This window comes from Gobio gobio (genome assembly GCF_949357685.1).
Source record: "Gobio gobio genome assembly, chromosome: 3".
NCBI classification, from domain to species: Eukaryota; Metazoa; Chordata; class Actinopteri; order Cypriniformes; family Gobionidae; genus Gobio; species Gobio gobio.
In genome coordinates this window covers 24,825,382-24,897,240 of record NC_137099.1, presented here as the reverse complement: position 1 = coordinate 24,897,240, position 71,859 = coordinate 24,825,382, and the positions used below count along the sequence as shown (strand labels likewise).

At 42.2% G+C, this 71,859-nt stretch overlaps 1 protein-coding gene across 1 annotated transcript; it reads left to right on the top strand.

The window, feature by feature from the left end:
- Nucleotides 1–20,618: 20,618 nt before the first annotated feature.
- Nucleotides 20,619–47,847, top strand: chrna6 (cholinergic receptor, nicotinic, alpha 6). The gene is made up of 6 exons (XM_079811464.1): nt 20,619–20,825; nt 37,137–37,276; nt 38,526–38,570; nt 40,241–40,350; nt 40,520–41,576; nt 45,122–47,847. Exons 1-6 carry the CDS (start codon nt 20,768–20,770, stop codon nt 45,245–45,247), a joined length of 1,536 nt encoding a protein of 511 aa, XP_079667590.1. The 5' UTR covers nt 20,619–20,767; the 3' UTR covers nt 45,248–47,847.
- The last annotated feature ends 24,012 nt before the right edge of the window (nt 47,848–71,859 follow it).

The following is a 71,859-nucleotide window of genomic DNA, read 5'->3' as shown; positions in this document are numbered from 1 at the left end:
GTGATCATCTCCAGCCTGTGGCTCTCGGATCAAACTGGAGAATGGCTCTCGTCGGATGGTCAGGAGGGAGGCGGAGGACATGGCCGAACCAGCGGGTGCGACGTTGCACAGCTAGGCAGGATGCTCTGGGCTGGCACATGCGGGCTCTAAGCACTTGATTGGAAACCCGCTGGGGCCACCTGATTTTCTCGATGGTTCTGAGAGCCCTGCTATCAAAACCATCTAATCTTGCAGCCAGTGTCTTATTTAAGGGCCAAGTCTCCGAGCCATAAAGCAGGATGGAGAGTACTGCTGAGTTGTAAATCCGAAGCTTCGTCTTGCGTGAGATGGTCTGGTGCCGCCAGAGTGGTTTCCAGAGAGACTGCAGGGCTGACGCAGCCAGGGCTCTTCCGCGGGTAATCTCTGGTTTTAGGTCCCCGTTGTCTGTCACTATGGATCCCAGATACAATATATATATATATATATATATATATATATATATATATATATATATATATATATATATATATATATATATATATATATATATATATATATATATGTATTACTTAATTAATTTTGATTTTTTCCCCGAGGAATCAAGAAAAAATATGTAATTTTCCTTAGTAAAAGCATCTTGATTTAAGAATTTTTAGATATTTGGACTGGAAAAAAGACAGAAATACCAAGTCAGAAAAGCATGAAGTGTAGTAGATTGCTTTTACCTGTGGTGATCTAAATAGAGCACTTATTAAATTTAAATAAGAATAGAGTTCTAACTCCATAATAATATTAAAATTTCACCCATTAAAACTTTTTGGTTGATGAAAGTTTTACAGATATTGTTAAATATCTATACATTTCCTGTGTCCTATCTCAAGCTACTCTACTGTCAGCTCAAGCTTTTGTCAAATCTGTCATGTTTCAAAGAAACAAAACATGTCATAGAAATAGAAAAGGGATCGGCCCCCGGGTATGTCCACAACATCGAATCCGGCCCCCTTTAAAAAAAGTTTGGACACCCCTGTGCTAGGGTATGCGCACTGCCTTCAGGTGCTACCGGCTAGAGACCGGAGCCTGATGGCAGGTGACCACTAGCTGTCAGCGTAAAGCCAGTTATGTGTTCCCTCCTAGGGAACTCGTTCCCCAGGGAGGCCAGAAGGGGCCTCCACCTGATAACCTGTGCTGACTGCTCGAGCGTCCGAAACACAGCGGAGCTTACCCTCAAGGAGGCCTAACAGGGCCTACTACCTGATAGCAGTCGAGCTGGCCCTCGAAGTAGCTGGAAGATGGGACTCGCTCTGACAGGGAGGCCTAGTGAGGCCTACCATCTGATAGCCAACGGGACTCGTTCCTACAGGGAGGCTTGGGGAAGCCTGCCACCTGACAGCAGACCATGCTAGCTGTTCGAGCGTCCAAGCTCGGGGGCTCACCCTCAGGGAGGCCTGGCGAGGCCTACCACCTGTTCTAGCCATTCGTGCGAACCGTCAGAGATGACTGAGGTCCCGGTACTACCTGACCGCAATCCACTGCTAGGTGTCCAGTGACTGAAGACCAGGAACGTGCCCTCAGGGGAGGCCAGGTTGAAGCCTGCTACCCAATGGTGAATCCCACAGGGAAGCCCGTGCAGCTTGCTACCTGTTAGCAACCCATGCTACCACCGTTACCTAAATTGGGGACCGGGGAACGATCTCAGGGAGGCTCGGCGCCTACCACCTGATAGCAGAACCTGCCTCCCTAGTGAGGCCTACCACCTGCTAGCACTCAACGCTCACCGTCACAGAGAGTGGGAACTGGGAGCTCACCCTCAGGGAGGCCCAGTGAGGCCTACCGCCTGCTAGTCCTTGGGTGTTCCTCCAGGGAGGCTTAATTAGGCCTTCCACCTGACGATAGGTGCCCTTAGCTTATAGCTCTACACCGTGACTGGATCTGTCCCATAGACCGTAAAAAAATATGGACGACGCGACTTCATTGACTTCCGCTGACCAAAGTTGAAGCTTTCATAGGCCCGCTCACGGCGCTGACATCTTGGGACCGAGTCTGCGCAGTAGCGATCTCGGGACCGGAGTTGCGCAGTAGAGAACAGGAAGTAGAGGCGCGATTATCAAAAGCCCGCCCACACTCTCGCAGATGCAGAACAATTCATTATGTTGGTGTGAAATAAACAGTTATGGAAGTGTATAAATTAAAGCTAAAGCTCCAATCTCCTCCCTAAAATCCAGAAAAAAGTCCGTTAGTGCCTCAGTGACAAGTTCATTCAGAGAAGCCGTCAATCTCAGCTGTCAATCATGACGTCACACCCCTCATTTTTATAGCATCAAATAACTCACTAAAACTAAACTTATTTAAAAAACGAACACTTGAAATGAAATTATTGTAATAAAAACTGCCTAAAATGACAGAAACCATCTTTAGGAAACAATTATTTGAAGTGTAATTAAATTGTTTAGTGTGTCTCGCGCCCATTCTAATACATGGAGAGGCGGGGTTTAGGAGCTATACTGGGACCGGCCACCGGGGGGTGATCGAGGCCCGAAAGCTTCAATTTCTGACTGAAGCACTACAGGCTTGATCTGTCCAGACTGTGATCAGGAACATGCCCTAAGGGGAGGCCAGGTGAGGCCTACTCCCTACTAGCAACTCGTGCTAGCCATCCAGTGACTGGAGCCCGGGAGCGCCCCCTCAGGGGAGGTCAAGCGAGCCTGCTTACCCCACAGCAGGCCCTTAGGGAGGACTGGTAGCGCCGACTAATGCCCTGGAATAAGCCCTCGGGGGAGACCGGGCAAGGCCTGCTACTCACAGCAGGCTCTTCAGGGAGGCCTGGCTGGGCCTACTACCTGAGCCAGGTGACCCAAAAACGGGAGCCTACCCCTCAGGGAGGCCTGGCAGGGCCTACCTCCAAATAGGAGGCCTGCAGATTCTATGAACCCTGCCATGGTTAGAGGAAGGCTGGCTGCTGCACCGGGGCTGACGGTAGCTGTCTGCTGCTGACAAAGAACTGGACATCTAGTTATCACCTGGGGACTCATCCCCAAGGAGGCCAAAGAGGGCCTACTATTTGACGAGGTTTCTGCTGAAGTCGACATCGATGGAGAGAATCCTCCCAGGCCCGCACGGGCCGCGACGTCGAGACTCTCTTGCATACGCCCGCACCTGGGGCTGGCTCCATCCCAGGAGCTAGAGGGCCTCCATAACGGCGCAGTCTCACGGGCAGTTGCCTACAGACATGAACCTAAACACATTGCCAATAGCAGTGCACTCAGCGAACAAACTGATTAAAAATCCTCTAAAGCGAGGGGAGTACAACTTACGTCACCTGCTTCGGGGCGGCCGACCTTACTTTTTCATACCGCGGCCTGCCGATCATGCAAGGGCGTCAGCTACTGGCAATGCTCGGGCCGCAGGGGAGCATCCGACCAAAACCGCCATGAGAAGTTTGCGATGTTCAGCTCAATCTGAGCCCTAAAGAAGGTGGAGCAGAAGACATAGAGCAAAGGGTGAAAACACATCATACAAATATGCAGCCCACCGGCCGTGCCATCCTCCAGGATGAGGCTGGGGGCTGCCAGAAGGTGGCGGCCACACAAGCTCTGAAAGGCGGGTTACAGCAAAATAAACTCTAATGGCACACAAGCGAAAGACGCTTAACCCCGCCCCAAGACCACTGGCAAAGTCGCTATCTCTGCTACAACACCAGACTGCATTACTAAATAGCCCCAGAATGCCGGATGACTCTGTAATAAGAGGAGGCTGAATCAAGGATGCAGAAAACAAAGCACTGTTCTTATACTTAAAAGACATGCAAGAGGCAAGAGGAAGGGAAAGACAGCGCTCATCTGCGCGCCCTAGGGGGCGGAGTCCTATCGCGCTGTCTCTGTTGGTTCCGGTTCCCAGCACCGGCTTCCTTTTTATTCTTGTTGCGGGTGTCCCACCTCCTCTGCGCACCAGTCCTCCACCCAGCCCTCAGACCGTGACGGGCCAGGGACACCCGACTGCCTAGGCGCGGTCCCGGACCTCAGCAGAATGCATGATCTAAATGTCGCAGAGCGCGCCTTCGCCTCTCTGAACTTTCCCACCACCGCCTCGACGGAGGTGCCGAAAAGCTCAGATGGCGAAACCGGGGCATCAAGGAGAAAGGACTTCTCCTTCCCCCCGATGTCCGCAAGGTTTAACCACAGATGCCTCTCCGTGGCCACCATCGCCGCCATCGAACGACCAATGGCGAACGCTATTTGTTTGGTGGCCCGGAGAGTGAGGTCTTTGGTCCGGTGCAACTCGGCCATCGCATCAGGGGGTAGTCTCTCCCCCTGATCGAGGTCCTTCAGCAGGTCTCTCTGGTAAGCCTGCAACACCGCTGTGGTGTGCAGAGCCGCCGCAGCGTGACCCGCTGACATGTACGCCCTGCCGTTCAGACGAGAGGTCGTTCTGAGTGGTTTTGTCGGCAGGGTGGGAGCCCTCAGTGTCGACGGCCGCCCAGAGGCGAGATAGTTCGCAAACGTCTCGTCCACGGGCGGCACTGACACATACCCAGCCTCGGGCAATCCCTCGACATCAGCGAAATTAGCTTGCTGATGTCGATAGATGCGGGCTGAGTATGGTTTCTTCCATCCCTTCGAGATCTGCTGATGGAGATCTGGAAGGAATGGAAGACTCCCAGGAGTTGGGTGGTCATGGGCGGAGAGAAAACCGATCGTCCAATCTGTTTGGACGCCCAGCCTCTCTTCTCACGTGCTGCCAAGGCAGCTGCAGTCTACCCGCAGCACGTTCCATCACCTCCAACAACTCCCCGTACATGGGACAGGATGATTGAGAGGCTTCAGCGTCAACTGACTCACCAGCCTCCTCCTCCATCCTCTGCTTGAATGGAAGAGCAGCAGACGAGAAGGAGGAACCTAGCATCCCGCTCCTCCTCCGAAGTCCGCCTCTCACGATCTGGATCGTCCTCCACGAGAACCACACTTGCCTCCAGACGACGAGCCAGATCCGTCTGGGAACCCCATGATGTTAGACGCTGCTCAGCCTCAGCTCGAGCGGGGTCGTCCCCAGATGCTGAAACCTTTCCCCTCGAGAAGAGGTCCAGACGAGAGCTGAGCGTTCTCAGGGGAAAACGCTCGCAGTTTGCACAGGAGGCTCCCTCGAGAACCTCCCGTGCATGCTCTTCTCCCAGACAGTAAACGCAAAGTGTGTGTGTATCCTCAGGCGTAAGATACCTGGTACACGGGTCAACACACCTGCGGAAGTGGCGTTGCTTCTCAGCACACTTCATTGTTTCTTCTTGTAGACGCTTTACGTGAAGATAGAGGCAAAACAGTCCCTGAAGACAAAAAGATGCTGTTATGTTGACAAGGCGCCCTTATATACTTCCTGGTCGCACCTTGATGACATCATAGGCTGTCGCCGATCAATAGGATTGACGTTTTGTGATTGTGATTTCAGGCACCTGTCACGCTGGAGGCGCTGACGCAGCTCGAGTTCCCTTTCGAAAGGAAAACTTTTATTATTAATGCTCATAGTGGTTTAATTTCGGCACCTTCACAAACAGTTTATAATTCTATGTACACAATATTACTCAAAAATAATAATTTTCCTTTTAACCATATGAACCCTGAGATATGGAATAATAGTCAGAAGAATTTAATTTAAAAAAAATAGAACAGTTAAATGAACTTTTAGACAAAATATTAAAGTATTTTATGCTATTTTAAAGTTTCCTAATTTTGTTTTGGGGGTCTCCTACAACAGGTTTACATGCATCAAAGGTAAAAAAAACGCTTTCATTTTCTCATAATATTGCACATCACCACATTGTTCAATGATTCTCAAAATCTCTAAATCACTCCTTTCAGTGATCTTACTCTGCTCTGATTGGCCAGATGGCCCATTCTGTGATGATTGGTCTATCGCAAATATTCCGCATGTGTCACGCCCATTACCATAACTGAACTTCAGCTCTGTCCAGAGGCATCCTAAAGCTCATAGATTTTACACACTGTAAAGACAGTAACAATGATGTTGATTTTACCATATCAATCCGAGCCTGAATCCGATGATGAAACATTGAAAGAACTAGTTATTTAACCCGAACCTCCATCGCAAGGACAACTTGAGCAGGACGTTTCTCAGTGATAAGCTACTCAGTTTGAGGTACTTTATGACATTCAGTAAGACAGTAACATGAGTTAGCCGGAGGCCTACACAATATAAAAAACAAAACGGTGTATTTTGAACACCCGGTAAATCATACATACAGGTTGTGATTCTGAGGAGCAAGCTGTTCCAAATAAACTGGGTACTGACCCACGAGTTTGTGGCCGTTTCAAGTTGTTCGTGGGCGGACATTATGGGAATGTCTTTTCTAGTGACGTAGAATCGTAACGCAGTAGGATTTGAAACACAAACAACTTGTTTGGGCAGTTCAGAGTTGACTCTTTCTTTTTTGGATATATTACACACTGCATGAAAGGGTATATATTCGAAAACCCATAATAGGGGCACTTTAAAGAGGGGGAAAAAAGGAAAAAAGTTTAATTCAGATTTATTTTGCCAAAAAGTAAGATGAAATTCTGATAGCTTATAATGCAAATCAATGAAATCTTTAAAACAGTACAGCAGACTGCTTACATGAATGCAAATGAATATCAGAACTTGTCTACACTCTATGGACACCTGGTATTAAGATGCATTTTGGTCAATCGGATCACAAGATGAGGGAGACACCCGGTTACACCTGGTGTTTTAATCCATATCTTTTGTCCACTTTCAACCACTTCTGTCCTGATTTGTTTGTGAGGAGGGTCTTTGGGCGGGTGCAGCCAGAGACCCGTAAGTCTGTGGTGGAGGCAGATAGATGACTGACTAAGGCTGGGCCAGAGGGAATAGGGAGCCCAGAGGAGTCCTAGGGCTGACGGATCATGACGGAGACAAGGGAATGGAGAGTCGACGGGCTGACAGTTTGAGGTGGAGACATGGCCCTGGAGGTCTGAGGTGAAGCCAGGGACTCAACCCTTATGCCGTTCTGGTGGTCGGAAAGCCCAAGACGGAGCCGAAGAGCTACATGGTGTTAGCGGCAGGGGCAGCGCAGAGGAGCAGGATGACACCAGTGGAGACAAGGGAGGAGATGGGACCAGGAAGTTGGATGGGAACATCACTTGGGAGGGAACTGGATCTGTGAACCACAGGTCTATAAGGCAGTGGCCCACTCCTGGCTCTGGGATTGACTGGACAACGCAGTTCAACTCCGGTACAACCCAGGTGGCTGGCTCTGGCTCATGATGTGTGGCATAAGCGCTGCTGATGGGCTTCTCCTTTGGCTCGCAGATGGAGAGAAGGGAAACGCTGTGCCATAGCAACCACCCTAAGAACTCCATCAACGTCCTCTGCATCAGTGAGATGCACTGCTGGTGAGTTCATCAGTTTCTTATTTTGAGGGTCTGGTATTCTGTAATGTACTCATCTAAGATGAGCAGAAGAGGGGATTAGCTATAGTCCTTTAATCAAATGAAACAGAATTATCCAGTAATCACAGGAGTAAACAAAGGCAGTGTAACAGAAGCAAACAGGAAACAAACAGAGACATAATCAGAAACCAAAACTAAACAGAGCAGGAGAAACAGTAAAAAAGGGAAACAAAACAGAACATTAAAATAAGAGTCCATAACCATGACAAATATGTAAGATCATATTAAAATGCTTAGTTTTATGATCAAATAGCTGTAGTTTAATTTTGGGGGGCAAAACATATAATTCAGTGCAATACAATGATGACTGAGATTAATAAACATTTAAACAAACATTCCTCAGAAGCCTAATGTATCACATTTAATACAGACATTTTTAACATAATAGTTTTGTAATTATTTATGAATAATCAAGTAAACCTACATTGCTTCAGTCCAGTAAGTGTTCATCTTGAAACATTTCTCATAATATTATTCCTAAGTTTACTTTATAAAAATCATTAAAGATTTCACAGCAAAAAGACACACATACCATGACCTTGTTTTTTTTTCTTCAGCAAAGTGATCATGTTGATCATTTAGAGGCCTTACAATTTTGCATATTAAATATGAAACAATAGGTTTTATGGGGTTAAAGCACATAGAATATTAATGGCACTATGTGATATTTACAAGGTCTGGCTTCCAGGAATAGCTGATGTTCTAACTGAAATGCACCTACAAATGGCGGTTGATGAGCCACTCTGTGTGCCCTGAGCAGTGATGCTATCTGAAATGTAGCCTTTGTTACAGAAAACTGTGCTAGGAAAATGCCTAAATGTATTTGTAATGATCATTGAATTTGCGGGAAAGCAAGACTGGGATCCCTGCCATCAGGCAGCATGCTAGACAAATTAACCATCTAAGTGAAAATTGGTACCAGCATTTGACCCAATGAGACAAAATCCAAAACTGGAATGCATCAAATCCGTCCTCATATCCATTTTTAACTAAGCTTAATAGGTCATAAAAAAAGGGGGGGGGGGGGGGGGGTCTATTCTCTTCCTTTGTCAGTCTTGCAATGTGTGTGTGTATGAATGACTTCAGTTGTTTACACATCTTTTTCTATCAGTAAAATCCACAAAGTATTCCTCTCCGGAGTGTAATTGAGAATGAGTAAGCCTTTATGTACAGTATGTTGTGTTTCTGCCCAACAGAGACACAGTGTCATCTTTTGAGGTCTGTTCTGATGCCTGCATTCATCTTTCCATTGCTTATCTCATTGTGAGTGGTTGAATGACAACATAAAAAATATAAGACCTAATGGAATGTCCTCTTCTCAACTCATCTTTACTCATACAGTCAACAAATTACATCCACTTCCCAAAGTGTACATAAAACATTGTATTGTTTAAATCTCTGTCTGGTATTTAAAACATCTAGAGAAGGCTCACAAGAAGCTGTTTGTGTGGTAAATATGCACTTACACTGATCTTAATTTGACTGACTAAAATGATTTGAAATAAGGAGAAAATTAGAGCTATAAAAGAATAAATATAAAAGAATATTGTGGCTGTAACAAGAACGAAAAAATCCATGAAATATGCTATTTGTTGAGAGACCATATTTTGTACGACCTGTCGGGTCTATTTATATATTTATTTTTTTATTTGCACATATATTTTCAGCTGCCCATAGCAATGATGTCGGGGGAAGATTTAACATGGAGGAAACTTCATTGCCTCAGCAGAGACAGCCGTTGGTGTCTGCAATGCTGCTGATCAGCAGAAATGCTCATCCATTGCTTATAGTGTGCTGAGATATCGACGTTGGTCATATTTACTGTCAGACTCTCATATATGCACTGGTGCATTCTGAAGTGTGGAGAAAGGAGGGATGTGTTTGTTGGTTCCAGTGAATCTTGAATTAAATATATACCATGAGCAACATTATAATTATTACTACTACTAATACTAATAAAGATTTATACTCAAATGTAGTGAGTATGTGATCCAAATATAGTATAGAATTATGTGTGTATGGTGGTTGACCTTTGAATGAGGTTGTATTGGTTTATGGAAGATTTTGTATTTATTTATTTATTTATTCATATTTATGTGCTCACTTATATTTTTAGCACTCCTAATTTGATTGATTGGTTGGTTGGTTGGTTGGTTGGTTGGTTGGTTGGTCGGTCGGTTGTTTGGTTGGTTGGTTGATTGATTGGTTACTGGATTAAAAATATTGTTAGGAATTAAATACTCTCACTCTTGTATAAAGTTCACAAAGCTTCTAGAGCTCTTCAGATTATTCTAGAATGTTTGCTTTAGTTTAGAATGTGGCATTTCTGGACTTGTTTTGACAGAATTATCAGTGCAAACTGCTTGGCCCTTCAGCCAAACCAGTCTTCTGCAGCATTGCCAGACGACTTTTTGCCTTTTGTTTTGCTCTGAATTTACTACTGGAACACTGCCTATCTTAAAATGTTGATGAAGTGAGAGAGAGAGAATGAGAAAGAGAGGAAAAATTAAGAAACCATGTGACAAAGTAAACTATAAATACCATTAGAATGGGGTAATCTGAGGAGGGACTGCCACACAGACAGACACACACACATACAGAAATATACACATAATTTCATTAGCTTGTGAGCCTCTCCCAGATATCTCTCATTAAATATTGTCTTAAGGTCGCACGTCCCCAGAGGCTTATGGAGCTGTGCTTGCGTTTGATCACTCTTGCTGCCAGTGAAGATTAAAAATAAGAGAGTGCAGTGACGTTTACTGCTAACACTAACCACACACCACTGTCGTTTTCAAAACAAGCACATAATGACTCCTTAACACTCTGTTAGGACTCTAGTCTGTACACAAGGTCAAATTTACAGGCATGCTTTTGATTAGATAATTGCTGTATCTTTGCTTGATTCAAAAATTTTTATTTTTTCAGGAAGAATTATGTTCTTGAATTCCAAATGAATCCTGTCTCCATTTAAATGTCACATGTTTATTGTGACTTTTAGAAAATACTCAGTTTATTCAATAGTGGACATGCATGCATTGTATTTAAAAAAAAAAAATCAGACATTTCCACAATGTCATTTCCAGCACATCTCGAATGATGTATTGTATTTAATATCATCCTGTGATGGGAATTACATTTTTGCAGTAAAATGGCTGACTCTGTGGCTGACTTTGTCTTGCTAAGGCTAACTTATCTAGAATTTTATGTAGCATAAATACACACATTTATGTTTCATAAATGACAATTGTCACACTTTTGCATTTTGACAATTACATGTTGACTGGAAATAATGCATAATAACTTTTATTTATTTATGCACAATAAAATGTAATATATTATAGAAAGAAAGCATTTTGAAGCATACAGTAACCAAACCATTTTGGATTCCATTGACCTCTCTTGTAAGGATGAAAAACAGTGAGATATCTCAAAATAACTTATTTTGTTTTAGCCTTGAAATCTAGACACACCCTAGCGGCAGCAAATTAAATTTGCAGCCAGGGTCGTCTAGCAACTCTCCGTTGGCTTGTGAGCTGGAAAAAACAAACTCTAGTCAGGCCAATCATATCGTGTATAAAGTCGGTGGGCGGGCTTAACATAATGACGGCAGAGTTGTGGCGGTTCCGCATGCTGCTTGTAAACAAAGAAGCTGGCGAACAGCGGTCTTTCGAATCGGCTTTGGCCGCAACTCTGGAAGGCTTGGAGTTAAGCTTTTCTTTGAGAAAAGGAGTGTGTTCTGAGTTTTGCCGACCGGATACGGCAAAAGTTTAATCTATCAACTAGCTCCACTTCACCTTCTTCGTTGCTCTGGTTGGTTGTAGCGCTATCCTATTGCGTGCAGAGGGAATTTGAAAGACAACCGTTTATCCCGCCCCACGGATTGAGCCCTGCCAATGGTGTGTTCCCAGACCCAACATCTTGATGTGGGTCTGACTTGTCAGGCTAATTTTGTTTCACAGAAAAAAGAAATCATTATGTAGGAATGACATGAGGGTGCAAATTATGACAAATTCTTTTTGGCATGAAGTATCCCAACTATCCCTGAAGATCCTGAAATGAACCGTCATTGATATATTATTTCAGAAAAGACAAACTCATGTTACAAAGTCACTGCCAGTACATCTCTTTACATATTCTTCACTATCCATAAAACGTTTGCGGTGATTAGGTTCACTCTGGTAGCCCATGGCAATACAAAAAAGTAAGTGAGAGGTAGAAAAAGGGGACAGAAAGAGGAAACTCACTTTATCCCTTGACTGTCACAGCCAGTAAAAGTCATGGTGGCCTCTGCGCTTCCTGTAAGCTGGTTAAAGACTGGCTATACTTGGGGCAATAGACTCTGAGTCACTGTATTATGTAGCTGCAAGATTGTATTTGTGTTTGTATGTCTCAGTGTTTAGTGTAATGTTGTTCTAACAACGATTCAGCATGTTAAATCGGTGAAAACAAGCTCTGAAACATGCAACAGACAGGGGTAACAAACTGACCCGACAAAACGCAATGAGGTGTCTTTAGCATCCTGTCTGTGTGCTGTAAATTGGCCTTTAGAGGAGAATAGCAGCATGGCTCCTCTCATTACTAAACTGACCAATCAGAATGGATATTCAAATGATACATGAACATTTATATAATTTATAAAAAAATATAATTTATAAAAATTAATTACACATGAACTATTTTTACAATTAATATTATGTTTTTAGTTCAAATTAATATAAATATATACAGATAATATGTTATATAAACATGCTTGGTAACACCTCAGTATGGGGAACAATTCTCACTTTTTGTAATTGAGTCCACTAGAGGCAAGCTTTCAGAACCGAAGTGCAGTTTTATTACAATAATCCAAACATGATCAAACATTGAACAAAAACTTGGCTTGGCATGGCATGGCAAACATGGCATGGAGAACGAGTGTTAGCCCATGTAACCACCACCAGTGGTTACACGGACAATACTAGACAAAGACACATAGCAAACATGAGGGCTTAAATACACAGACTACTAATAATACGACAAGGGACACCTGTGCACAATCAAGATAATAAACCAATCAGAGCATGACAACATAGAACACATGACAAGGGAGCACATGGCAGGATCACATGACAAACAGGAACACATGACAAAACCAGGAACAGGACAAGGAGCATGAATACAAAAACATGAACACAAACAAAACCCAAAACCATGACATATCCCCCTTCTATGGGTGGCTCTATGTGCCCAACAAAAAACTAGACATGATAATGTCTGGGAGTGTGTTCTTGGGGGAGGAATGGCGGGCCAGGTCATAGAGCATAGGTGGACCTGGACCATGGAGCATGTGTGACAGTTCAGGAAGCCAGGGCGACACTGGCATGTGGGGAAGCCAGGCTGGCGCCCGCAGTTCAGGGAGCCGTGGAGCCGTGGCCTTATCCAGGTACCTATACCGGACCACATATGGATTATGCAGCACGATTTGCTATTGCGTCTCAGGAGAGACAAAATTTTTTTAGTTTTTCTGCACGTTTTTGTCATCTTGCCATCACCAGCCCCTACGACAGCGATACCCTGAAGTCACTGTTCTGGATCGGGGCAAATTACCATAATCCTGTTGACCTCCCAGACACCACCGATCTGAACTGGAAAGAAGCCATCATCCAGTGTTCAAGACACAGCCAGACCCAGACCTCGAATCACCATCATTGACTGCGGAGAATTTGCGTGCCGCAGGCGCGGATGATTTCATATACCAGCATTAAAGACTTTTAAAATCATTTTAGCTCAAAACTCACTTTCAGACAGCAGCCCGTGGTTTTGGGCTCGGTGCTACAGGTCTGAGGCTATTAGCCCAGCCCGGCCTGATGAAAGCCCTGGCTCGCACTGGTCTGACAGTGGAAATGCGGCTAATGATAAAATTAGGACTGGACTAGGAAGGACACAGGGGTGCTTCTTGAGGCTGTTCCTTCTTGGCCAGTCCTTCAGAGGTTTGTAGGCTATACTCAGTCCACCTCAGCTAGAATGAGATGGTGTGCATGGCTGTATCACACATGTTCACGGAACAAAAGAACTAGCCTATTAAAACTTAATTTTGGAAAAATACTTTGTATGAAAAATCTTTACAGTTGTGGTCAGAATTATTGGCCCCCTTGAAAAAATATGATCAAAGATGGCTGAAAAAATAAATCTGCATTGTTTATCCTTTTAATCTTTAATTCCAAAAAAATCACAAAAATCGAACCTTTCATTGAAGTAAAAGAATTAAAAGTGTGGGGTAAATAACATTATGAAATAAATATTTTTCTTCAAAACATGTTGGACAATTATTGGCACCCCTAGAATTTTTTCAAAGTATATTCCCATTCATTTTTTTTAAATGTAGCACACCAGGATGACTAGGAACATGATTGTTCAGCTTGTTTCACAGGAGTATAAATAAGAGGAACACAAAGGCCATATTCCCTTAATCATTCATCACAAGTCAAACCAAAGAATATAGTTCTGATGTGCAGCAAAAGATTGTTAAGCTTCACAAAATAAAAAGTGGCTGTAAGAAAACAGTTAAAACCCCATTTCCACCATCAGGGCAATAATTAAGAAGTTCCAATCAACTAAAGATGATACAAATCTGCCTGGAAGAGGAAGTGCGTATCGTCCTAATTCACAGTGGGGAGGAGAGCTTGAGTGGCTCTCTAAGGATCACAGTTGAAGAATTGCAGAGATTAGTTGAGTCTTTTGGTCAGAAAGCCAAAAAATATAAAAAAACATAAATAAAAAATCAAACAGCACCACAAGTTGTTCGGGAAGGTTTCAAGAAAAATCCTCCTCGCTCATCCAAAAACAAACTCCAGTATATTCAGTTGTCAGATGAAACAAAAACAAAAACTAAGTTTTTTGTGACCGTCCAGATGGGTTTGGTGCTAACAGGGATAAAACATACCCCATGCCTACGGTTAAAAATACTGCTGGATCTTTAATGTTGTGGGCCTATTTTTTGCTGGAGGTCCTAGACATCTTGTTCAGATACAGGGCATCATGGATTCTATCAAATACCAACAGGTAAAAAATCAAAACCTGATGTCCTCTGCTAGAAATCTTATAATGGGCCATGGTTGGATCTTCCATCAGGACAATGATCCAAAACAAACATCAAAATCAACACATAAATATGTCACAGAACTCAAAATGAAGCTTCTGCCATGGCCATCCCAGTTCCCTGACCTGAACCCTATAGAAAATGAGTGGGGTAAACTGAAGAGAAGAAGCACCAACATGGAGCTGGGAATCTGAAGGATATGGGGAGATTCTGTATCAAGAAATAGTCTCTGATCTCTTGTCAGGTGTTCTCCAAACTCATCAGACATTATAGAAGAAAGCTCAGAGCTGTTATCTTGGCAAAAGGAGGATGAAAAAATATTGAATAAGAGGGTGCCAATAATTATGTCCAACGTGTTTATGTCCATTCAGAAAAAACATTTATTTAATAAAGAGATTTTCCCCACATTCTCAATTCCTTTACTTCATTGAAAAGTTAGATTTTTGTGAATATTTGGAATAAAATATCAAAAGGATTAACAATGCAGATTTATTTTCTTACAGGTTTCTTTTCTCATATTTACCAAGGGGGCCAATAATTCTCACCACAACTGTATATTGCCTGGCTTTCTATCAATGCAATACAGTGAATGACTACCATCTGTGGTCTCCCAGTGGCTTACATTATACTGTATGTAACTGGGGCAGCAGTGGCTCAGTGGTTCATGTAGGTTGTCTACAAACTGGAAGGTTGGTGGTTCGATCCCCGGTTCCACCTGACCAAGTGCCGAGGTGTCCATGAGCAAGACACCCAACCCCAGCTGCTCCCGACGAGCTGGATGGCACCTTTCATGGCTGACACCACCGTCTGTGAGTGAATGTGAGGCAAATGTAAAGTGCTTTGGATGGCCGTAGGTCTGTTAAAAGCGCTATATAAATGTAGTCCATTTACCATTTATATAAATGATTAATTTACACCAAAACAAAAGATAATATGTATGCGTTCATCTCCGGAAAAAAAAGGAGATGAAGGCTTTTTTTGTTTGTTTTGTATTTCATAATCTCAGACAAAACTCAGACAAGCTCAGTGCCAACTTGTTTTCCATGAGTTCTTTTTCGTGAATTGGAATGTGTGCAAAGGATTGTGGGTGATTTAAGGATGTGAAAGATGTCTTGATGCATCATTCAAAATTAGCTGAATGAAGGACATGAAACGAAGGCTGCCTTCCAAGGATCCTTTGAATTGAGACAGCCTTCAGTGGCGCTTGATGACATGGCAGCTGATATATGTACAGTGTTGGGAAGTAACTATTACAAAATAAATGTAACTAATCCGTTACAGTTACTGAGAAAAAAATTGTTACTTATGAATGATTAAAAAAATTATTATTTTTTTTTTTGTAAAAAGCTAGGATATGTTGAAAAAATATTAATTTGTTGCTTTGCCTGTTTTTGATTTGCATGATGCCTCCTGCCATATAAAGGATGTTTAGTAAAGCAATGCTATTCTGATGCTTTCGATTGGTACTCTTGTTTGAATTTGAACACATTACTGCCCAACACTGTTTGTTGAGAATCACACTTGTTATTACATGGCTGTCAATTCCAAACACTGACTGTGTGAACGTATAGCCTTGGAAAAGCAAACAGGACAATATCAGTCAGTAACTGGTAACAATGCTGGTTCTGAGTCATCCAAAAGGTTATTGTATTTACCAAGATCTTGACAGGAGCAGTTGGTTTAGGGTTTTCTGAGGCTGTGATGATGGTCTCTGCTTTTTCTGGATTTCTACCCAACACCAGGCCAGCGATGCACCCATAATGGATGATCGTGATTCCAGATATTCCTGCTAGTATAGTGAAGAATAAAAGCACTCAGGTATATTCATCTAGGTATTGCAGATGTGTGAGGTGAATAATTTACAAGGCCATAAAAGTTCTATTGGGGAAAGCAACTTTATTTTTCTATTTTTAATATGCGCTAGAAGATGGCAATCCTGTTCCAGAGACAGAAGAAGCTTTTAAAAGTGTGTTTGGGATATGGCGGGGTGGGTGGAGACTGGAGAGACAGGAAAAGCAGACACACAGATTTGAGAGGGAAGGATAGGATAGCGAGAGACGAGAAAAGAGTGAGACATTAATGGCTCTGTGAGTCACTATGTCTTGCTTTTAGGAAGCCATGAATTAAATATAGGGGAAAGAGGAAAGGAGGAAAAGAGAAAAAATTCATGGTGTTATAGTTCCACAGCTGATTTATGATGGACACATCCCCCATGACCTATTCATTCGGTCTACTTCTGAATTCTAATGGCGAAGGATGTAAATGTTACTTTTAATTCAATAGTTAAAAAAAACAACACATTTTTCATACAAATTGTAAACCCTTTCCTTAAACTCCAGTGTTAATATAGTATTATTTATAGTACTGTCAAATCGATTAGCCGTGAAAATAAAATAAAAGTTTTGTGTATACATTATATTTGTACAGTGTATAATTATTATGTATATATAAATAGAAAGAAAAAAGAAAGAAAAAGAAAATGCTGTCATCGTTTACTCACCCTCATGTCATTACAAAACTGTATGACTTTCTTTCTTCTGTGGAACACAAAAGAATACAATTTGATAAACAGTTTTGGTTCCATTGACTTTCATTGTATTTTTTGTCCATAATTGAAGTCAATGGGAACCAACACTGTTTGATTACTAACAGGTTTGGGATGACATGAGGGCAAGTAAATTACAGAATTTTGGATTTACCCTTTAACAATAACAGCACTGTTAAAATCGAATCTATAACTAAACAGAAAAACTGCACAAGTGTTCTCAGATCAACATACAAAAGTCAGCTTCCACACAAAAAAACACTGGCACCTGTTACAGTACATTGAAAGTTTGTAGATTTGTAGTGCCAAAATTCCTCTGGATGTCTATTAAGCAACTATGTAATAGCCAGGATAAGAAAGTTTCTGATTTAAACACTACACACATCATGATAAACTATACTGCTTTTGCGTAATGTAATTAGATTTGTGTTGTCATTATTTTGCCGTTAGAGTTGCAGTGCTCATGGGGATGCAGGCTGGAGTCATGTCTCCATCCTCTCTCTCTCTCTCTCTCTCTCTCTCTCTCTCTCTCTCTCTCTCCAATAGTTGCCAGTCACCACTCACTTTCTTGTCTAATAAAAGTCAAAGATCTACAAATATTGTAAGTATCACGAAGGCAAAAAGCTACAAAGTATCAATGCCAACCCTAAAGTAACACACTTCTGATTAGTCAGTTTATGTTTACAGGCAGATACATTTTCCTTCAAAAACAGGGGAAGCTTAATAGACATTGCTTTGACCACAAATCAATGTTTAGCACCATGGACAGCGGCAGTGCTGTAGCCATAAAACGGTCTAATTCTCCCATAGTATAGAACAAATATCAACTATCCTGGATACATACACACAATTCTGTACCAACACACACATGTTCTCTCCCATTATCTAATTTCAAAACAATGGAAAGGGATTTTGCTGCTGCTGTAACTGATGTTAAATTATGGGTTAACAGCGGTCAAATGAGTAGAATTTGAAATACAGACTGTAGTTTATACTGGATTTATGACAATTTTGATATTAGCTCATTTAAATCATAACAAATCTATCTATCATACACAAACATTGTCCGTCCATACTTTCTTTGAAATAAAAGATCTATTGGCATTAATGGTTTCATGCAGAACCTTTGTATTCCACAAAAAGTTCTTTATAGTGGAAAAAGGTTCTTTAGATTTTTAAATTGTTCTTCACACTAAGAAAAAATTGGTTATTTTAAGAACTGTTCTCTGAGAAGTTCTCTTTTTTCTACAGCATCGCTACAAACCCCACATTTTAGAACCTTTTAAGACTGTATGCTGATAAAATATGTGAAAGCATATGCTCTGTATTGTGCTAACATAAAGATGGGTCCAAAATAACGTGCTATGTGAGTACGGCAGATTTGTTACAGTTTAAGAAATAAAATATCATCCATGTAATTATTTGTAAATGCAGCTGTTTTTTTGTTGTTGTTTTTTTTGTAGAATACTGTTTAATTTAATTTTCAGTTTACTAGTCCTATACATTTTGATGAAATAATTTCCTGAATTTGAACTGATTTATTTAATTGAAATGAAAATAATTGTGCGAGGGGAAAACAAAAAACCCTGATTGAACCAACAATTATGTAAAAACTGATACATGGCTTAGGCTTCAAATTGTTGCACCTGCTCCCTCTAGTGTATGCACACTCAGAGAGAGAGAGAGAGAGAGAGACAGACAAAATCAAGACAGACTGTTCCCCTTCTGCACACAAAATGAGTTAAAAACGGAATTACACATTTTAACCTTGTTCCTAAATTGTAAACAAACTAGGAATATCTTTTTTCAACAAAGAATTTCAATGAAAATCTAACACAAACAATCTCCCATACCGATGAAAAACAGGTTGTGAAAACATATCAACAAGGTACAAAGCCAAATGAAAAGGCCAACATATGGAAATGCAATTAATAAATATCTTTATTGTACATGAACATACAATTATTGACGTTTGGTAATGTTATTACACAAATTATGCTAAAACAGAGAGCCAATAAACTGAAACATCCACCAATAAACAAGAAAATAAAGACTGCAACCTGAATCATACAGATAAGCATTATATTTGACAAGAAAATGTATACATTATCATATTTTTTTGTGAAAATGCTGCTATTAGCACTTGATAAAATGGATGAAATAAACATATTTATCTTTATCCTGTTATACAAAGATTTTAAATAAGGTCAAATCTCTTGCACATGATGCTTGTAGGTTTTATGATCTCTTTAAGTTTTTATTGTTGAAACATCAGAATGTCCCTCTCCCATTATCATCATAGCACACATATACAGATAAACGCAGCCGTTTGTTGGGAAAACAACAATAGCACAACAGCTGCTGAGCCATGTGCGTCCCTCTGGCCTATACAGTATATGCTTAAAAGTTAAATATGAACTCACACATATGAAAGACCTTGATCTTTCAGCTCCCTGGGATGTGTTTGTGTTTACTCTGTATAATTAAAGTGAGATTTAAACCATCTTTTCATAAACACTCCAGGCTTTTATAATGGAGGCTAAATTTAAACCATATTCTGGAGGCTTTTCCCACGGCACTTTGTTAGTCACCTGCTGTAATCTGGAACTCTTCATCAACCGCTCTGCTTTTAAAACTTGACACAAAACTTGATGCTCAGAAAGCCTCTTCAATCTACAATTGAAGGAAATAAACCTCCTAAATAGAGGACATGTTTCTCTCTGATTTCCTGTGGTGTCTAAGGTGATATGATAGCATGTTGTAAGAGTTATATTGTATAAATATGTTACATGGATATAGTTAAATGCAAAGCTTTTTTGCTTTTTCTTCTTTTTCAAAGATGTAACTGAATACTTTGGATTTATATGATGAAGTAAAACAACTTTTAAAGTCATTCTGCCATCACTACACTCATGTTCCAAACATGTTTTACTTTTTCTTATGCGGAACGCATAGGGCTATTGAAGAATGTAGCTACAGTCAGATGTTTTTTTCGTGCCTTAACAATAAATGATGACTGAAGATGTCAGGTCTAAAAAAAGACATAAAGTACAGTATTATAAGTGGTCCAAACTAAGTTTTCTGGAGCCATAATAGCTCAAATTTAAGTCAGTTATTCGTTGAGAATTTTGGCGCGTTGACGAGAAAGAAGTGATTTTTTTGAACGAAACAGTTTATGGAATAGGTAGTTCCTTTGATTCGGATCTTATCAATGAATCGGTACATGGACTATTTACTTTTATGGTGAATTTCGCATCCTTTTTGAGGCTTTGTGATCACCATTCATTAGTAGTGCATGGAAACAAACGAATAGTAGGCCTATATTTTTTTTCCATCATATTTTATATCATTTTGTTTTCTGCATACTCTTACAGGACGTGAACGACGTCACGACGAGTAAATGATGAAAGAATTGTCATATTTGCGTGAATTGCCGCTTTAAGTGCTATGTGAAAGACTCAGAGATTGTGCGTCTCATGACACTTCTTGCTTGAAGACGCGCGTTGGGAAGGATGCACGCGCCCAGGGGGAGGGACGTTATCAAATCAACCTCACGCGCTTTCTGCTCACGAAAAGCACAACACAGCCACACAACCGGGATCCGCAAACATCCTTTCTACAGTTTGTTCCTTCTCGATTCATTCACGAATTTGTTGCTTTCTTTTGGAAAGGGAGACGGACTCCCTATAACTGCGAAGCTCGATGAATTCTGCGGGGAGAGTGACTTTGTTTTTTCTTTTAATTGCCCTGATTACTCAAGGTAGGTAGTTTATTCATACATTTTATGAATACAATAACTTTGAAAAGTATACTTGCTCTGCTTCTTTTGTGGCCATTTACCTCATGGTATTGTGATAAAGCGAAAAAAAGTATTATAGCCTTTATGCTGTCACTCGTGAACTAGTAAACAAGCATGTTCTAGCCTACTGTCTCACCAAGTTTATTTAAGGACATTTTCTCAGTTCCCATGATGTATATATATATATATATATATATATATATATATATATATATATATATATATATATATATATATATATATATATATATATATATATATATTTAAAGAATGGTTCGCCCAAAATAAAAGAAAAAATCTTGCACCATTTAACCTCGTGTTTTTTTTCTAAACCTGTATGACTGACTTTCTTCCGTGGAAAAAAAAAGGGGTCAGTCATCATTTACTTTCATTGTGTGGAATAAGATGCAAAGAAAGTGAATATGCTCGCTTCTAGTCATTAGCCTAATATTTTGCCTAACACCCCCTTTTTTATTCCACGGAAGAAATACAAAGTCAAAAAGATATGACAGAATTTTTGGGTAGGCTAAATAATCCCTTTCATGGTTTCGTTAATGCAAAAAAAAAAAAAAAAAAAACATAGCTAAGTCCTTTGAGCATTTGAATTAGTAATCAGCTTCTCAGTGGTACTCACTTCGTATTTGTCCAAAGGTTAGGTATTTGGTTTTGATAATGATCTTAAAGATTTGTGCCAAAGCGTAACATTTTAATATAGTCAAATCCATTCTTCACGCTGTTGGCGTGCGCGCGGAACGCGGAGTTTCGGGCGCATATTCGTCGCACACTAACTGCGGGGAATCCCACGGCTATTTTAGACAACAACGATAGCACAATTTTGTTTAATCGCTTTAAAGCCTTTTATCGGCAGAATGAAACCGGTAGGTGAGCCCATTGGCGTTGTTGTAATGAAATGCGGGTTAATCAGTTCGTTTTTTCACTTTCGTCAGCATCCGCATGTGCGTCAGAGCTTTGAAATATTTAAGATCTTCTCGACTCAGAGAAAGCTGTTTACCTAAAGTTTGCAACATGTCCACGTATGGTCGTGTTCATCAGTTTGTCACTGGATTAAGTGTCTGCTGTTAGTTTCCCTCGCATCTTGTTTGGTTTAGGTATGTCTGGATCTACTTGTAAATAAGAAACAAGAGGCTTCTGTTTTTCTCACTGAATCCATGTCACTCAAGACAAGAGTGAGTCACACACTGAGGGGATAAACTTAGAAACAGGCAAACACTCAGAGGACACATACTGCATTCATTCTGTTGAGTTTTCACATCGCTAAATTCTTGGCTTAGAAGATAAGAGCTGTCTGAGGATGAACTTATGTTCAACTCCAGCTGTAGCCTATGTCATTCTCACTGCAAGCATTCCCTCCATGCTGGAATGGTTACAAGATTTTCTGTGGAATAGTCATGAATTCATCCACTTATTGTCATAAATTAATATTTTTATTTTATGATATTCTTTTATTACATGTTGCAGAGTCAGACTAGATCAATGCAAATCGTTTTGCAAAGTAAGCCAATGGATATTTGTAGGTATAAGCAAAAAAAAATTTTTTAACTTACAATATGAACTTGTAAAATAATGTACTCTAGTAAATCATGATCTGAGTAACTGAGGTGTTTAAAGGACTGAAGAAACACTGAATGTTTATTAAACTTTCTTATCACTACATGCACACACATGCACGTTATACAGTATATCCATATTGTTCCCATTGCTTCATTTATACAAAATATAAATGCTGAAATATACAATAAATCTTATAATTATGCATACTATGTTTCTAAACATAGAAACTAAATATAGAAACAGGACTGCACTACAGTCATTTCCGCTAAAGTGACGCATTCTCAGGCCTTATTTTTTAAAGAGCAACAAATGAATTTACATTACATTTATATTTTACACATCCTATTTGGGTTACACATTAGTTAATGATTATGTTCCCTTGTATACTGTATACTCCCTGTTCTGTTCAGCTCATTGTCAGTCCTTGTCTTGGTGTCATGTGGTTGTTATGCTCTGTGAATTCTCCTAGTGTTGATTTACGTATTCTTGATAGTATATTCTGCATCTTGCATCTTACTAATATCGCGCTGTATGTGACATCAGAACTGACCAAAACCAATACTGAGGACTGTTACCTTTAGAACGGCCCGATGTTAGAAGAATATGTGGAGGGCTTTCTGCAGCTCTAGAACAGGACGCACTGGGACGATGATACTTTGAAACAGCTCTTCTGGAGCGGGATGGACAATATCCTTGGCCATATGATGCTGATGGGGGGCGATCACTGTCCTTTCACTGAGTTTGTGGACTATACCTTGTGGTTGTTCGGAACCTCCTTCACTGTCTGAGTTGTCCCTGAGGGCACGAGAGATATTCTGCCGTAGACCTGACCTCGATGCACAAGCCTGCCACAGAACTAGAGCCGAAAGCCTTCTCCATCTCGAGGCCAGAACCCACCACCAGGTCTATCATGGAGTCTGCACTATGTTGGCAATCCATGAGCGCTGGCTCACTAACTTCCCAGTGGAGTAACTTCCTACTCTTGTCCCCTCCCCAATATCCACTCCAGGATGATATGTCCTCTGTCCCCGTCTAGTGCAGATCCTCGCCACGCCTCCACCCCACCACAGATTCCCACCACCTCTCCAGCTCCACCTAAGGTCTCTTCTCCACCAGTCAAGCTCTACGAGACAGATCCCCTGGCTTGACCTCCAGGCCCATGACTCCACTTTGGTCTGTGGGACCATCCCCTTTTTTTGGCTCTGTGCTTCCCTTAGTTTCACCGTGGTCTGATATTGCTTGGGCTTCAGTGAGCTCCCTCCTACCCCACCTTGGTCACTTATCATCCTGGTTCTGCAGTGGACTTCCGGGCTACTGGCTGTGCCTCAGCCCTCCATCCCTTTGGCTCCACTGAGTACCTCCTTCCCTCCTTACTATCGTAGTGTTTTTGAAGAATCCTTGTTTGTGTATTCTAATACCAGGCTGTAGGTGACAATTTGACTCTGAGGCCCACCATTGTCCACAACAATATTCAAAGACCTTATTTCTACCTGATCAGAGTTTGGTATATAACTAGAAAAATGTATATTCATTATAAAAAATGGCCAAAGAGTCATGCTTTTCTATTAATTTACATGACTATAGAAAATTCTAGAAAATTTTGAAGAAGAAAAAAAAAGTTTGAAAAACTACAGTACCTCATATATCCAAGGCAGTGAGAACCCTGGTTCCCTTTCGAATGGGAACACGCATTACGTCCTAGGATGCTAACGGGGAACGCCTCAGCGTGACCGTGTCTGAAGCAAATTTAAACGCGACATTTGTATTGGCCGGCGTCAGCCTAGGACATCAATACTAGTGATGTTGAGCTATTGGAGGTTATGGAATGCGATACAGCCAGACCTGCCATGGAAGTGCGAGAAGGAAGAGACCGCTCGTGGGAGATTAGATGAGTGGTTTATATGGACATAACCACCCAGCTCCAGTGAGTCTTCCATTCCTTCCTGATCTCCATACTGAGACAGAGAAGGCATGGAAAAGTCCCCACATCCATCAACATCAGCATGCGAATTATGCAAATGAGGAGGGGTTCGCAAGCTATCTCTAGTTAGGGCAAAGATCGACTTTGAAAGCTCCTGCCCTGCTATCCAAGCCCCTTAAGACAACATCTCGCTTGAATGGCAGGGCATACGCGGCAGCGGGTCAGGCTGGGTCTGCACTTCAACATGGCAGTACTTCAGGCTTACCAGGCTGATTTGCTGAAAGACTTGGACCAGGGTTTTCCCCTGAGTCGGTCGCTGAGCTGCAGGCTGCCAAACAGACCGCTGCCACTATTTTCGATGGTGGCAATGGTGACTACGGAGAGGAACCTGTGGGTGAACCTGGCCAGCATTAGGGAGAAAGAGAAGGGCTTTCTTCTCGATGCATCGGTTTCGCCTTCCGAGCAAGTTCATTTCGGGTGCATTTAAAACCTATACACCATGCTCGGCTGAGTCCACGCCCAAACCAACAGGGATCTTGGCCCATCTCGGTCTGAGGACCGAAGACAGGGCCAGAAGGCCAGTGTTGCCTGTGCCCCTCCTCCACCGAGGAGCAGGTCACGGAGGAGGGGAGAGTCAAGGAAAAAGAAGCAAGCCCTGAGGGATGTGATCCAGTATAGACATGAACAGCATCCTGGATCTGGTAGAGGCAGATAACCTCTCCTCCACTCTGAGGGTCATAACAATATGCCCTCTCTTTTTTCGCCTGCGCCCTTCAACCACCCTCGCCTCCTAGTTAGGTGAGGGTGCTTATGTAACATTCAACATCAGGCCCTGGGGCTGGACCGATTATATTTTTATGTTTTTTATGGATGATAGAATATTTTTCTGACGGTTTGGCTCGGGTCTCGAAAGTGAGTGTTTTTATAGGTTTAAAAGTGTCTAGTTCCCCTCCTCAGGGAACCAAGGTTACATTTGTACCCCAAGAAGTTTGTCAATTAAAAAAATATATACATATATGTATAGCAGAGGTTGCGTTAATCGACAAATGTTCATCATTAACAGAAAAAATCTGAATGCCGTCTGTCATTTTGACAGATTACACTGAGGGTGATCTATTGTAACGTGTAACTGTAATTCTCACCCCTGTCCACTTGGTTGCGAATGCGCTCTTTCTGACTATCAAGTTAATGGTCAACGAATGGCTTTTCTGGGTTACTTGACATTATTTATTGTTTTATTGAAGTCTTTCTGCAGTGGAAACCCTGATTGAGTGATTATATGAGACAGATTTCGGTAAGTTGGACTGTATCTTTCAACATATTTTCTGATGTTCATTCATGTTTATTTAGTTCTGTAACGTAGTAAAGAGGAAGGGATGATTGCATTCATTCACGCTCTGAGGCGCTATCGTGATCTCTTGATTGACATGAAAGAGCGCCAAAACTCTTTATTTATTGTTTGAATTTTGTGTGGATTTATTGTTTGAATTTTGTGATAAAATGGACAGAATTTGAAAGCTGAGACTTTTTTTCATATCAAAAGTAACAAAGCACAAAGCTTATTGCAATTTATTGGACAAACATTCATGATGAAAACTGAAAAGTGAACTATAGTCTCTGTTCAACTTTCGCTTCATAAATACATAAATGCATCATCTAGCCTATATGCTTGTCCTGTAAGTTTGTGAATAAAAATAAAAATATGAACAAAAACAGGGCCTATTAAAGGGCTAATTATCATTAAAATATGAAAATTAAAATGACGGGTAATAATTAAAATTAAAATGACGGACAATGTGGAAGTCTAACGCAACCTCTGATGTATAGTTATGTAGAGTTAATCAAGTATAAATGTTTAAATGTAGAATAAAAAAAGAAATATATCTTTTAGTTGTTTTAGCTTATTTTAATGCTTGTTTTGTCTTAATTTGAATAATTTGAAGGGTCACGCCCCCCTGATTGAGAACTACTGCTTTAATCCATGGTCACTACAGTTCACTCCAGCGATCTGAAAAAAAGTATTGCTTAGTTTTTTAATCTTTTTTTTTTTTTTTTTTTACCTGTCTGTAATAAAAGAAATAGGTATTCTAGAGGTACTTGATGCCTCTTTTGCCAGCCATATTAATGAATTATGCAAAATATTAAACAAATATGAAAGTATTTTTGTGATCTTTTCATTTTATTTGTCATTGTCTGCTAACAGAGCACATATATTGGAAAAATTATTTATTGTAGTTTTATATCCAATGTTAGATTCCCAGATCTCTGAGGATGAACATCCTCTGTGGAGGATTGCTCTTTTATCCACTCAAACTCTCTTTTTTTGTATAGCTTCACATCTGTGTTTTGTACTGAGGAGAGAAATCAATGAGGTTCCAGCAGAGAGAGAGATTGTGGGAGGTAAACCCCTCTGCTCCAAACGAGGAGAAAAAGGCAAAAGAAAGTAAACAAAAGAAAAGTGAAAATGCCTCTCCTCACCTCAAAGATGGGTGTAAAGGCATTTTGAATGTTTCCCATTCTTTTTCTTTCTTTCTCATCCCAGCTTTGCCACCTCTGTTTCTTCTGCCTTCCTGAGGCTGGTTTATATATGATGTCAAGGGTCTTGAAGCCCCAGGACCCTGCACTTGCACAATTTGATATGTTTCAGTGTGATCAGAGGTAACGCTTCAATTCATATGTAGGGTGAACTGAGAGAAGAAGAAATTATAATAGAAGATGATCGCTCCAAGTTCCTCTTGAGACCAGCAGAAAATTTCACTTTTTAAAGAATGGATGAAGTGAAGATGTGAAGATTTCAAGGTCACCTAGTATCATTCCTCCTGCGTTAGTCACAAACTCACATATTCTTTGTTCCGGATAGAAGCTGCACAGACACACACATGCACCACAGATAGTGACGCATGTCCTGACAGCACCTCACACACACGTACAGAAACACACAGTCTGCTGTGGGGAACAGGCATGTGTGTGCAGCTGCAGGCTCAAGCCTCTGGGCAGCAAGGACAGCTCACCTGTCTGATTCTATCTGTAATGCTTTTCTTCCACTGACAGAGAAACACACTTAGTGTCCTATCCACTTTGAGAGAAAGAGCAAAGAGGAGTGTTTCACTCTTTCGCGTTCTCTCACTCATTACTTCTAAATGAGGACATATGTGCTCAGCATCAGTTCACGAGTGACATGACTTTATATGATCACAGATGACTCTTTAGTCCTTCCAACCGATTGAACAATCCTCATTACCACTGCTTGTGTGTTTCTTTGATCTCCATCAAACCAGTTTCTGGAAAATTAATGTATTTTGGTTTGACGATATAGTTAAACTCATCTTTTTATTTTTATTTTATTTTTTTAGCATTTTTATGATATTCAAGATATATTGAAAGGCATGTGTTTGCTCAAAAATGGCTTAAGGGTCATTTTGATCATACCATAATTTTGACCAAACAGCCATTATTGCCAAGTTTTTTTAAAAGTCTCTAAAAAATCTATCTTTCTATGTAATTTTTTTTTGACATTTTATTTACGGATGGATAGGAGGTTCTGGTTGCACCGCGTTACAACTGAAAAGGGCGCTTTCACTTTCACGATTAAAGAGGCAGGGGCTCAAGCTCCCCTGGCCCTCCCTGTGCACTTCACTGCCTGTGCTCAATGAATACAAATGTAACAAAACAAAAAAATTCCAATATATAAAACGTCTCGGTTACGTATGGTAACCCTCGTTCCCTGAAGGAGGGAACGGAGACGTACGTCGGACGTACCGACGAATTGGGATCACTTCTGGGAGCCCCTATCAGCTTCGAGCTATCTAGAACCGGCCAATGAACAATTGGCGTGCGAGATTTGCATCTCGCGCTCCGCCCCGCGCCGCGGGTATAAACAGGAAGCGAGAGCGAATGCACGCTGTTTTTCACTGAGGAGCCACACGTAGTGGCTCGACCTGCAGTGATGGTACAGCAACTGTGGCGACGGGACGTACGTCTCCGTTCCCTCCTTCAGGGAACGAGGGTTACCATACGTAACCGAGACGTTCCCATTCAGTCGGTCACGTTCGACGTACGTCGGACGTACCGACGAATTGGGATCCCCTATGGAAAACGCCATAGTTACTACCACTTCCAGCGCCCAGCGATGAGCCCCACAGACCCCGATCTGATGCGGGCGGGTAGGTTCACGCAGGGAGAGTCAAAGCTGCTGTTCCGCAAGACCCACTCAGCTGACTGTATTGGATAACGCTGGGAAAGCGTGCCTGTGAAGGCAGCTGCGGAAGCCACATCATGCCCAGAGGGAGTTAACATGTGGAGAATACACGTATGGGCTGGCCGTGGGCAGCACAACATACGGAAGTCCCAGGGGTGGCCCCGGCCAATTCGTGGAGGGGGAACAACACGTACCTGGGACGGCAGAGGAACTCTGCCGAGGGAAAGACACGGGCTCGCCGTAGGGAGCCGTACCGTGGAAGAATACACATATGGGACCGCCGTGGGGGTCACTACATACGGAACCCAGCCTAACACAAGTTCCACTAATGCATACGAGTGTTAGACCTGGCGTCGAACGCTCCGCCACGTCTGACTGCCGCGGGTTGCGGAGGACTCAACAGGGTTCGCCGATCCGGGGAACTCGACTGGAGCAGAATAAGCGCACGCATCCGTCTACCATAGGGGAGGGAATGGCGCAGCAAGCCGACACTAGAACGGGCACTTCGGTGTTACTGACTATGGGAAGTGAGCACACAGGAAGAAACCGGCTCTACACGGAGGCTATAGAATCTAGCGAACGTGTTAGGTGTCGCCCAGCCCGCAGCTCTACAATATCTGTCAGCGAGGCGCCACGAGCCAGCGCCCAGGAAGAGGCAACACCCCTAGTGGAGTGGGCTCTTAACCCGAGCGGGCAGGGCACGTCTTGGGACTGATAAGCCAAGACGATGGCATCCACTATCCAGTGGGCCATCCTCTGCTTGGAGACAGCCTTTCCCTTCTGCTGTCCTCCGTAACAGACGAAGAGCTGCTCTGAGGTCCTGAAGCTTTGCGTTCTGTCCACGTAAGTCCGGAGAGCACGGACGGGACAGAGAAAAGCTAGGGCTGGGTCTGCCTCCTCCGAAGGCAGCGCTTGCAGGCTCACCACTTGGTCCCGGAAGGGAGTAGCGGGAACCTTGGGTACGTATCCAGGCCGGGGTCTCATGATCACATGAGAGTTACCGGGCCCGAATTCCAGGCACGATTCGTCGACCGAAAATGCCTGCAGGTCCCCTACCCTCTTGATGGAGGCCAACGCAATCAGGAGTATAGTCTTTAACGACAGGATTTTTAACTCAGCTGACTGCAGAGGCTCAAAAGGGTTCTCTCTGTAGTGCAGTAAGCACCAGAGCTAAGTCCCAAGAGGGTATAGAGGGAGGACGAGGCGGATTTAATCTCCTCGCTCCCCTAAGGAACCTGACGATCAGATCGTGCTTACCTAGAGATTTCCCATCTACGAGCTCATGATTAGCGGCGATAGCGGCGACATAGACCTTGAGGGTGGAGGGAGACAGCCTTCGCTCCAACCCATCCTGTAGAAAGGTAAGCACAGATGCGATCGAACATCTTCGGGGGTCTTCTCGGCGAGAAGAGCACCAATCGACGAACAGGTTCCACTTCAACGCATAGAGGCGCCTCGTAGAGCGGGCTCTAGCGGAAGTGATGGTGTCAACTACCGCTTGCGGTAGGTCACCTAGAACCTCCGCGTCCCGTCCAGGGACCAGACATGGAGTTTCCAGAGGTCTGGACGCGGGTGCCAGGGTGCCCCGTCTCTGAGTCAGGAGGTCCTGCCTCAGAGGAATGGGCCAGGGAGGTGCTGTCGCAAGGAGCACTAGTTCCAGGAACCAAGACCGGTTGGGCCAATACGGAGCGACCAACAGGACCTGCTCCTCGTCCTCCCTGACTTTGCACAGTGTCTGCGCAAGAAGGCTCACTGGGGGAAACGCATACTTGCGTTCTTCCCGGGGCCAGCTGTGGGCCAGGGCATCCGACCAGAGGGTCCCCTCGGTCAAGGAATAAAACCACTGACAGTGGGTCGTCTCTGGGGAGGCAAACAGGTCTACCTGTGCGGCCCCGAAACGACTCCAGATTAGCTGGACCGCCTGGGGATGGAGTCGCCATTCTCGCGGAAGTACCTGCTGACGTGACAGCTCGTCGGCCGCACGATTGAGCAGGCCCGGAATGTGAATAGCACGAAGCGACCTCAGATGCTTCTGACTCCATAAGAGGAGATGGCGGGCGAGTTGCGACATGCGACGGGAGCGTAGACCACCCTGTTTGTTGATGTACGCTATGGCCGCAGTGTTGTCCGTCCGGACCAGAACGCGCTTGCCTCTGAGCGGCACTTTGAAGCGGCTGAGTGCAAGACGAACTGCTAACAACTCGAGGCAATTGATATGCCATTGCAGCTGAGGCCCCGTCCACAGGCCCGAAGCTGCAAGCCCGTTGTACGTGGCACCCCAACCCGTGGATGAGGCATCCGTGGAGACAACGGAGTGCCTGGACACTTGTTCTAGGGGGATTCCCGCCTGGAGAAACAAGGGGTCCGACCACGGGCCGAAGGTTTGGCGGCACCTCGGAGTCACTTGGACGCGGAGGGAACCGCTGTGCCACGCCCATCTCGGGACTCGATCGAGTAGCCAGCGTTGAAGCGGTCTCATATGAAGCAATCCGAGCGGCGTTACTGCAGCTGCGGATGCCATATGCCCCAGGAGCCTCTGAAAATGTTTCAGTGGAACCGCTGTCCTGCCTTTGAACGAATTCAGGCAGTTCAACACCGACTGGACGCGCTCCTCGGTGAGGCGCGCAGTCATGGCGACCGAGTCTATCTCCATACCGAGAAAAGAGATCCTCTGCGTGGGGCAGAGTTTGCTCTTCTCCCAGTTGACCCGAAGTCCCAACTGGCTGAGGTGACTGAGCACCTTGTCCCTGTGTTCGCACAACTGCTCTCGCGACTGGGCAAGAATCAGCCAGTCGTCGAGGTAGTTGAGGATGCGAACACCATGCTCTCTCATGGGAGCAATGGCCGCCTCCGCAACCTTCGTAAAGACGCGGGGCGAGAGGGACAGGCCGAAGGGTAAGACGCGGTACTGACATACCCGTCCCTCGAACGCGAAGCGCAGAAAGGGCCGGTCGAGGGGAAACGAGAATGAAAGTACGCGTCCTTCAGGTCGATCGCTGCAAACCAATCTTGGGGACGGACGCACCTGAAGATGTGCTTCTGCGTTAGCATTCTGAACGGCAGCCTGTGAAGGGACCGGTTCAAGAACCGCAGGTCCAAGACCGGCCATAACCCGCCGCCTTTCTTGGGTACAATGAAGTACGGGCTGTAGAACCCGGACCTCATATCGGCTGGAGGGACCGGCTCCATCGCGTCCTTCGCCAGTAGGACTGCGATCTCCGCCCGGAGCACGGGGGCGTTCTCCTTCGCTACTGGAAAGTGAACGCCCCCAAACTTAGGGGGACGCCTGGCGAACTGAATCGCATAGCCGAGTCTGATGGTACGGCCCCGAGACGGGCTGGGAAGCTCTAGCCAGGCTTCCAGACACCGAGCAAGGGGATTAACCACAGACGTACCCGCAGCGGGGCAGCGACGCGGAATGCAGGGATCCGACTCGGACGGCATGGAGCGGCCCGAAGTGGGATCTGAGTGTGCTGTGCAACACTTACCTGCGTCCGCGGAGGGGGCGTGCGAGTGTGGGGAGGCCGCTTGAGTGCGTTCCCACAGCCGGCGCCCCCTGCTGGCGAAGGGAGAGGCGTCTGAGGGTGGCGAGGCATGGGAGCGTCGACCACCGCCAAGCGCGCTCCCAAATGAAGGAGGGGCTGAGCGTGGCAAGGCTTTGTGGCGTTGCACACGGTCTGCCTCACCTCCTTCCTCAGCGGGGAACAAGAGTGGCGAGGCATAGCGTCACGCACTGTTGTCCACGCACCGCTGAGAAGAGGGGAATGAGAGTGGCGAGGCTTTGTAGCGTCACACACACTGCCATTCTCGCCCTCTTGTGGGGAGGGGAATGAAAGCGGCGAGGCTCTGTAGCGTCACACGCTGCCATTCCTGAACTCCTGAGACCCAGAGGTATTGGAACTGCTCTTTTTTTCTTTTTTTTTTTGGTACCACTGGCTGTTTTTAACATCAGTGGCGGAACAGAATTACTAATGGTTTTCCACCCGGCCCTCCTCCGGGGAAGAACAGTTCCAGACCAAATCCGGGTCAATTGTGCTTCTGGACCAGGGTGGACATCGTCTAGCCAAGGGCCAGCGTTGTGCGCAGCTCAACCTCAGCTCAGAACTACCCTTGTGCACTAAGCAGGGCGGAGGTGGCCTGCCAGTGGCACTGCCACCCCACCGATGAGGGTAGTGAGAGAGAGGAAAACTTTATACAGATTATGGCCCTATTGGTGTTCCATATTTTGGCACCAATAGTTCCACAATGCCAAAGCCTTCCAATGCACATCCGAAAAAAGGCAAGGGGCAGGCAAGGCGATTTACGCGTTGCACTATGCCTCAGCCATCCGGGAAAGCATGGCTGTCAAGTATGAATCTGATTCAGCACGAGCGCCCACTATTACGGTGGGAATCTCAGCATCATCTTCATTTTCAACACATAACAGCCCTCTCTCCGATGCAGCGATTGACATCTGTCCTCTGCTAGAGCCCCAAATGAAATGCTAGGTCCCCTTTCAAGGACCAGCAATCCCACCTGTAAGCTACCAGCAGACACGTGAGACAGTGGGCGTGGCCGTGAGACGGCACACGGCGCGCTGAACACTCAAGCCCTTATGAAAAAGGCAAGACGAACAGCGCGCCGACGTGGCCATGCTCTCGTGAGAGAGCATAGACCACCCACGAACACAGTCTCAACATGCTTGCGATGCGATAGAGGAGTGAGGGGCCCACAGAGATGTACGCGGCGGGGAAGCCTCACTGTAATCCTCAGGCCACCCAGGCTTATCAGCCAAAATAGTCCCCCCTCTGGTGCACCAGAAAAGAGACTAGATCGGGGTACAAGCGAAGGGACTCAACCCCGTTTGAGGCATCATAGTCTCGACCGCGCATCGGAGGCGCCGAGTGACGCGCGCAGAGTTGCCGTGGCAACCCGCGCTGTCACCCGGCAGCCAGACGGCACACGGCGCGCTGAACACTCAAACCCTCACGCGGAAGGTGAGATGACCAGCGCGTCGACGTGATCCCGTTCCCCTGGGAGAACATGGATCACCCACGACACAGTCTCAACATGTTTATGCGAGATGGATCGTGGCCGTCAGGACAGGAAACAACCGCATCCAGAAACGCACGAGTGGTAAGACATCTTGAAAAAGACGGCACGTCACCCGTGAAGCTCTTTTGTGAGGAAAACGCTCTGTGCTGAAGCACTCAGGGGGAAACGCGACAGCGCACGGGATTGTTAGTGCAGCCCGTGCCTGTACTCAGCAGGAAAACGCTCTACCCAGACCAACAGGTTGCTGTGATAACAGCAGTTTTTCTGCACTCAGAGGCAGCTCGATGAGTTCAGCGCGATCCCACTGAAAGGTGCCGTTTCTCCAACACGCGTCCTCCTCTGGCTTTCCGGTGTCTGTAGACAGTCTTGCTGATAGCAGCGAAAAATACTCGTCTTGAATGAAGAGAGTGAGTCCTTCATACGCCTGTGTGGCTCCGAAGTGAATGACAGCGTGCATTCGCTCTCGCTTCCTGTTTATACCCGCGGCGCGGGGCGGAGCGCGAGATGCAAATCTCGCACGCCAATTGTTCATTGGCCGGTTCTAGATAGCTCGAAGCTGATAGGGGCTCCCAGAAGTGATCCCAATTCGTCGGTACGTCCGACGTACGTCGAACGTGACCGACTGAATGGGAATCTCTGTTAGTGGATGGTGGAAGTGCACACACTGATCACAGACAATGTCAGGAATTGTTTTTTTTTTTTCTGAAAAAAAGAGGGAATAAATTCCATGGTGACTCATACCTGTGGCTTTTTTCTATGTAATTGCAATTTTAATGGGCTTCAGTGATGAATCCAGTGGACCAAGTCAAATGTGTTGGGCTTAACTGTTATGAACTGTAATTTTAACGTAAGTACCGTAGCTATTTTTGATCAGCCTCCATCCTCATTGTGGCCACTGATGGCTTTCTTGCAATTATGAAAATGTATGTCATTTCTGCTCCATTCTTACATTTTTATGTGAATTGGGCTCTGAGATGGAATACATTTGCTATAATTTCCAGATTTTGTAAATAGTCTCTTGGACATAAAATATGGATTCCTCCTGTTATACTGTATTTATATTTAACTGGTAGCATTTATACAAGATATTATCAACTGGCAAATAATTTCATGATTTTAGTAAATGCTCAGAATCCTTCAAATTCACCAAGAGCACTGGACAATGGTATAAAGAGTGAACATTCTTAAAGAGATAGTTCACCTAAAAGCTATTTTTTTCCAAACCAGTATGACTTTCTTTTTGGAACAAAAAAGGAGATATTTGAGAAAAATAATGTTGTCAATACAATGGAAGTCAATGGTAACCACTGTTTGCTTGCCAACCTTCTTAGCAATATCTTCTCTTTTGTGTTCTTCAGAAGAAAAAAAGTCATACAGGTTTGGAACAGCATGAGGGTAAGGAAATCATGACAGCATTTTAATTTATTGGTGAACTATCCTTTTAAGTTTCCCACCAGGGTCTGCATAAGAGTTCAGCTTTAAGAGACTTTATGGTCCATGCGGACACTGCTCTACTTTAATTTAAAAGGGTTATCTTAAGCTTGATGGGGTCCAGAAAACTAACTCTAAACTCCGCTTTATATCTTATTCATTTCAGTGAGGGTTAAGTCCTTTTAATTAATGGAAGCAAGGCCTTGCTATCCTTGGCTAACCCCATTAACAGAGGGTGCCATTGGAGAGTTAACTAGTTGAAGTAATTAGAAGAGAAAAGTAAAACAAGAGCCATACACACGAGACAGCAGCACTGAAATCTCTAAGTGTCCATGTGTGTGTTTGGGTGTTTAAAGTTCACAGCATTTGGCTTTTCTATAAGGTTCACTGCATTCAGTCCTATTCCATTATATTTATAATATTATTATTATATTTTATCATATATTATCATTCGAGATATAGTTCCTTTTTTTATTAATCGTTCAACTATAATTATTTAAGTATTATTTATATATCATCTTTCAATAGAAAAGGAAAAAGTTGAGGCGAAAGAAACATAAGCTTCTGAAAATTGCTTCTGTTTAAAATTTGAAAGCCACTTTTTGCATCATTACAGGCAAACCTCATATGCGAATGCACTACGATCAACATCTTACGAGACTGTGTCTAGACTAAGAAAAAAGGGTGCAAACAAGTTCAAAGTTACAATCATAACTAGCAATTTTTCACAAGTTGTGAAATTGTATATCCCATTTTAAGTAAATACCTACATTTAAGTGTGACCTTACCCTGTTCTTGACTCTTCCTGTGTTCCTTCAGACTTGTTTAGCTCCATCAGACTGCATTATTTTAAAGTGGTTCCATTTTCCACATGACTACACCTGGCCTCTTTGGTGATAGTTGATGATGACCTCTAACCTTGAGAGCTATATTTGGAGCACTTTTAGTGTCTGGTAGGACTTTGGCTCTGACCCTAAGGAATATGCTAAAAGCAAACAGAGTAAACACATTCACACATTATAACAAAAACACACATTGGCAATATAAAAAAAGAAATAGAGTGAGGGGACAGTCAAACACAAAAACAACAACATTTTTCACAGGCATATTATACAAGTACAAAATGATCAGCCCATTTTGGATTACTGACAATAGCAGACAACTGTGTTTAACATAACCGCCTTAAGTGTGTGTGTGTGTGTGTGTGTGTGTGTGTGTGTGTGTGTGTGTGTGTGTGTGTGTGTGTGTGTGTGTGTGTGTGTGTGTGTGTGTGTGGCCCTGGTAAACCCTATGTCACGGGGACAAAATGTAACATTGCATTCCCACAATATTCAACATCCATGTCCTTGTGTAGACATTTTTTGGGAAAACAGCTTATAAATCCTTATAAGTGATGTTTTATGAAAAAGTAGAAATGCTGAAAGTTTTCTGTGATGGGTAGATTTAGGGGTAGTGTAGGGGGATAGAATATTATTTGGGGATAGTGTGTGTGTGTGTTTATGTTTTTCTATCCCAGTGTGGACTTGAACCCGAATGCACACAGACTCGTGGGGACTCGTGTCACTGTGGATACATAAATTGAGAAGGAAACAAGCATATAAATAATACAGAATTAGTTTTTTTTTTTAATGTAAAAATGCAGAAATGTTTTCTGTGATGGATAGGTTTATATGGAGCCAGAATATACAGTATAAAAACCATTACGTCTATGAAGATTCCCCACATAGCGAAGATAGTGTGTGTTTGTGTGTGAATTGAGTAAATATTTTGTACAATAATGATCATTTAAATTATTCATATAAATTTGGCTTTAATCTCATTTGCTTTCCTTGAATTAAAGATATCGACCGTGTTCTCTTGATTTCCTTTGTTTATTAAAAATAATATAATTTAATAATATCAGTCAACCACTTTTGCTAATACATTAACAGATTACATTCCCTATTTCGAATGTTATGCTGCATGCGTCTCGTTCTCTGTATTGCCTACTTCGCCATCCACTCTATAATGAATGAAGTCTGTCCCTGGGTTCCACCCAGTGCAATGCATGCTAAAGTAGATTTCTGTTCTTGTACAATATGTGTGTGTTTATCTCTGTATGTGCGTGTTTGTGCAGATTGTTTATCATCTAAAGGAGAAGACAGGCTGTTTCGTCGTTTATTCAGGAGGTATAATCAGTTCATTCGGCCAGTGGAAAATGTGTCTGACCCTGTCACTGTGGAGTTTGAGGTCTCCATCTCACAGCTTGTTAAAGTGGTAAGAAAAAGTGTCCATGGTCTCAAAACATTTAACCTATGTCTCTGAACTAATAATGTGTCTAGGCCTGTGGTCAGTATTACTAACACTACATAATATATTGTTTATTAGCTAGTATTAACATTTTTTTATTTTTAATTATTATCAATATTGGTATGTATTGTATATTTAATTGTGAATTGCCTATTTTTACATTTAGATTACGTCCGCTATCATTGAACACTCACTTACTTTAAAAACAATAATTTAATAAATTAAATAACATACATTTTATAATTGTATCTTCAGCCAATCTTAATACGAATATCCATTTTTTCATAATGTACATTAGACTTTAGACATCTTTAGTTAGTATGCATCTTAAGAAGGAACCCTCTAAGACATCCATTACAAATCATCATATTGTTAAGCATTATGAAAAAAAGAATCAAGCAAAGCTGAGACATTTTTGTCAAACAAGATTCAGATTCGTCCAAATTAATTAATTATTTGTGTAAAATAGAGAATCAAAAATCAAATTCAAGCACCTTTGACCTCTTAATAAAGCTCAAGGTTGTTTTTTTGCTAGGATATATAAGGTTATCTTCTCTTCAGGTGGCTTTCTGTGAGTGAAATTCTGTGCTGTTTTCAGTTGTTGTGAGGGCTTTTTGTTTCATTTACTGTGGTCAGAAAGAGCAATTGAGTTAAAAGCTTTTGTGCCCCACTGTTACAGGAAGTAATGCAGACTCTGTGCTTTCCCTGGCGTCATACAAAATCAGCATGCCTCTTAAAACTCCTGGATTAAATTTCCACTTCACCAGGGGAAAGCGGCCACGATTATCATCACACCTTTATTCTTGCTTCACAGAGACAGACACCTGAGAGATTAACAAGCCATAACCCACCACTCTAGGGAACAGAATCCTGGATTATAGATTATACTCACTCTCAGGATTAAGGATTATTGCTCAGCAAGCATTTTTTTGCAGATGTTTTGTAGTTAAGATGCAGAAGCTATAATAACTGTTGAGGGTACTGTGATGAATGGCATACAGTGTGCATTTTAATCTAGAAGATGAAATGGTTAATGAAAGAACTTCTACATTTTAGCCCTCCAAACCCCTTTTCTAAGACCTTGTCAGATCTTTCTTTCCCACTAGACAAGAACTGTATTGATTTTATTGCTAGAACATGTTCCATTCTAAATAATAGAGGATGGCTTTCTTCTTTGTGATTGTTTCTGTATCTGCCTGTGTCTTCCTCTCTAAAGGATGAAGTCAATCAGATCATGGAAACAAACCTTTGGCTGAGACATGTAAGTGATGTATGTGTGCAGCATTTTGGCCTTGTGCATATATTATTGTCAAGACAAGCATCTCATCTTCTTCATGTCTTGTTGTGCCATTGTCTGTAAGAATGTACTGTGACAAGGAAATGTGTATAGCATAAACATTCAATAGGGTGGTGTTGAGTAATGCACGGAAAGAAGAATAAGTAGATATATACATGGAACAGATGAGTAGGTAGAAGCAGGATATTGTGGAAGTAAATAATGGAAAACTGAGAGTTACTTTAGCACAGTTGTTATCTCCAAATCGAATGGAAAGAAAGAGGTTAAAAAGATGGTAATATATGTGCAAAAATAACTAGATCAAACAATTCACATTGTTTTTAATAATCAGCAGAATAATAATAAACTACTGTTCTGAAATAATAATAATAATAATAATAATAATAATAATAATAATAATAATAATAATAATAATAATAATAATAATTTCACAGTCAGCGTAGATTTTTTAAATTAGCTTTGTTAATTTAGTTTAGAACTTTATTATTATAGTCAACCTATTTTTCACCCTCTAAGTATGAAAAGATACATGCATCATATGAACTCATGAATATTACGGAACCCCTAAAGGGACATGGTGGTGGAATTTTTTTTTGCGTTCTCTCACAAAACCTGCTGTGAGTTTGGGGAGTGTAAACACTTCCAGTTTAATGTCCCGCTGGAAGTGTACAGTGCATTTCGGTGAAGTTAACTGAATATTTTTCATAATACAAAATCATAAAAATTATGCAAACGCACATTTTATCAAACTAAGTGTTGTAGTATGACCAGTAGGAGACCATTGATGTGTAATATTTTTGTAGTAACACTTTTCAGATTTTGAATTTTGCAGACGGTCCCTTTGGACTCTCATATTATAAGGCTAACACTGTCTACGTTAAAAAAAGTCATTATTAGTGATAGGGTTTCTTTGGGAATGTCTGGTTGGATATATACACCCTAAAAAAAAGGTTCTATGGCACTAAAATTGGTTCTTGGCTCGTAATCACAGAGGAACCTTTTTAAGTGCTGTATAGCACCAATTTTGGTGCTTCAGTGGTTCTTCAGCGGTTCTTTTGCTAAGTTGCTATATAGCACCACTGACTAAGATGCTATATAGCACCGATACCATATACAGAACATGTTAAGATATGGTGCTACAGTAGTAAGTACAATATGCTCCTGCATGACTGCTGAACTTTCTGTTTAAATTAGCATTTTTGGATTATTGCATTTTTTTCCGAAGAATGTGTGTGCTTGTGTTAAACTCTTTAGTATTGTACAATAAGCCTGTGCATTGCCTGATAGCAGTATCTCGATACCATTGAATACAGAGAGATCAGCAGTCTTAATAAGATATCGCTACACAGACATACCAACCAGCCACGATGTGCACACAAAATGAGCACAAATTCACAGCTCTGCAAATACACCGCTATACACATTTACAGCTCTGTATACACATTTGATAATAAACGGTAATAGACAACATACCTGCTTGAACAAAAATAGTGTTTTTCCCCTTGTAGCTTGAGAGATGTGCAGGCACAAAACTGCTCAAAGATTTTTGAAGACTTTTAATGACAGGGCTTAGATGAAAGATGTACACAGACCAGTGTAAATGCCAGATTTGAACTTGAGTTATTTTGTCATAGATATGGAATGACTACAAGCTGAAGTGGTTACCAGCAGAGTTTGATGGAATTGAGTTCATCAGAGTCCCATCAAATAAAATCTGGAGGCCTGACATTGTACTTTACAACAAGTGAGTCAAGTATTCCAACTTAACATAGAAATGTAGTCATTTGGGGGATATTTTCTGGTTCTTAATTTCTTTTGGAGCCAAATGAGCGTCATTAGAGCTAAGAGTCTGAGGGTTAAATGTATAAATGCATCAGAGGTCATACCATTCAAATGTACTTTTTTCCTCACAGTGCTGTTGGGGACTTCTTGGTGGAGGACAAAACCAAAGCTCTTTTGAAATATGATGGAACCATCACTTGGGTCCCTCCTGCAATCTTCAAATCATCCTGCCCTATGGACATTACTTACTTCCCCTTTGACTATCAGAACTGCTCAATGAAGTTTGGTTCCTGGACATATGACAAGGCCAAGATTGACCTGGTTCTCATCGGCTCAAAGGTCAACCTTAAAGACTTTTGGGAGAGTGGAGAGTGGGAGATCATTGATGCACCCGGTTATAAGCATGACATCAAGTACAACTGCTGTGAAGAGATCTACCCAGACATAACCTACAGTTTTTACATACGCCGACTGCCCCTCTTCTACACTATCAACCTTATCATCCCCTGCCTCCTCATCTCCTTTCTGACAGTACTCGTCTTCTATCTTCCATCAGACTGTGGCGAGAAAGTGACATTGTGCATCTCTGTACTCCTCTCTCTCACTGTGTTCCTTCTTGTCATTACAGAAACCATCCCCTCCACCTCACTTGTGATTCCTCTGATAGGTGAATACCTTCTCTTCACCATGATTTTTGTCACCCTCTCCATTGTCATCACCGTCTTTGTATTAAATGTGCACTATCGCACCCCTATGACCCACACTATGCCTAGCTGGGTACGTACCGTCTTCCTCCGAGCTTTACCCCGCATCATGTTCATGCGCCGGCCTCTCGATCCATCAGAGTCCTCTGGAAAAGGAGTACTAGAAATCGGGAGCTCGTCTGGAGCTGGAGCGGGACGAGGAGAGGGAAAGAAGAGGAAAAATAGTGGATCCCAACAGGGAGCAATGAACTCTTTGGAATTTGGGGAAGGGAAAGCAGCATTAGAAGGAAAGAAAGGAGGATGCCCATGTCACCCACTGAAAGAGGCAACCGAGGGGGATTGTGGGAAAGTGAGTCGTCAGTTGAGTCCACAGGCTATTAACACAGTTGTGGCTTTCTCTGTGGTGTCACCAGAGATCAAGCAGGCTATTGAGAGTGTGAAGTACATTGCTGAGAACATGAGGAGCCGCAACAAAGCCAAAGAGGTAAAGAGGTTCCTATTCAGTCAATCCACTCTGTACAACACATTGACTATGAAGAATTGTTCTCTTTGGATAAACACACTGCCAAAATTTGATTCCCCTGCCAACAAGCCAGTAATTGTCGTGTAACTTGACTCCATTTGCAATAAAGCTTTTTTCCTCAATAGAGAGTATAGGTTTGTTTCTTAACTGTTGCATTAGTGTAAGCTGGGCAGCAAACTACACTTTTGCGCCTGCTTTGGCTGATGGCACCTATGATAGGTGTAGTCAGATTAGGCTTTCTGTTAGTCTGAGCTTTTCAGTTCTTTAAATTTGTCTAGCCGTCTGTGTATATTCTGCTCGCAGGATGGTGGAAGTGACATCTATAGGCACATGGAGGTAATCCCCTTCTTTTTACACAAGTAGTTCCAGATGGCATGATTCTGTTTTATAATGCAATAACAAAAGACGCTGGGATTGGGAACCATGTAGTGTCTGTTAGAGGGGTGTGGCTAGTTGCACAAGCCACACTTCCTAGAATTACTGGTGGTCTTTGTATCCCTCATACATTTTTATTTAATACAGAATGGTTAGTATGTTCTGATCAGAACAGAAAACACAACTACTGTGCCTTACATAAGTCAAGGAGGGCCTCTGTCGAAAGCAGGGATGGACCTTTGTTATGAGAATGACAACTTTAAGGGGCGAACATAGATACCCCAGTGGTCAGCATCTGGCGGCCCAAAATTGGCCCGCCAGCAATAATATCTGGCCTACACCCACAGCAAGATTTTGATAGCGGCTGGTGCTGAAATAGATCTGTCATGATAGTGTAACGGAGGCCAGCTAGTGACAGCTGTGCAGGTAAATCTCACTGCTATGACTGTAACAATGACTAACATCAGAGGTCGCAGACTTTAGCCTCCTTGTTAGAGCGTCCGACTCCCATGTAGAAAGACCCGGGTTCGCGCTTCGCTTGGAGCGGGCGGTGCGAACCAGAGAGATTATAACAACAACATAATCAATTTCTCTTTAGTGATTTTGCCTTCGAAAAAAGTACGAGAACGTTTTTGCAGCAATTTGTTTATTTTGGGATGAATTGAGAGCTTTTAATTTGAAAAGTTCTGAAAGACATTCAAAAGAGTCTGTGGAAGGGATCGCTAGACACGCCTCTAAAATAGCCATCATGAAATGTGTGGTATGATAACAGTGAACCATTGAAACGTTTGCTTATAACGCGGGGCCTCAGCATTAAATAACTTTTGATAATCAGACATTAGAGAATATTTTGCCACTGGTTTGGTTCAAATCGGGCAAAAAACCTAGGACTAGTAAGCAATAGTTTTGGACAAAATCCAAGATGGCGGAAAATGTATGATGAAAGAAAAAAATTCTCGCAGTTTTTTCGGCTTGACCCAAGGATTTCAAATATATAAAGCATGTGAGTCTACAACAATTGGTTCATGAGAAATCGTCAAAAAATTTTCTTTGATTTTTGTGCTATAGCCACCATCTGGCCGATTGAGGCGATACTCTGTCAACCTCTCCCCAAATTGAGGACTACCATCTGGCCAAATTTCAAGTCTCTACGACTTACGGTTTGGTCTGCCTGATCAGTTTTAGATGGAGAATGATGCATCGTGGGAAATTTAACAGTTACAATAGGGTTTCCGCACTTCGTGCTTGAACCCCTAATAAGTTAGGCTTATACTTAAGTTGCGTGTCACTACTGCTTTATTAATTTACCAAATTTTTTAACAGAGTAACAGCTCACTACCAGTTACAAAAGACACTGTAACAGTATCTCAACAGGCAATTCTAGTAGCATTTTTCATCAATTAATTTGTTAAATTATCCCTTGACTATGTTCTGGCCCACCATCTAGTGGCAAATTGTTGTTTTTTTGGCCTGATGCCAAATTTACTTGCCGACCCCTGCCCTATACCAATGTAGGCCTCTTTGAATAGAGCAAAATGCAAGGTTTCCTATGTTTTTATCCTTACCAGATCAGTGTGCTTCACTCAGAAAAGATGCATCCATGCATCGGTGGCCCAAGACTGTTCATTAATGCATTATTCTCTGTCAAAAACATGGTATGCTGGCATCATTAACCTTCTAGTAGGACAGCCTTAGTGTTTCCTATTTGCAAAAGTTCTGCTCACCCAAGCATTCCTAGCTAGAGCGTGGGCTTTGAAGTCAGTGTTGTGTGCTCAGTGTTGTTTCTAGAGCTCATTGTGGTGAAGCCTCTGCAAATAGTCTTTATTATTACTTTCCCTTCACTCTGAAAGTCTAGCAAACTCTCAGCATGTCATATGGAAATCTGTGGGGTTCCCCTTGAGAAATGTCAGGCGCCTCAGACTAACTATTCGACTATATGTCTAAGACCTTTTCGATTGTTAGATCAACTCTTGCCAATCCGGCTCATTCTTTCTCACTGAATTGTGGAAGCTATCTCTCGGCATGTAACAGCCCGGGGGTTTGCACAGTCATTCAACTCGTGGGATGGCTGTTTCCAAACTGTCGTATTTATTTCTGTTCTATATTTGCTAGATTCATTGGGCGTGAGTATTTGTCCTGTAGTCAATGTATTGCACAGCGTAGAGCAACTATATATAACTATGAATACATAATGACTCTCTCAGAAGCAGGGGGACGATGTTCAACACATCGCAGCCCCACTCTACCATAGCTATGGTGAAGAGCCATGAATGTTGGGAATGACGTACGCAGCAGTATTTGTATTCCTGCCAGGTAGATCTAGCCACCCTGTGTCACTGTGTTTTAGTGGCTTTTCAGGCATGCATTTCAAGTGTGATTTCCAATAGTCAATGTGTTGTACCTTGTGAGAACAGTAATGATATGTTTAGCTGTACCTTTACTCACATGACAACGCATGCTGTGCCATTGTTCCATCCACTTGTCCATTCAGATATCATAATGTCTGCATAATAAAGATCCTCATTGCCCATTTGAAAAAGAAGTTGCCCACTTAGTGTCTGACTCAAATTTCAATATCATGCCATGTTTTGATTGTAATGTCCTCAGAAAGACAGGTTATACATCACAGACATCAAGCATAAGCTTACAGAAACGACTCTGCTACTCTCAGTGGAAATGTTTACTGAGTGCTTCACTGACAATAAGTGCTTTAGATCCCTCAACGGAGACATCACACTTTGATATGGAAAGTCTCACCACTTCATCCTTCATCTTCACTCTTGGCTCAGAGCTTCACTCCTGAATCACATTAGCATTGCAAAGCGTCCAGTGCCTAAATATGTGGAGGGAGAATGTTTCGCACAGCTTACTGTATAGCAGCACAATCTAATTTAACTTATCCCTGTGTAGTGTTAGTAAAGCATTCTGGACAGACAGCAGACCTGCTTTTCACTCATTCTCATCGTCACTTTGCCATTTTCTCCTCCATTTACCTTGCTTTCACATGCTTTCATTTTTCTTCTTTCTCTCATTTTTTTTCCTTGTTACCTCTAACCTCTCTTTTCTTTCATTTATTAACCTTCCATATCTCTTCTTTCTTTTCTGTTTATTGTGTGCCCTTTCTCTCTTAGGTGGAGGATGATTGGAAGTATGTTGCCATGGTGATTGACCGCATCTTCCTTTGGGTCTTTGTGCTGGTGTGTGTGCTGGGAACTCTGGGGCTTTTCCTACAACCTTTAATTGGCTTCTTCTCGTAATTAACTATGAAACACCTGTTCTAACCAACAGTCAATGACATGCTCCATATTTAATTGTGTTCCGTCACTACCACAAAGCTCTATTAAAACTATTTACTGGTGTCCTTGCGCAAAGAAAGATAGCTAATCAGGTGTTCTGTTTTTCTCCCTGCCACTAATCCATTGAAGACTTAAAGGTCCCATGGCATGGCATTTTTCTATTATTTTATAATGTTTCCTGAGGTGTACTTATATTGTTAGTATGATTTTTACATCATAAAATGTCATAATTTAGAAATAAAAGGCATTTTTTCTATACTGCTGTTTGCCCTGTGGCTGAATGCCCTGTTTCAAGAGGCGTGTCTGCTGTGAGACTTCAGTAAAAACGGCCACTGTTGTGATTGGCTGACATCTTTGCATTTGAAATGAGCGGAGGGGGCGTGGTTTAACGAGGTCTACGACGCACGAGCTGCTGCCAGGGATGGACCTGAGTTCACTTCACATCAGTTCTCAGCATGTCTCAGTTCAGTGAACTGTTGTAGTTACTAGAATATACTTCAGGTTATTAGTTTATTTCTAGTCGGAGGGGCTGTCACTCATGTCAGAAAGTTAGTAACTTTAGTAAATTATGGATCAGCGCTGATTCGAGACGCGAACCGTTTAGAACGATTCAGTCCGATTTTGTGAACTGGTTCGGTTCACTAAAAAGAACCGATTCAAAAGAATGATTCGTTCACGAACCGGACATCACGGAGACGGAGCGATTGCTAACAAAGTTATTTATAGTAACTACTGAGTTGTGAGAGCGCAGTCTGTCAGCGCGAGTTTATTGTGTTTGTACCTGAGAGTTCTGAATAAACACGAGTCCCAGTCACGCCGAGTCCGTCTTCATCATTATTCTACCAACTTTGTAACACATGCAATGTACCATTACAACGAGATAAACGAGTTAGTAAGTGTTGATTATAGCATTATTTTTAGATATGTTCCAATCATATGAAAAGCGTCAGTGACGCGCATTGAGTACACAGCGCAAACAAAGACACAACAGCAGTAATCGAATGTAATCCAGTTTATTGTGGGGATAGCTGGCTAGCCTAGCCGGATACCCTCACGCTTACCCCTCTTCTGCTTAATCTCGCTCCGCGTTTGGTGCCTCCGCTGTGGGCCAGATGCAGTACTGGGGGTCGGGGATGTTGAAGGCCAACCGGTCAGTGCAGCCCGAGCCTCGGCGTGCGTGAGGTTTATCTCTAAAGAGATGTGAGTCTGCCGATGTTGAGCAGAAACTCTGTCTGTATGACTGTATGCACATTGTAGAACAGATAGACACGACGAGGACGTACAAAAACACTGACTCACAAGATAGAAAACACGAAAACACCATTCTGTCGGGAGAGAGAGAAGCCGCAGTGTGTGCACGAATAATAAATAATTAGCTACACATAAGAAATCACTGATCACAGATCAGAAGAAACTGAAAAAAGACTTCTGTTTTCATTTGTACATCCAAACACTGAGAAACTGCCAGCATTCACTCGTTCACAAGCCATGATCTCTCCAGGACAAATATAGCGCTTGCATGGGCGTGCCAGATTCTCTGGGTGGAGGAAAGGGAGGTAACCGTTCCTGTGTGGACGTCAAAACAGGAGACTTCAGGATTGCTAGTCTGGCCGGTCATTTTCTCAAAGGCAGAGAAAGACAGCCAGAACTCGGTTTTACACAGATCAATATTTCTATCCACTTGGGGACAATATTCAGGCTAGGGGAACTCATATTAATGTTGAAATACCTCATAAAATGAAAATTTCATGCCATGGGACCTTTAAAGACTGATTTTTTGCCTTTCTAATCACCTTCCATATTGAAGCACTGTAATGTCCAGAAGAAGACTAATCAGACTGATTGGTGTTCTGTGTCCACTACTCACAATTACGTTCCACTTACAATTTCTGATTGCACACACATAATACGTGGTGTTTTATACCAAACAACATGTCCGTCTTCTCTCAACCAACTACTCGACAGTCACTCAGGAAAATCTGCAACAGACAGTGGTGGTGTTTTCCTTGCCAGTGGGAATAGAGGAAATCCAGTTTAAGCACAAAGAAATGTGTTGTGTAGATTAGTTCAGTGAAATCTTAGAGGATGAACAGTGAGCCGTGTGATTACGGGATGAAATTAGTCAAGAATATGGGTTATCTCTAAATAGCTTTGAGTTGTAGCATGGCTGCATTCCAGAATAAAAATGACTAATCAGGTCCCGTTTATGCCAAATAATTTGTTTAGAATGAGATTAATTAATCCTTTTTTATCCTCAGTGTGTCTCATCCCTATGCACGGTGAAGAGTTTTTTCATTTGAAGCAGATGTATTGACCATGATGTCTAAATCCATAACTGTTTTTAGTGCTGTGCAGGCTATTAAAATGACTGCTTTCCCTCCCTTTCTTACACTCATGCTCTCTCTCTCTCTCTCTCTTGCTCCATCAGAAACATAATCCCCTCTTTAATATCAACATTTCAATTTTTTCCACTTCCACTTGTCAGCTTCTGACACTTTTGTAAAACATTTTTTTAACTGATGTATTTCAAATAAAAATAAGTTCTTTTTGTTGTACACACTATCATCTCTGTCCGTGTGTTGAACTCAGCAAGCAATAAGTGTGTGTATATGTGGTGTATGGGAAATTTTGCGTTTGTCTGTAAAAAGCACATGCTTATCTTGGCTTGGCTGCTATAGCAGAAGTTGAAAATGCCTCTGGTTTTATGATTGGTTTTAGTAGTATTAGGCCTTTTGAAGTAGCAGATTTTTATAATCATTTCCTAAGTGTAAAAGCCGTTTCAGGACTGTCTGACTTAATTTTAGCACATCATAATCCTGTACCACTGTTTATGGTGTGTGGAAATTACAATTTTTGCTATTTAAATGCAACATATGCATGTGATATTAGAGCAGTAGAGAAGCTCTAAACGAATTGTAAAAATATAGTATTAGATGAATCATAAATTAATTATTTTTCAGAAATTGTATTTAATGTAGCTATCCTGATCAGCAATTTATTCAGAATTCCATTTTTAAATTACGAGAATAATTTATATATATATATATATATATATATATATATATATATATATATATATATATATATATATATATATATATATATATATATAAAAGAGAAGAAAAAAAGGTGTGTTCCTAAAGTGCCATCTTTTGAGAGAGAACAAAGATATGGCAAATGTAATAGGGCAAAAACACCATGGAGAGACTGTGCTGTCTCTCTATTGTTTTTTTATGTTCAGGAATGTCTATTTTCTTCTTTTCTTTATATCAACAGAATGTCTTGAATCAATATAGACTCATGCATACAGACTGCAATAGAATATTTGATATGGCTCCAAAAGCTCATGTAATATATTAATTCCAAAGACAATTACGCATTCTTATAGGCATTCAGACTGATGTAGGGAAAAAAGCTAATTACCAACATTTGGCTGGAATTAGCATAACACAAAAACGGCAAGAGGCCTCTTCTTTTCAGCTGCATTTTTTGCACAAAACTGCTCATTATTGATATATTGGCTTCAGGGAGCAGATGCACTTTATCTAAGCTTTTATGAAAATCACAGAATAATGCAGGAAAAGGATTCTGGGTTTGTTTGTTTAAGCATTAGAGGGCTATCAAGGGGAAAATGCACCACATCTGCTCCTGTGTGTGCGTTTGGAAAATCATAGCTTGAGTACACACTTTAAAGCATAATACATATAACACTTGGGGTGCAAGTGAAGTGCTTTGTCTGGCACTTGCTAACACAAAACAAAATGCAATACACTTTACAGAATAACAGAATAAAAAAAAAAAATCACAGTTGTCCTTCACATTAAGTCTGGGGTGGAATTTTGGAAACAGATAATAGTCCAAGATCTGTGTTTTCATTCAGTGATCATAATAAATGTATTTATTCATTTTTATGCCTTTTGATAAAAAGGTGACATGGACAATCAGAGAATTGTTTACTCAAGTTGTTTGAAAATAAGAGTGCTCATCAAAACCCTTTTCTCAATCACCCAGCATGGGTTTTCATCTGATTCATTATACAGATTACTGTGGATGTGCTGTCATATCTAAAATTAACATTTGTTTGTGCATTTGCATGTTTTTGCATTTGTATTACTCTCCTTTTGTCATTTGTTCCTTTGGTTGCTTACCAAACTGGATGTGTGTGGCTCAGCATGAGAGCACATACGATCCGTAAATAAAATGCACGTTTACCTTCCAGCAATCCTCTCTCTGGATTGAAAGATAGCAGTTTTTTTAAAAAAATTTGGAGTCTTAAATTCTGAGGTCATACTTGCCTCAAAATACTGCATTTCTATCCTTCCGGGCAACGGGCAACATTGTGCTGTTGTCATATTATTGTTACCCTTGTTACTGTAATTTCTGAGCTCTTTGTTGTGGTGTGCTTTGGCTTCCATGGTCCAGGCTATAGCCTCCTTGTCACTATATATGGAATCTGAGGCTTTTGTCACTGCAACAGCAGCCAATAATCCAATAGCAAAGCCTCTTTCTCCAGAGCGTATTGTGTATGTAAAAAAAAAACACACCCGCTGATGTAACTGGACTGAGCCAGCAGGAACTGAGGTTCCTGTAGTTTTTATTCTTTTTTCCAGAGCTCAAATATTAGAGCATGGCGAAGGTGATGTTTGCAGGAGATATTGACTTTGTCTGCTTTGTAGTGGAGCAAACATTTGAGTCACTTTTTTGAAGGGGCAGCCATTCAGAACCAAGGACAGCAGCCTCTAATAACCAACACATGAGCATTAGGAGAAATAGCGGACCTGGACATGGCTGGCAGCAAAACACCTCAAGATTTATATATAGTATACGAGTACCCCTATATGAAGAGAAGGTTCTCTATATGACTGACTACCTGCTGTGCCTCTGCTGTGGTTTTACATAGTCCTCGGTCGAAATGATTAAATTGTGCCGTCTCATATAGTGAGAGACCTGGGATTCGTATTAATGCCAAACTCAAGGCTAGTGATCATAGTATGATATACTACACCAGAGACCCCATCATAGTACTTCCTACAGCAACAATGTACCTTCATAACTCAAACACAGATTCTGCTGCTGTCTGGTTGGCTCATGGTGGACTGACCTATTTGTAGTATGTGTCTGCCCAAGGAACTGTATATTACTCAGCTATGCATCAGAGACAAAAATTGTCCCCAGAAATGAGCTAAATTTGACAAAATCCTGCTTAGGGGATTTCCAGGGATGTCCTTAAAGGTTAAATGATTCATAAATAAAGTATTTTTTTCTAAATGTGCTGAGTACTTCAAGTCTGTGGTATGTCCTCATTTAGATAAGTAAAAGTGTGTGTACTGTTTAAACCTACATTGTGGTCCCCACAAGAATTGTAAAATTAATAAAAAGTAAAATTAATATTGAAATATACAAAACATTTCTGCAAAGGTTAGGGGATAGAACAATATCATTATCGTAGTATTAAAACAATGGAAGTAAATAGAAAGCCCCACAAAGATATAAAAACATACCTACTTAAACATACACTATATTGTCAAAAGTTTTGGGACGCCTGCATGTACATGAAATTTAATGACATCCCATTCTTAATCCGTAGGGTTTAATATTAATATGGCTTACCATTTGCAGCTAAAACTGCTTCAACTCTTCTGGGAAGGCTTTCCACAAGGTTTAGGAGTGTGTTTATGAATTTTTGACCATTCCTCTAGAAGTGCATTTGTGAGATCAGGCACTGATGTTGGACGAGAAGGCCTGGCTCGCAGTCTCCACTCTAATTCATCCCAAAGGTGTTCTGTTGGGTTGAGGTCAGGACAGTCCAGTCCCTCCACACCAAACTCGCTCATCCATGTCTTTATGGACCTTGCTTTGTGCTCTGGTACGCAGTCATGTTGGAACAGGGAAGGGTCATCCCCAAATTTTTCCCACAAAGTTGGGAGCATGAAATTGTCCAAAATGTCTTGATATGGTGAAGCATTAAGAGTTCCTTTCACTGGAACTAAGGGGCCAAGCCCAACCCCTGAAAAACAACCCCCACACCATAATCCCCCCTCCACTAAACCTTACACTTGGCACAATGCAGTCAGGCAAGTAGCATTCTCCTGGCAACCGCCAAACCCAGACTCGTCCACCAGATTACCAGACAGAGAAGCGTGATTCGTCACTCCAGAGAACACGTCTCCACTGCTCTAGAGTCCAGTGGCGGCATGCTTTACAACACTGCATCCCACGCTTTGCATTGCACTTGACTAAGGCTTGGATGCAGCTGCTCGGCCATGGAAACCCATTCCATGAAGCTCTCTACGCACTGTTCTTGAGCTAATCTGAAGGCCACACATAGTTTGGAGCTATTGACTCAGTTGGCGACTTCTGCGCATGGTGCGCCTCAGCATGAGCTGACCCGGCTCTGTGATTTTTGTTCAATGTTTGTTTGTGAGTTGCAGTTCTTCCCAATTGCTTCCAATTTGTTGTAATACCACGAACAATTATATTTAGTAGTGAGGAAATTTCACAAATGGACTTATTGCACAGGTGGCAACATATCACGGTACCCCGCTTGAATTCACTGAGCTCCGGAGAGCGACCCATTCTTTCACAAATTTTTGTAGAAGCAGTCTGCATGCCTAGGTGCTTTACACCTTTGGCCATGGAAGTGATTGAAACACCTGAATTAGTATATTCCTGGGTCACAGGAGAATAAACAAGTTATATAAATAAAAATGTTAATTAATTTTTTTTAAACTTTTTTAAATTGTAAAAATGCAGAAAGTTTTCTGTGGGGTTAGGGTTTTGTTATTGTATTGATAACAATAGGTTAAGCTATGTAAATGTGTGTTTATGTAGGCTATATCACACCTCAGCTCCTGTATCATGCATTTAGCGTTGCTCATCATGGTGTTGAATACTATCACACAGGTTTTAGAATATGATTGTGATGGACTTGAAAAAGCAATATTGTTACATTATTGGGGAGAGCAGATGCTTTCACACCCTTCAGTCCTCTGATTTTTGAAAGTTTACAGATGGTATTCATAGGCAATTGAGTAGTTGAAATATTTGAATAATAAAACATTTCTCCACAAAATGGAGAACGGTTTGAAAAAAGAGCACTAATTTTTGCTAAGTAAGAACTGCAATTTCTTTGATAATTTCCATTTTAAACTTTTATTTGTGTTTCTGTGATATTCTCAAGGGGTGGCACATGATAAGTCAGAAATAGAGTTTAGGGATCTCTAAGGACAGCCTGTCATTTACATTAGCATTGAGGCGTTTCACTCACTCTGTCGCTCTTTCTCTTCAAACTACGTAATAAAATCCTCTCTCTTTTCTGTTTTGATCAGGCATGCAGAATCATTTCCTAAGCTTGACTGACTGGCTTGGTTTTTATCTCGCCACTGCTGTTTTTTCAAGGACATCACCTCATTTTAACTCACAGAACACGAAATGCTCAAACTTAAATTAAAACATTTAATTGGAAAATCAATTAGAAGTTTCATTCATCATCCTACACAATGTATATAATGAAAATATAAGAAGACTGGTGTCACTCCAGACATTAGCATAGATCACAGAGTGCCCACAGCCTAAGCACAGGCGCCACTGGTAACCACAAAATTCAAAAACATTACAGAAACTCTTCTAAATGTCAAACATAACTGAACATTAAACACTAACATTAAATAACATCTTTCCCTTTACAGAAAAACACATAAAAGAACACTTTAATCCCTAAATTTACTCTCCTAATGGTCCCTTGCAAAGCGAGCTGGGCACTACAGATCCACTGCCCAGTTAGTTATGTCAACAAAAAAATGTAATGTAGTTTTAACACAAATTAATTAAGTAAGCTTCAGTTTTAAATATATTAGTTTGATTGAACACAATTCAATTAAGTTGTGACAAAATTAGATATGTTTAAGTAAAGTGAACAAAATTTAAATGTGTCATATCTATAAAGGGACTGAATAATTTTTTAAGTGCGGGCATATAAAGTAAAGCTGAGGAATGTTTGTTGTTTTCCACACACACATAGAGCCGCAATGGAGGGAGAGCTTTTAAATGTCTAATGGATCTCTCAGAAGGCTTTAACAAGGATGTGTTTTACAGCTAAATCAATGCGAGCACTCTTTCTAAAAGCAGTGTGCTCATCATTGAAGTAATTTCCGAAAAATGACACGGTAAGAATATTAGCTATTGCCACACATGAAGTATAAACGGGCCCCAGGTGTGATTTTTGGATGGTTCATCTGCTGGAGCCTCTTGTGTGTTTAGTGTAAAGAGTTCACAGTCTAACACACACAAGCACAAATCAGATGCCCAAACAGATACAGATGTCATTCATTCCCCTAAATATACCACCTCTGTCTCTATTCAGGGTAGATAGGAAACGTAAAAGAGTTTATGTATACATATCTGATGATGGTCACCAACATGAGGAAGAGAGTACATGCTCGTGCAGACTCGTGTGCACATGCACTCACATGCATCGGTCAAGTCGACTGGAAGTAAAGGGAAGAGGCTATCACTCAATAATTCATTCTAGTGTGCAGAGCTTCTGTTAGATTACGCTTGTCCAAGTCACACAGCAACTTTTGTTTTACTAGCATGAAAACCTCTCATAAACCAGGTCTTTATTATCATAAGACTCTTTAATTATGGTGTTATGCTGCTTTTTACAGAGCATTTAAACAGCTGTGATGTTAGAGTTGTTACATTTATGTTTTTGTTCAAATTACAGGGGGATCTAAAGGACCACATGGGGATAATGTTGTCCTTTAGGCCCGACTTTCCAAACTGCCTCTTTGTAATTATACACTATTAAATTGTTGTGATTCATGAGGTCAAATTTGAGGTCATTTGAATAACATAACATTTTTTGACCCCACTTTATATTAGGTGGCCTTGAGTACTATGTACTTACATCAAAAAATAAGTACAATGTACTTACTGTGTTCAAATTGTATTGCAAAACACTTTTGCTGATATTGAGGTGGGATACGGGTAGGGTTAGGGACAGGTGTGGTGGTATGGGTAAGTTTAAGGGTAGGGTTAGGTGTAAGGGAAGTGTCTACTGTGTAATTACAAATGTAACTACAGAAATTAATTACAGATGTAATTACATGCCGGTATTTAAGTACAATGTAAAAACATGTACAAAATAAGTGCATTGTATCAAATTATTCATTAAAATGTTAGTACATATAGTTAAGGCCACCTAATATAAAGTGGGTCCAGGCCGGCCGCTTCACCAATATTTAATACATTTAAATAAACATGTATGTATTTTATATCATATATAAATTTGAATTCATGTTTTATTCTAGTTTATATTTGAGGCCTTTTGCTTCTGCCTTTATATTTTCATGAGTTTTTATAAAAAAAACTATTTCATCTCTTTTTTTTTTTTTTTACAAATAACTTTACCAATATTTAATATAAAAAATATGATATAATTAATGTTTTGTTATAATATATAATTTATGTTTTATTATAAAATATAGCTGCCTTCCTGTTTACATGATTTTTAGAAGAAGAAGAAGAAGAAGAAGAAGCTCAAAAATATTTGATATGAAAAGCTATTAATCAGTCAGCTCCACTTGACCTGGAAAAAAAAGAAGAAGAATAAATTCAGCTAACAACTGATTTCACAATCTCCCGTACAACTCTCCTGTGTTCCATTAGAGAGAAGGTCTGTATTTCTCTCTCTTTCAGTCTTTTAGTTTTATCCAGCCTCCCCCTGCTGATAAACCAGTGCAGCTCAGCTCTGGCAATAAGCATTGTGCTCATTTCTCTCTCACAGTCAGAGAGCTTTGATCTGGCCATCGAACACTTTGTTCATTAGCAGCACGTTAATGCTGAGTCACATGCCCCTTGCAACCCCTCTAACAGATAACAGCCTTTTAAATTCCACTTACACAGTGACCAAAGCTCAGCGGTGCGCCTTTATGATTATAGGGCTCTATACTTACTGTGTACTGTTTTGTGTCTGTCTGAATAACCTGCGGTGTGAGATAGGTCAGTCTTTTGTGTGACTATTGTGCACATGATTGGCATTTTAATAAAGCTTTCTTAGGTGTAAAGGGGCCATCGTTTTGTTCTGTTAATATTAGTCAATGCTGCAGTCACCACCAGGCACGAGGTTGAGAACTTGATAGTAATATCGTAAATACAGAGATAGGCTATAGTCTCAGCGCTGCCACAGATACAAGACAAATGTCTTTAAAAACTGACTTAGAGTAAAATATTAGCGCAGAAGAAATCAGAACACCAAAAAATAAACAAGATTTAAAGGAATAGTTTACACCCAAAAATGAAAACTCTGTCATCATTTACTCGCCCTCAAATTGTTCCAAACCTGTATGAATTTCTATGGACTATGGAAGTCAATGTGATCCATCAACTGTTTGTTTTCCGACAAACTGTGTCATGCTGTGGAATGATTGTCACTGTTTTCCAGAAGGTATAGTCTTCTCTTCATAACAGTAACGGTTTAAAAGGCCCCATAAAACTGGCCATTAAATTATATTACTGCTATTTTAAAACCCAAATTCCATAAAATTCAAAGTAATAAAAAATAACAGTCCTCAGATTACTTTCAAAAATAGTATGTACCTGTATCTCTGTTTAGGCCATGGGTATCTCGAATGTCCTAATTCTGTCTTATCAGTGCTCTAAAACAGTCAAATATGAACAAGGGTACATGTATAGTGGCCAGCTGCATATTAATGTTGAAATGCATGTGCGGAGCAATAATTGAGACTTGTGGGTTTGACCATCTAAGAAACACACACTGTAAATATAGCCAAATTAGCACCAAATTAATATATGAGTTGAAAAGTGAATGTGAGAGTGTCAGATGAGCTCTTACTCCTTTTAACTCAGCTTAGGAATTTCACCTTAACAGTAAAGTAACAATCAACGATGATTGTTGAATACATAAAATTATGTAAATTGGAGAGAGTTTGTCATCTGACCAATTATAGAAACAAGTATAATAAATTGTATTAACAAAAAGATTTAAAAAAAAGAGTACAACGATTACGTTTTTTCTCTGAAACTTATAAGATGAAGAACCTTATTATGCATCAAAAACTGAAAGATGATTTGTTAACTGGAATCAGCTAAGTAACAATGTAAATTAAGAAATCATATACTGATAATATACAACAATGCCAAAGTCCATGGAAAGAGGCGATATTTATGTCCCTCATGGTCGAGTGAGCAGTCTGATGGCAGTGACGTCTTACACGGGTTGTGCTAACAATGAAGTAAAGGGAAAAGAAGCCGGAATCCATTTCAGCAGCTTTAAACATGAAGCTCTGTGGGACGCTGATCTCTTGGAACACCGAAGGGGTCCTAAAATCTGGAACACGCAGATGAGGCCCTGAAGTAGTCACAGAAGATCCTTAACTCTTTCCCTGCCAGTCACCGGCAGCTGAATGTGCAATATGTCAAAAGAAAGAACAGAGACTCTTTTTTTTTTTTAAACAAACAAACAAACAAACATTTTATTCTAGCTTCATGCATTCTTTTGTATCAACACTTGAATGTAAGTTTCATAAAAACAGCTGAGAGAATCACTTTTATTTTTCAAAGACTACAATGTGCATAAGCAATGCTTTTATTGCTTCTTTCTGCTTTTTTGCTTTTTTTGATCCAGAGATTCTGTACTCTTTCAGAATTTTCGTAATAGCACCCTCTAAGATTAACAGTGAAAAAACTGAAAGACATACAATTCTGTCAATAGCAGAGAATCATTGTCTCATAAATGACATAAATGATCTGTCAATGATGGGGAATGATTTAACAATCTGGAAGACTGTCGACTTCCTGTAGCTCAAACAGTAGAGCGTGGCGCTATAGCAACGCCAAGGTCCTGGGTTCGATTCCCAGGGAAAGCAAGAACTGACAAAATGTGGATAAAAGCGTCTGCCAAATGCGTAAATGTAAATGTAAGATGCAAATGAACCTTGCTTGCAGTAACGGTTTACTCGCCTGAGCATAAAGTTGCAAATGTGTCTTTGGCCTCTCTGGGATTGAGACTCAGTCAACTGCCTTCCCTGTTACAGGCTGGGGACTCAGAACACTATATCTGCTATTGTCTCACCTTTGCAGGCTGGAGACTCAGAACTCAGAAGTTTTATCTGTTACAGTCTCTCTGGACAGATAGGAGACTCAGGGACAAGGAGTGTCTGTTGAAAGGGTACATTTATCCCTTTCTGATGAGGTGGAGATAGCAATTTGGCACTTCTCCATTCCAGTCCTGTGATTGGCTGCTGGCATCAGAGAGGACACACACAGTGTTGCCCACCCGTCTTTCTTCTTTATGGCTAAGCATCACGCACTAGACGCAAAGGGAGACTGTGGTTAAGATTCTTACAATAATTTGTGATAATAATTCACAAGTCCAAGAAACGAACAAAACTGGTTCACATTTTCTGGTCTTGGTGCCTTCAAAACAGCATTGATTTTATCTTTATCTTATCGTTTTCAGTATCGGAGTACATGGCTGAGCTTAGGAGGCTCGCAGAGCACTACCAATTCGACAATGGATTGTCTGACGTGCTCAGAGATAGGCTTGTTTGTGGTCTGCACAGTGAGAGCACGCAAAAGGGCCACTTTTCTCTCGTTCATGATATCATTGGCCAAACAATACTGTTCAACTCTCTCTACATTGTTGCTCAGTCTTCCACCGACACACCCAGACATACCACAGCAGTAAATAAGTTTGATTTTACAGATATTTTGTGATAAAAATAATTATAAAAAGACAAAGAAAACCATGCATTTATTTCCATTCAAAGGGATGGAAACTAATAGAAAAAAAAACATTAAATACAATATTAATATCAGAATTCATAACTTTCCTTCAAGAGCTTCTATAGGCTGCCATAGACTCAAGAGCAGAGGAAGATGAAGAGGAAGAAGAAAACTAACGGATACCTCATGACACTTTGACTTGAAGCAGTAATATTTGCATCTGGTGGTATAGCTTATATTTAAATTGAACTGTTCTCTTGACTTTCATACATTAGAGTGCTTTTAGTTAAAGCTGCTGTCCGAAACTTTTTTTGTGTTCAAGATTTATAAAAATTATATAATGAGAATGTACAACACGAATCCATTTTCCAAACCGTGTTTTTGTCTTACCCTGAATCATTATGGTGCACTTATAATAAGTGTTTATATTGGGACTATTTCAGACCAGTCTGGTAAGAACCGCTGCAGAGGAGCACAGTCCCTGCGTGACTCGCCATACATAAACAGAGATAATTAGCCCCGGCTGCAATGTTCTTCCGCAAGACGCATGCAGTTCTGTTTATGAACCGCAAGAGCGCAAAAAGTTACGGACTGCAGCTTTAAAGGGGTGGTTGAGTGCCCCTTTTTACAAGATGTAAAATATGTCTCTGATGTCCCCAGAGTGTGTATGTGAAGTTTTAGCTCAAAATACCCCACAGATTATTATAGTATGTTAAAAATATATGTATTATGCGGTTTAATGGCAGTTTATATTGTGTAGCAACATGTATTATTTGAATACTAAATATCAACATATGTTGTCATTCAGAATACATTGTCAGTGTAGGTTTTATTTCAAAGATTAATATGGAAGTAAACAAATCTACTAGCCCTAGTCTACCATATACAGTAAGTGTCTTCATCATTACATAAAAAGAGCAAATTTTAAAAAGTTAATAATTTCTTGATAACTCTACAAGATTAGCTCAGTTGATGAGGAGTTCTTGCAAGCTGTCTTCTATGATAGAGCTTTCCATGTCTATTTATACTGAACAAGTCCCAATGCTATTGATAGCTAAATCAAAGAATTATTGACGTTCACAAAGTTCAGCCACAGAGCCCTTACTCAGGTCCCCCTACGCACACTAACACCAAACTTCTACGAAGAGTTATGCAGTACAATTCATCTGCCCACAGGGTGAATCTAATGAAAGTAACTCCCTCAAACACCCTGTCATGCTAATCCTTCTAACCCTATCACTGTGCCCTGCAGCTGTGTGTGCGTGTATGCGTGCGCGTGTGTGTGTGTGTCAGAACCATGTACAATATGCATCCCTGCATGGGTAACATTCAGAACATAAAACAAATGCAGAAAACATGGTGGAACATGTAAAAGAATCAGTAAAGTCTTAATTTACTGAATTACAAATTCTTCATTAAAATATTTCTCTTAGTAATTTCAAAGCACTCAAAATTAGCGTTCGGAAGTCAACAGTACTTATTTTAATGTGGAACAATTTATTTTATGTTAATACGTTGGGCATTGGGCTTCCTTCACTTGACTGTATTTGTGGTTTTTCATATTTGTGTTTTTTTTTAAATCATATCTCTACCTGAACCAAGGCAGCTAGACTGTCCAGTCAGTCAATGTGATATTAGGAGAGTGGAATAATCATAAGCAGTGAAAGATACGTCTGAGCTGCCTTCCTGAGAAGGCATCTCAGTAGCAGAATGTGACAAACTTTAGCAAGTTAAACAAAAATATTACGCATAATGTCTCGGTTTACTGTTGTAACCTTCATTCCCTGATGTGCATCTACATTCAGGTTTGTGCTGAGAAGCCAAGAGTGTGTCCCGGACATCCAGCAGGTAGTCCAGCATTGTGGCAGGAGATTCCCTATCTGTCAGTCTCTTCAATGTTATGTCGAAGACTGACACTAGGGGTCCCTATGGAAAGCATCATAAAAGCTAAACTGAGTTATGAAGTTCTGGCAAAGGAGATGTCGGCAAGTTGTGCCAGGTAATAAGTGCACTCACATCATAACCTACACTGTAAAAAAAAGGTAATATTCGGGCAGCTGGGGCGCCAGAAAAAAAAAAAAAGTAAAATAAAATCAAACACAAAATTACAGTAATTTTCCATAGTTCAAAATACACTTTTATCTTTAATTTATGAGATTTTCTGTAATTTTTTTACTTTTTAACGTTACAAATAATGATTACAAATTGTGGAAAATTATGTAACACGCTTCTGAAAGTTTTTACTCCATCCATTCATAGTCCACAATTTTGCTAATGAGTGAGTGTATGTGAGGATGTGTGTGAGAGAGTGTATGTGAAGATGCGTGTGAGTGAGAGTATGTGAGGATGCGTGTGAAAGAGAGTATTTGAGGATGTGAGTGAGAGAGTGTATGTGAGGATGCGTGTGAAAGAGAGTATTTATTTGGCTCTAAATTTTGGCCCGAACCCAGTCTTTCTTTGAAAATTTGGGTACGAAAAACAAAAGGGAAACAAGCTGCCCTAAAGAATCTTTCCACAACTGATTGCAGATGGTATTTTTCACCTTTTTTTCCATCCCATAAAAATTTAAAAGCTCACACCTGATTACCTAATCTTTTACATATGGCAACTAGGTCATTAAGCTTTTTGACAAACACCATGTGATTTACTGTCACATGGATCTTTTTAGAGTTGTGGCATCTTTTCTTTCACTCTAAGTAAAGCATAGTGTTATGCAGAGAGCTTTATGTGGTTTACTGGTACAGCTTCAGTCTGATCTCCGATACTGAACTCTCTAGCTCCTTCAAAGCGATCATCTCTCACAAGTTTCTTTCTTTGATTTTGAAAAGTTTTGAAGGTTGACCTTTTCTAGGCACCGTTTGTTTTGTTTCATGTTACATTTCCTGACAGTTGCATCAGCTGGGCTCAATGGGGTTTCTAAACACTTGGAAATTGTTTGGTACTTTTTTTTTCTTCCAGTTTCTGCAATGGTTTTACTTTATCTCTTATGCCTTTGAAATACCTTTTAGTATTCATTTTCTATTCTCCACTATTGTTCATCATGAACAAACAAAAAACAGCTGTATTTTTATTAACTTGCGTTAAAAAAGATTAACAAATACAGTAACACATATTTATCATGCAGTTCATGTTAGTTAATACATTAAACACTATTACATCAGTAAATATCCTCAGTGAATTAGAAATGAATATAGATGTACCCTGAGGCTGTTGTCTTAACAAATTGTAAAATCTGTCATCACAAATACGTGCATATTCACGTACAGTCCATTACTAAAGAACGTCTTGCACTGACAATCTACAGTATGTGAGCTGGTAAGAGGCCGTATGTAAGTGTCCTCTGTATGGGACACTAGTTGTGGCGGAGCAGAATGTGTGTCGTTAAAACAGCCACACCACTGCGCTCTGTGCCCTTGCAGCAACTGGAGCAGAAAATCACCTCTTCACGCAGTGCAGATTACACATCTCTCCACAGACTGTGTGTATAAGCAAAGTCTCCTTGTTTTTTTTTCTGTTTGTACAGTTCACATTGTTCCTTGTCACCCCACTTTATCTAAAGCAGTGGTTCTTAATTCCAGTCCTGGCGCCAAACCACTTTGCACATTTTGTATGTCTCTCTCTTATCTGACACACTCAGGTCATGGGTGTGCGCCATTTGACTGTAAATGCCTTGAGAAGTGGACCTCACCTGGTTTACTACCATCTTAAGTGAGATTAAAATTTTGAAGGGAGCGAACATGTTCAGTTCAAAGGGCACTGCTGTCGGAATTTTAACCAAAGAAATATAACCACTAGTCACTGTGTATCACTCCCAACACTTGAAGAAGTTTGAATAAAATAAAGGCGGGGAAACGTTGAGGCAGCAGGGTTTTTATTGAGCTTAATTAGTCCCAGGTGTGGTTTACACACGATTGTTCATGGGTTTAAAGTGCAAGAGACATGACAGTAACAGTGCAAATCTCATGATTATTGTTAAATAAAATGCACATCCAATAACTGTCGCAATTGGTTGCAGCAGATGAGGATCCAAGTGCAGTAGTACTTTATTTAAATAAACAAAAAACTTCACAAGTTCAAAATCATAGGGATAGGGACAAGTTTCAGGAACAGAACAACCAACATAACGCAATGATAAGAACAAGACTGAACAATACACAGGCAAATAGCTCATGGAAACGAGACACAGCTGACAAGACTAATGAGACACACCTGGGGCCCGTTTCAGTAAGGAGGTTCAACCAACTCTGAGTTTAAACCTGAACTCTGAGTTGACTTACTCTGAGATGGGAAACTCTGAGTTTTGGGTTTCAGAACAGCTGAATTGAGGTAGTTCAATCAACTCTGAGTAGACTGACTCTGAGTTAAGCTCATGCACTCCAACTATGAAAAGCCACGATCAATGGAGCTCCGAAATTACGATTCACCATGGCAGCACCCAACAAACAGCACCTAACAAAAAGATGTTTGCATACTTCCGGGTCAATATGTAAGTTTAATTCTTAATCATTTTAATTAAGTTTAATTTTCATGGTATCCAAAAGGCAAAAAAAGAATGTGGCAGCAGCTAAAAATGAAAAATAAAAACATAATTCAATCAGGTAAAGCTTTAAGCATAAAATGTTCATGGGTGTTGGTTTAATGACTTTACAAACATTTGACATATTAATTAAATATCATTCAGTGTCCAATGTGCAGCAGCTTTTCCCACATAGACCCTTTTCACAGACTGTGATGACGTGTTTTAATGGTCATCAATATCGTAAATCCTGCAACGTTTTTTGTATTTATTTATTTGTTTAAATGTATGTACATTTATAACACTAATACTTTGTATTATATTACTTTTGCATCAAATTACAAAAAACAAGTTACCGCTGCTGTGAGAGTGTTTCTAATACAGTGTCTATGGGAGTGATGGTGAAAATTAACATCTTTCTCTCTTTTCACTTCCGTTATCAAACTCACTCTATTTTTTTCCTCTTTTTGAAAGTTGTTAAATCACTATTGTGGAGTTTTTCTTTTGCTATTTGAGCAAATGGGGACACAAAAAATATATATTTAATTTATTCTTTCATTCACCGCTATAAAAGTTAACCCTATGACGACTTCCGCTCTGAGAAACCCAGAAATGTGAAAAGGGTCTATGCTCTTTTCACATAATTAAATGTTCTCTGATCCCACTTGTTACATTTATTAATTAGGGTAATGACATTAAACAGTTTACTTCTACTCAGGCCAGCCAAACACCAGCACCACTGACAGATGAAGAGCAGATGGAGGAAGAATATTAACATCCAACAGGAAAAAGAATAAAGTATTTGTAGGAAATAAAGATGACCATAAAAATTGTAAATAAATGTATTTAACAGCTGTGGTGGTGGTTGTGCCATATATCTCGTACTACCATCTGGCAGCATCCTTCCATTCCATACAGTAATCTGTTTTCAGAAAGTGTGATGATGGGAATATGAGCGTCATCAATGCATCCAACCACTGGAAATCCTAAAGGAAATTCTAATTATCAGGTTACTTCTAGAGGTTAATCAAGTGAACGTCAGGATCCTTCCTGTATAAAATGACATGCCATTTTTGTCAGTTTGACAGTGTCCCCATTATGAAAATGAATGAATGAATGTACCTCCACTGCAAAGATTGTTTTTCTCACTATGTATTTTTGTCAAGTGGTAGATTATTTAATTTGTTTTAAGTAAACTTCGCTTACTTTAGATTTAGATTACATTTATAATTTGTTGAAATTTGTACTTGAAATTCGACCAAAATACTCAGTAAAAAAAGCATTTGTGCAGTTTGAATGAATGAATAAACTATTTAAACAGCTAGCGCTTTAAAAAAGGGGAGGACACTGAAAGAAACTCTGGGTTTACCAAAGAAAACCTGCTCCTGACCAGGTTAGGTTCACAGAGTAAGTTACCCTGGTAACTGACTCTGAGTATAAGTTACCTCTCTTTTAGAAACGGGTTTGACTTACCCTGTTTCTCGGGTTTGACATACCTCCCATTCTGAAACAGAAAACCCAGAGTTTCCCTTATTTCAGGGTTAACATACTCAGAGTTTTCACTTAACCTCCTTTCTGAAACGGGCCCCTGAACTGAAACTCAGATCAACATGAAAAGCTACAATGAAATACAAAATAAAGCATAGGAAACACTATAACATAAAAGTCCAAGGACAGACACAGATCATATGTGACAATAACTAAATTACATTTATTTTTATTTTAAACATCACAACTGATATTTATCACACAGTTTAGCACTTTTAAATATGACAACATATTAAAAATTAATTAATTATAAACAAATATTTATATAAGACGAACCATAATTGAGGAACACTGGCCTAAAGTAATGTATAGTTCACTACTCTCTGTCTCTAATGAGCAATCTAAAGGATATAATTAAGTTATTTCAGTCACCCTTAAATTAATTTTTTTTGTACTAGTACCAGTTTATAGCTTGAACTGCTTAACATCGAATCATACTATATTTAAATATGAACTGATTTTCCAGTCTAAATGACCTGGGGCCTGTTTTTTTAATAAGGAGGTTCAACCAACTCTGAGTTTAAACTTGAACTCTGAGTTGACTTACCCTGAGATTGGAAACTCTGAGTTTTGGGTTTCAGAACAGCTGAATTGAGGTAGTTTAATCAACTCTGAGTAGACTGACTCTGAGTTAAGCGTGTACACCACGACTATGAAAAGCCACGATCAATGGAGCTCTGAAATTAGGATTCACCATGGCAACAGAAGCACATGCAACCCAACTATGAATAGCCACGATCAATGGAGCTCCGAAATTATGATTCACCATGACAACAGCACCCAACAAAAAGATGTCTGCATACTTCCGGGTCAAATGTAAGTTTAATTCTTAATCACTGTTATTATCAGAGGTAAAAGTTAAGTATTAGTAAAGTTATTAAACTAATATTAATTTTCATGGTATTCCAAGGGCAAAAAAAAAAAAAGAATTAGCAGCAGCAATTAAATCAATTAAATCAGGTAAAGCTTTAAGCATAAAATATTGGTTGTAGGCTGCATGACTTTACAAATGTTTGACATATTAAATACATATTCAATGTCTATTTCAATGTGCATCAGCTTTTCCCACATAGTCTAATGCTCTTTTCATATAATTAAATGTTCTCTGATCCAACCTGTTACATTTCTTAATCAGGGTAATTAAATCAAGTCAAGTCAAGTCACATTTATTTATATAACGCTTTTTACAATGCAGATTGTTTCAAAGCAGCTTCACAGTGTTAAACAGGAAAATAATGCAACAGAATTTGATTCGGCTGTACAGCCGCTCTGGAGAAAATGGTGATGTTATCCAGCTCATTTCAATTATCATACAGTGACAATGCGGCCAGATCAGTAATTTAGTTGAAAATGTATTTGAATATTTAGTTGAAATTAGTCTAAATTAACTTTTGACTTCTACTCAGCCAATAGCAAAGAGGCAGAGACTTGCAAAACACCAGCACCACTGACAGATGAGATGGAGGAAGAATAATAAAATCCAACAGGAAAAATAATAACTGTTGCTTTTGTATTTGTAGGAAATAAAGATGACCAAATACATTGCGAATAAAACAGCTGTGGTGGTGGTGGTTATGGCCTATAATATCTTGGACTGCCCTTCTTCCATCTGGCATCCTTCCATTCCATACTGAAATCCGTGTAATTTTCAGAAGGTGCGATGATGGGAATATGCCGCTCATATAAATATGCATGTGGATATGGCAAAAAAAAAAAAGGTCTGCCATTGTAAATGTAGACTACGAATTAATGCAGCCTCCTCATCTACAGGATCATGTAAAGGACATGCCATTTTTGTCACTTTGACGGTGTCTGCATGATGGAAATATGAGCAATGAATGAATGAACCTGCACTGCAAAAACTGCTTTTCTTTGTATTTTTGTCTTGTTGTTTCCAGTCAAAATGTCTAAAGCTCCTTAAATCAAGAATAATTTTCTACATAAGAAAAATAACATAAGGTATTTAGTCTGGATTTCTTAATATATATTGTCACGGGGTGAAGAACCACTCGACAAGGCAGGCTTCGTGATGGCCAGGGCTTCCTTCTCCACGGTGGCGTACTTCCTCTCGGCCGGGGACAGCTTCCTGCTGATGTAAATGATCGGATGCTCCTCACCTTCCTGGATTTGGTACAGGATGGCTCCCAGTCCTGTGTCGGAGGCATCCGTCTGCAGCAGGAAGGGGCAGCTAAAGTCCGGAGCACGGAGTACGGGCGAGGACGTCAGCGCTGCTTTGACCTGGGCAAAGGCCTCCTCGACCGATGGGGTCCAGCATACTTTCTCCGGCTGCCCCTTCCTGGTCAGGTCTGTCAGGGGGGCGGCTAAAGAGGAGAAGTTGGGGATAAAACATCGGTAATAACCCGCCAACCCCTAGAAGGCTCGTACCTGGGTCTTTGTCCGGGGTCTCGGGGCAGAGTGGATGGCCTCTACTTTCTTCTCCTGCGGTCGTATGAGGCCTCAGCCGACTTGGAAGCCCAGGTACTTGGCCTCGGAGAGGGCTAGGTGGCATTTGCGGGGGTTGGCGGTTAGTCCAGCCCGCCGGAGCTCCGAGAGCACCCTCCGCAGACGATCCAGATGTTCCTCCCATGACTCGGAGTGGATCACCACGTCATCTATGTAGGCGGCTGCGTACGCCTGGTGGGGCCGCAGGATGACGTCCATCATCCTCTGGAACGTCGCAGGGGCCCCGTGCAGGCCAAAGGGAAGGGTCCGGTACTGCCAGTGGCCACTGGGGGTCGAGAAGGCAGTCTTCGGCTTAGCGGCTTCAGAGAGTGATACCTGCCAATAGCCCTTGGTGAGGTCTAGGGTGCTGATGTACCTGGCCCTTCCGAGGCGGTCCAGCAGCTCGTCGACCCGAGGCATGGGGTACCTGTCAAATTCGGAGACTTCGTTCAGGCGGCGGAAGTCGTTACAAAAGCGGAGGGTGCCATCCGGCTTTGGGACCATCACAATGGGGCTGGACCACGGACTCTGGGATGGTTCAATTACCCCCAACTTCAGCATTTGTTGGATCTCATCCTCAATAGCCTGCCGACGAGCTTCCTGGACGCGGTAGGGCCGTTGCCTGACGATGACTCCTGGGGGTGTCTTGATGTCATGCTGGATCACGTTGGTCTGCCCGGGTTGGGAAGAGAACACATCCTGGAACTGACTGACCAGGTGCTGCAGCTCCGCCTTCTGGGCAGCCGAGAGATGAGGGTTGACGTCAACAACCACGGGATCGGTGAGACTCAAAGCAGCCAGCTGGTCCCGGGTCCCCACCCACTTCTTCAGGAGGTTGATATGATAGAGTTGCTCTGTCTGCCGTCGTCCAGGTTGCCTCAGCCGGTACGTGACTGGTCCAATTCTTTCCAGTACCGTATATGGTCCCTTCCAGGAGGCCAGGAACTTGCAGGTAGAGCTGGGGACCAGTACCATGACGCGGTCTCCGGGCTGGAATTCCCGTGGTTGGGCTGCCCGGTCATAGTGCCGTTGCTGCGCTTGTTGGGCCTTGCTGAGGTGTTCCCGGACTAATGGCATCACTCGATCGATCCGTTCTCTCATCTGTCGAATGTGTTCGATGATGGTGCGATGCGGTGCAGGCTGCTGCTCCCAAGCTTCCCTGGCGACGTCAAGGAGCCCACGTGGTTGACGGCCGAACAGGAGCTCAAAGGGGTTGAAGCCAGTTGAGGCTTGGGGAACTTCGCGGATCCCAAAGAGCACGTAGGGAATCATGAGGTCCCAATCCCGCTTATCCTCCGCCGCCACGCGTCTAAGCATCTGCTTGAGGGTCTGGTTGAATCTCTCTACGAGTCCGTCCGTCTGAGGGTGGTAGACCGTGGTCCTCAACTGCTTCACCCGCAGCAGCCTACAGAGATCCGCCATTAGCCAGGACATGAACGGGGTCCCCTGGTCAGTCAGGATCTCCGAGGGAGGCCGACTCGGCTGGCCAGCAGAAACAGCTCCTGAGCGATGGACTTCGCGGTGGCCTTACGAAGGGGGACTGCTTCTGGGTACCGGGTGGCGTAGTCGACGATTACCAGGATGTGTTCGTGTCCACGGGCAGACTTTGGCAACGGCCCCACTATGTCCATTCCTATCCGCTCGAAGGGCACCTCGATGATAGGCAGCTGGATGAGCGCCCTGGGGGGAGGGGTCCTGGGCGACGTGACCTGGCAGGTCGGGCAGGCTTGGCAGAACCGTTTCACTTCGGCCTCCAGGCCCGGCCAAAGGAAGCGGTCGCGGATGCGCTGAGTGGTGTTGCCCTCCCCGAGGTGACCTGCCATGGGATGAGAATGCGCCAGCTCCAGGATGGTTTCGGTCTTGGCTCGGGGTACCACCAGCAATTTCTTCTCCTCCCCCCTCCGCTGAGCGACACAGTACAACAGGCCATTCTCAATGACAAAATGCGGGAGAGGATGGGGCCATGGGAGGACGTCTTTTCCCTCGACGACTCGCACCTGAGCCCAACAGTGCTTGAGCCGATCGTCCTCCCACTGTTCCTTGGCGAATGAGCCCCCTCCAGCAGCCTGTTGGTAAATATCATAGAACAGATTAGTAGTCTGGGAGGGGGACTCACCATCTCTCCCGCTGTCGGAGGCGAGCAGGGCCGGTCGGCGGCGGGGTCCACGAGGCTGTCTCCGTCTTCGGTTCCCCTCCGGGCTGGCAGGCTGGGTAGCAGCGTTGAGCAGTCTGTCGAAGCCGGGCCAATCCCTCCCAAGCAGTACGGCCACTGGCAGGTCCTTCACCAGGCCCGCCTCTACCGGCCAGGTGCCTTGGGGTGACGAGATGGTGACTCTACGGGCCGGTACTTGGCGAGTGTCTCCGTGCACACAGGTAATTGGTAAGAAGGTTTTCTGGCCGCTTCGAGGGGCGCACAACCGCAACTGGATTAGGGTGACCGCACTGCCTGAGTCCAGCAGGGCCCGGAAACGTTTCCCATCCACCATCACTTCTGCTTAGGGGGCTCCCGATGGCACATGCTGGTGGACGATGCAACCTGCCAGCCATGCTCGCGGGGGTGATGGTGGTCCAGCGCTGGGCATGGGCTCATCTCGCGGTGGGGGAACCGTCGGCCTGCTGACTGGTCGCGGGGTCCCTTCGAGCGGGCGTCGCTCCTGGATGACTCTCCGGGGGAACGGCGGCGGCCGGTCCCCGGCCTCGCGATGATGGACGGCATCCGCCAGCTCGATCGCTTCCACGAGTTCCAGGGTGTTGGTTGGGTTCCTCATCCCAACCGCTTGCCGATGAGCGCGGGGTAGAGCGCGGAGGAGTCGATCGACCACTACCCGTTCCGCTACCTGTACTGCGGTGGGGTTCCCCTCCAATAGCCAGTGATGCGCGATGCGGCTGAGCTCGGCTGCCTGGGCACAGGCTGGCACCCGGGGCTTGAATTCCCATTCGTGGAACTGCTGGCCGGCGCAGACCGGTGAGAGACCGAGCCTTGCTAATATTTCCCTCTTGACTTCGATATAGTTTTCAGCGATCTCAAGGGGAAGCGAGAAATAAGCCCGTTGGGCTTCTCCGGTGAGGAGAGGTGCCAGCGCACGCGCCCAATCATCCTCAGGCCATGCCTCACGTTGGGCGGTGTTTTCAAAGACCTGTAGGAAGGCTTCCACATCGTCATCAGCAGTCATCTTTGGCAGTAGGCGGGTTGCTTGGGCGCGAGGATCAGGTAGCGGAACGCGTTGGGCGGCGGCGGCACGGATGGCGAAGAGCTCGTCCTCTGTCCTGACCTGGTGAGTGGCGAGGTGTTCCACTATCTGTTGCTGGCGGATGCTCCCTTCCGCGAGGTGCTGTAATACTTCCTCCATCACGGGGACGAGCGCGCCGCGTTCCCCAACACTGTGGTGTACAAACAGGAAGAGAAAGAAAAAAAAGGATTAGGGAGTGGGGCGGTGAACTTGTCGGTGATTCCTCACGAAAATGCCCGCATTCTCCACCACTGTCACGGGGTGAAGAACCACTCGACAAGGCAGGCTTCGTGAAAAGGCCCCTGGAGGGTAGATTTATTTACAGTCAAATTAAAACTGGTGAAAGAAGGTAAGCCGGTGCGTGATGGCTGGTGCTTTAAGTGCTCTTCAGTGCTCAATCCAAACGAAAGTGGGTGTCCAAAACGTGCTCCAAGTGGTGGGCTGTCGGTCACTCGCTGCTTTCTGGGGAGAACAGAGAAACAAGGTTAGTCCAGCGTTTCAGTCGGCTCCAGACCTGAGTCTCCCTGTTTGCTCAGCATGTGCTTCTTATGTGGCTGTGGGCTGATTGGGAGCAGCTGTGACCGATCAGCCGGCGGTGAGGGTGTGCAGGTGTTTTGTGTTGGTTGCCAGGGCGACGCTGTTTCCTCCGAGGACGCTCGTCACAATATATACACAATATATATATATATATGTTATCTTTTATTTATCTGCCAGTATGTTAAGTAAAGTAATCTTGTTTCCTTTTGCATTGAGATTATTTTTCTTATCCCAAAGATAATTTTACTTGTTTTAAGTAAAATGCACTTAATTTCGATCTCTTTAAAAAGGGGAGGAGACCGAAAGAAACTCTGGGTTTACCGAAGAAAACCGAGGATGGTTCGCGCCCTCTGGGGAGGGCCACAGCGCCTTCGGGCAAGTTGTTCCCTGCCGGTTCGCCGCTTCAGGGCACTGCGCTCGCTGTGCAGAGTACATCAGAGGCCAGCCTCGAGAGGCTGGTATCCTTAGTAGATTTTTGGGTAGAGTGGGAGAATCTTCCAAATATTTCATGTTGGGTCCTGCACATTATAAAAAAGGGGTACGTCATTCAATTCAGGTGTTGTCCACCCAGTTTCAACGGGGTTCTGCCCACAGTGGCTCTGGTTATGTCTGAAGAGGTAGAAACTCTTCTGCGAAAAGAGGCTATAGAAAGGGTTCCTCTAGCCAGCAGGGAGTCAGGGTTTTACAGCCGGTACTTCATCGTGCCAAAGAAGGATGGGGGGTTGCGGCCCATTTTAGATCTGCACGTTCTCAATCGTGCCGTAGCGAAGCTCAAGTTCAAGATGCTTACACTCAAACAGATCGTGCCACAGATCAGGTCCGAGGACTGGTTTGTCACGATAGATCTAAAGGACGCATACTTCCATGTATCCATCCTTCCACAGCACAGGAAGTTCCTGATGTTCGCTTTCGGGGGAGAAGCGTACCAATATCGGGTTCTTCCGTTCGGTCTAGGATTGTCACCTGCACTTTCACAAAATGTGTAGACGCAGCTCTGGTTCCCATGCGCATGCAGGGGATCAGAATTCTCAACTACATCGACAACTGGCTGATCTTAGCGCAGTCAGCTCAGATGGCGGTTCAACATCGAGATGTTGTTCTCGCACACATGAGGAAATTAGGGCTGAGACTAAACTCACTTAACCTCCTTTCTGAAATGGGCCCCAGGTTTGTGCAAATTCTAAAACTGAATTAATTTTTTAATTAAAAACCAGGGCTGGCAAAATGGAAAAATTGACTTCCTTTCAACTTTTGAATGGAATTTTCAATTGGCCACATCCCACAGCAATGTCAGTGCTGTTTCAGTTTACTACAATTAATTCATCCTGACACTGTCACTTTAAGAGTTTGTTTTTGCTCTGTTTTGCTGGGGCTCGTTTCAGAAAGGAGGTTAAGTGAAAACTCTGAGTATGTTAAACCTAAAATGAGTGAAACTCTGGGTTTTCCATTTCAGAATGGGAGGTATGTCAAACCCAAGAAAGCAGGGCAAGTCAAGCCCGTTTCTGAAAGAGAGGTAACTTATACTCAGAGTAGGTTAGCTTGTTCGGGAGCAG

What these genes read in the sequence shown, in the direction of transcription:
- chrna6 (XM_079811464.1), top strand. Translation starts at nt 20,768, where the DNA reads ATGAATTCTGCGGGGAGAGTGACTTTGTTTTTTCTTTTAATTGCCCTG. An exon ending in AATTGCCCTGATTACTCAAG is followed by an intron (nt 20,826 to 37,136) that starts GTAGGTAGTTTA and finishes GTGTTTGTGCAG; the next exon opens with ATTGTTTATCATCTAAAGGA. An exon ending in CAAACCTTTGGCTGAGACAT is followed by an intron (nt 38,571 to 40,240) that starts GTAAGTGATGTA and finishes ATTTTGTCATAG; the next exon opens with ATATGGAATGACTACAAGCT.